Source organism: Oreochromis aureus, linkage group 11 (assembly GCF_013358895.1).
Source record: "Oreochromis aureus strain Israel breed Guangdong linkage group 11, ZZ_aureus, whole genome shotgun sequence".
NCBI classification, from domain to species: domain Eukaryota; kingdom Metazoa; phylum Chordata; class Actinopteri; order Cichliformes; family Cichlidae; genus Oreochromis; species Oreochromis aureus.
Genome location: NC_052952.1, coordinates 15,738,847 through 15,810,935, shown reverse-complemented (window position 1 = coordinate 15,810,935; position 72,089 = coordinate 15,738,847). Strand labels below are relative to the sequence as shown.

General features: G+C 38.6%; 4 protein-coding genes and 1 pseudogene across 5 annotated transcripts in view; all 5 read left to right on the top strand.

Moving 5' to 3' along the window:
* Positions 1–6,639: 6,639 nt before the first annotated feature.
* On the top strand, positions 6,640–15,005 carry LOC116331030 (chemokine-like receptor 1). Of its 2 annotated transcripts, XM_039619948.1 has the most exons (3): positions 6,640–6,983; positions 7,332–7,398; positions 11,116–15,005. In XM_039619948.1, the coding sequence occupies exon 3, from the start codon at positions 11,127–11,129 to the stop codon at positions 12,138–12,140; it is 1,014 nt and encodes a 337-aa protein (XP_039475882.1). In that variant the 5' UTR covers positions 6,640–6,983; positions 7,332–7,398; positions 11,116–11,126; the 3' UTR covers positions 12,141–15,005. The 2 variants fall into 2 exon arrangements, with proteins under 2 accessions (XP_039475882.1, XP_039475881.1); XM_039619947.1 differs by lacking the exon at positions 7,332–7,398.
* A 9,439-nt stretch (positions 15,006–24,444) lies between these two features.
* On the top strand, positions 24,445–26,468 carry LOC116322180 (chemokine-like receptor 1). Its single transcript, XM_039619019.1, has 2 exons — positions 24,445–24,486; positions 25,428–26,468. Exon 2 carries the CDS (start codon positions 25,430–25,432, stop codon positions 25,868–25,870), a length of 441 nt encoding a protein of 146 aa, XP_039474953.1. The 5' UTR covers positions 24,445–24,486; positions 25,428–25,429; the 3' UTR covers positions 25,871–26,468.
* Positions 26,469–33,732: 7,264 nt separating this feature from the next.
* LOC116322181 (chemokine-like receptor 1) lies at positions 33,733–36,500 on the top strand. Its single transcript, XM_039619305.1, has 2 exons — positions 33,733–33,742; positions 35,425–36,500. Exon 2 carries the CDS (start codon positions 35,439–35,441, stop codon positions 36,498–36,500), a length of 1,062 nt encoding a protein of 353 aa, XP_039475239.1. The 5' UTR covers positions 33,733–33,742; positions 35,425–35,438.
* A 9,021-nt stretch (positions 36,501–45,521) lies between these two features.
* On the top strand, positions 45,522–51,700 carry LOC120442823 (annotated as a pseudogene).
* Positions 51,701–68,464: 16,764 nt separating this feature from the next.
* LOC120442759 (C3a anaphylatoxin chemotactic receptor-like) overlaps positions 68,465–72,089 on the top strand; it is a 5,248-nt gene continuing 1,623 nt past the window's right edge. Inside the window, exons 1-2 of the mRNA XM_039619942.1 lie at positions 68,465–68,522; positions 71,016–72,089. The exon at positions 71,016–72,089 is cut by the window's right edge and continues 1,623 nt beyond it. Of these exons, the coding sequence (XP_039475876.1) occupies positions 71,036–72,089 (1,054 nt within the window). The 5' untranslated portion in view covers positions 68,465–68,522; positions 71,016–71,035. The remainder of the gene's footprint in view (positions 68,523–71,015) is intronic.

Here is a 72,089-nt window from a genome sequence, read left to right as displayed (position 1 = left end):
CCAGGAGCTGCTCGTAGTAAAGCTGGCCCTGGAGGAGTGGCGGCATTGGCTGGAAGGGAGCAAGTACCCCATGGTGGTGTGGACCGACAATAAGAACTTGGCATACCTCCAAGCGGCGAAGCGGCGAAGTGCCTCAACGCTCGGTAAACCAGGTGGGCCCTGTTTTTCACTCGTTTCAATCTCACCATCACATACAGAACATGGTCCCGCAATGCCAAAGCACATGCACTATCACGCCAGTTCACACCGGAGTCAGGTGATGATGGGAAGAACATGTTCATCCTGCTTTCCTCATGTTTTGGTGGTGCATTGACTTGGGAGATAGGGTCATCAGGGACGCTCAGCGGCAGGAGGCTGACGCAGGTACAGGCCCGGAGGGGAAGCTGTTTGTTCCTGCGTTGGTCTGGAGTAAGGTGCTCCAGTGGGCCCACACTGCATGATTCACCTGCCAGCCGGGTAAGAACCGCACCGTCAAATTCCTTTAGCGATCGTTCTGGTAGACCACTCTGTTGCAGGATGTTGGAGAGTATGTGGTGGCCTGTCCTGTGTGTGCTCAGAACAAGACGCCAAATTCACCGCCCCCTACGTCTATTGCCTGTACCCAAGCGTCCCTGGTCGCACTTTGCACTGGACTTTGTCACGGGACTGCCTCCATCCTCATGTAACACTGTTGTACTTACCATCGTTGACTGGTTTTCCAAGGCTGTCCATTTTGTGGCTCTACCGAAGCTTCCACCTGCCCTAGAGACTGCTCGACTACTCACCCAGCACGTGTTCCAGCTCCACGGCATCCCCCACGATGGGGGTCCCCAACGGGTTGGGGACCGCTGCACTATATTACTCTGTTTGTGTCGGGGGACCCGATCCTTGGGGTAAACCAATTTTTGGTGCAGCATGTTTTGGGGTTTAAAAGCCACAGAGTTGGTGTTTAGAAAAAATACATCACAATTGTTCCAATATTTCTGACACAAAGGGGATCACTAAGGGTTTTCGCTTAGGTAGCAGTTGTTCTTCTCTCCTGGATCAGCTGGAGCTTTTTTTTTTAGGCCCATTGCTCATTCAGTGGTGCTAGTTTCAGTCATTGTGCAAATGTACTGTTTATAAGGTTGGGGAAACCTGCAGTCGAGACTGAAGTTGTTACTTGGATGAGAGATTAAACATTTCTCCGACTGAAAACTCTACGTCCACATCAACAGAATCAACCTTTTGGAATCATGAAGGACATCAAATATCCATCACCAGTAGCTAGAAATGATGCCTTTTTTACAATGAGCTATCAGACAAGCTATCACAATGATATGAAAACATTATTTTTGTTATTTGGGTTTGTTTTTTGTTATTTACCAAGAGCAAAGCAGAAGACCATCAGATTAAGGTGTTTCATTCACCTGAAATATCCTGGAATTCTTCCTGCCTGGGCCTTAATGTGAGTATCATTCTCCAACTCGCAATTAAATGACGCAAAAGAGACTTGCACACCTGTCCCTGATGAATGTCCTCACAAACAACACGTTGGACATCAGCGCGCCTGTTGACAAAATATATCCTCTAACCTCAGCATTAAGTCACATTTGGAGTATTGGCTGTAACTCTGCCCCTGGACAAAGGTAACACTTTGGCTTATTATGAGATGCCACTGAGCCATTTAACGTAGTTAAAGTAGTTTGTGACTGAAATACATGTACTTCGTGTGAGAAGACAGATGCATAAAGTACAGGAAACATGAAAACAGGACTATCCTGCTCACAGTCAGAAACCCTGGAGGATCTGTAGCTACGACCAACAGAAAAAATAGACCAGACAAAGATTCTTATCTCTGAAGAGCTCCTAAATCCGAAAACATTTTACAGCATATCTACAGCTGTTGTCTCAAGTTTACGTCTTAGGATCCTTCGACGGCCGGGTAGAACTGAAGTGAGCGGCTGTGTAATTGCCTCCAAATATGGCATTTGAAGCATCCTTCCCCTGAATTTGGACACAGCCATAGTAGTGTTGGATAAGCAGAAGTATATGTCTGTAGCTAAAGAGGTAGTGATACCGAATGACAGCAACATCAGGAAGAAGGAACACGAAAAGCTTGAGAAGTACCAAGAGCTCGGAGAAGAACTTGAGAAGATGTGGAGGGTGAAGGTAACAGTGGTCCCAGTTGTAATTGGAGCACTCGGTGCAGTGACTCCCAAGCTAGGCGAGTGGCTCCAGCAGATCCCAGGAACAACATCCGAGATCTCTGTCCAGAAGAGCGCAGTCCTAGGAACAGCAAAGGTACTGCACAAGACCACATGGACTTTCTTTTCAAAACGATGGGGATTGTAACTACCACATTTAATGGCCACGATGTAGGTTAAGTGATACTTTTTTGCAGCAGTATTGTCACGCCGCGCGTAGCAGACGTGTGGAATGTAGATAAGGACCCAAGATGCGGACTGCTAAGTAGTGAGCGAGCTTTATTAACAAGAGGTGAAATACAACACAACAGGAAGGAGGGGGGGCGAGGAACAGAACAGAAAATACTCTAAACTGGGAAAACTAAAACTAAACACAAAACCAGAACACGAGCGAGGGTACCTTGCAGGGAGATCAACGCGAGAGACTGCACAGGAGGACTGAGGGGAAAAGACACAGACGAACCAGCAATCACTAAGACAAAAGACACGACTAAAATACACTCAGAGAACACAGGGAGATTACACACAGGTGGGGGACACAGCTGGGAGAGATTAACATGACGAGACAAGGGAGGCAAACTGAAAACACTCACATCAGACGCAGACCTTCACAATAAAACAGGAAACACATACACACAAAGACACAGACTAGGAAACGCAGACTTAACACAGGAGTAGACGGCAGAACGGAATAACACTAAACAGGAGGAAGAACAGAACCAAAATGACACTAATAGAAAACACAAAACGCTGGGTCAAAAGGACCCAGGATCATGACAAGTATATGATTATATTGCCATAACTGTCTTTATCAATTCAATTTCAGATACACTGAAACTTCTTATTTATATACACCGCGTTCCAAATTATTATGCAAATTGTGTTTAAGTGGCATAAAGATTAAATAAATTGTTTGTCAATTAAACTCATGGATGGAATTGTGTCTCAGGGCTCTTTGGATCACTGAAATCAATCTCGGACACCTATGATCATTAGTTTGCCAGGTGAGCCCAATTAAAGGAAAAACCACTAAAGAAGGATGTTCCATATTATTAAGTAGACCACCATTTTCAAGAAATATGGGAAAGAAAAAGGATCTCTCTGTTGCTGAAAAGCTTGAAATAGTTGAATGCCTTGGACATGTAATGAAACCATAGATATTTCACAAAAACTTAAGCGTGATCACAATAATGTTAGGAGATTTGTGGCTGAGTCAGAACACACATGGGTTTGTGCAGATAAAGGGACAATGACGAAGGTTTCTGCCAGACAAATACATCAGATTAGGGGGGCAGCTCCTAAAAGGCCATTGCAAAGCAGCAAACAGATATTTGAAGCTGCTGGTACTCTGGAGCCCCGCGAACGTCAAGGTGTAGGATCCTCAAGAGACTTGCAGTTATGCATAAACCTTCTATTTGGCCACCACTAACCAATGCTCACAAGCAGAAACAGCTGCAGTGGGCCCAGAACTACATGAAGACTAGTTTTCAAACAGTCTTGTTTACTGATGAGTGCCATACAACCCTGGATGGTCCAGATGGATGGAGTGGTGGATGGTTGGTGGATGGCCACCATGTCCCAGCAAGGCTGTGACATCAGCAAGAAGGTGGTGGAGTCATGTTTTGGGCTGGAATCATGGGGAGAGAGCTGGTCCGGCCCTTTAGAGTCCCTGAAGGTGTGAAAATGGCCACTGCAAAGTATGTGGATTTTCTGAATGACCACTTTCTTCTATGATAGAAAAAGAAGAACCATGCTTTCTGCAACAAAATCATCTTCATTCTAGACAATGCACCATCTCATGCTGCAAGGAATACCTCTGCATCATTGGCTGCTATCGGCATAAAAGGAGAGAAACTCACCGTGTGGCCCCCATCCTCCCCTAACCTCAGTCCTATTGAGAACCTTTGGAGCATTCTCAAGCAAAAAACTATGAGGGTGGGAGGCAGTTCACATCCAAACAGCAGCTCTGGGAGGCTATTATGACATCCTGCAAAGACATTCAAGCAAAAACTCATAAGTTCTGTGGGTGCAAGAACTGTGAAACTGCTATCAAATAAGGGGTCCTATGTTAATATGTAACTTGATCTGTTAAGATGTTTTTGATTGAAATAGCTTTTGATTTCAGTAAATATGATCTCCTAATGCTGCAAATTCAACAAATGACCATTTTCAATTCTCTACAATCTTTAAATTTTTTGAAACTCTGTGTGCATAATAATTTGGAACAGTGCATTTTAAGTTTTTTATTTTTGAAAAACATACTGTTTTCATTGGGAGGTTTGTTCAGTAATATTTGAATTATACTCTAGTGGTTGATGACTATAAAATTATGATGACTGTCATTTGAATAGACTATTTAGGAAAATCAGAGAAAAATATCATTTGCATAATAATTTGGAACACGGTGTAGTATGAAAGATGAAACCAGGACAGTGCTGCCCACAGTCAGACAGGTGGTTGTCGAATTACATCACAAGGAAAACAAGAAAGCAGAGCACACAAACCAGAGGAAGGGTCTCATTTCTGAAGATAGCATGAACACCATACAGAAACTGAATTTAAATTGCTCTTTAGCATGAGACATGAAAACAGGAAAAAGCTGCCCACAACCACCAAACCAAATGACCTTGATGTCTCTGATTAGGGCAGAAATAATAAAGCCTGTTTGAGATAAGGCTGCCACAGAAAAACAAAAAGCAGCCATAAAGGGAATGACAGAACCACACTTCTTAAAGCAGCCTGAGTCCCCAGGAAATTCTGAGCAAAGTCCCACACACAGCTGCTCTAGCCAGGCAACTTTACAAGCAGACACTTCAGTGAGCTGTCTGAAGCAATTCGCCGCAAACAAATGCTGTGGGCAACCCCTGTAAGCAAAACACTATAAGTGAATACCACTGATAAAGTCCAATGATATAAGGAAATCATATATTATATATTTTATTGGGTTCACTACTTATTCTGGAAAGTAAAAACCACAGCGATTTAGAGGTTATTAAAACATGTTCAAAATTGGCAAATTACTTACCTCATAAATCATGACACGCCACTCTCACTGGTATCAGTATTGGTTTTGGCAATGCCTGTCTTTTATTTACATGGTATCAGATTGACACCAAAAATTGTGGAGTTGCATACCACTAACAGTTACTTTATTTTACACTCCCCAGGTGAAAACCTGATAACAGCAGACAGTGTCACACACCAGTCAGCCAAGAACAGTGAAGAAGGTTTAATGGAAGACACAAACATTTATGCAGAGAAGGCAGTGAACAACCTGCCCACCAGCTGAAATTAATTCACACAGCTTAATAAAGAGGACAGCATTTGTGCAGAGATCATATCATTGTGCCACTGAAGCTGACCAGACTGTAGCTAACTCACAATGTACTTTCAAATGCAACACCTTTATCAGCTTAACGATATTAGCAAGCAAACAACAGTTATGCAGTTTGTCACATAGTGCAAGTCAAAGATCCAGCTGCTGCATTTCCGGGGAGAGAAAAGTGCAAGATAGCTTCACCCAAAGATGGAGAAAGATGTAAGAAAGACAGGAGAAAAGAGGTTATATTGAAAGATAAGAACTTCTTAGTTACATGTGATAAAGTGGAAACCTATCCTCATTTTAAAATCATATAAGATCTGTATATGGTGTTAAGTTATGTTTTTCTTTTATAGTGTGAAACGCCTTGTAATACAGATTGAGGTGTATACTTTGTGCTCTTCAAAGTTTGCATGAAACTACTCAGCAGTTGTGGCGATTCTGAGCAAAATAAGCAGGTTTGTGTGGATTACAATGTGAATTTCCAGCAAAGCAGTGTGTTGGGCTGCTGTATTCATGTTTAGTTTTATGTTGAATCATGTGTAGCAGTGATTAAGCTGATGATGCTTAGATTAATTAACTGAATTCCATCTATAAACTGTGTGGTATAAACAGTATGCTGTCAGTCTAGTTATTGGAATAAGCCTGGGTAGAATAGGAAATATTGGATAACATCTTGCTGAATTCAGTAGTGTAAATCACAAAGAGCACTAAATCTCACAGCAACAGCAGCAGGTCAGCTGATCACAGCCTACACACAAAGAAAATCTATTGGAACGCACAAAGAAATATTGTGATTATAATATTTTTTCACTACACACAGCCGCTACAACTGATCTTCCTTTACCAAATCTTCTCCTGAGAAATCTCACTTTAACCCTTGATTGTACTCACTTTGTTTAGGTGTGGAAAAAACTTTGCATTCTCATGTACTAATTTTATCATATTAATATAGTAAACAGGTTCAGTTAGCTTTGCACATAAAATAGCTGGTAGAAATGTGTGTAGTATATGTAAAATCTGTACTTCTACTTAGGTAAAGAACGTTTATTCTTTGTGCCCCTCTGGTGCTGAATGAAAAAAGTGCACCATGTTTTGATGAGTTGTGAGATTTAGATGAGACGTGCACCAACACAATAGCAAATGTCTGTAGCAGTGAACCATACACAGAAACTATAGCAGTACTCACGAGGGAAACAGAAAATCTTTAGACCCCATCAGCGCACGGACGTCAGAGGAATTTTCCATAGATGCGCTATTTTCTGGAGGACTGATTAGCTAGTGGGCGGTGATTTCATAGCTATTAGCCTTTTAACTTGAACATACACTGCCCCGGAGGAAGTTGGATTCCCAGCAAAAGTTACAGTGGTCAGTGGTAATGTAAGAAGTGAATGGCTTTATGATGCTTAGCAGTGCAGGCTTCTGATCATCAAGACGGATCACTGATTGTTTAATTGACAGACGGAAGATGAAGACATCCGGTATCTTGAGCTGCTGAGGTAAATAAATTTCAATCACTTAAGTTAAGAAAAGCTATCGAGCTTTGGAAGAAGAGCATATGAATCACACGCGATTTGCCTAATTTACGGAAGCAATTTACTGCAAATTGTGTTAAACTTAATTCTGAAAAAGCAAAACTTATTTTGTGTCTCTTGCGTTTGTGATAGTTGCTGCTATGAATGTTCATTTATGTTTTACGCTTTAAGATGTACGTGCGTGGATGGCTCAAAGCTGTGAGCGCACAGTTGTATCTTTGGCTCTTATCCGTAGACCTTCTTCACCCTGGATTTTAGATAAGACCCTACATATTTATGAAACTTAATAATACAGGTGTTTCTCTGAAACAGGACACATAACTGAATTTGGAGCATCAGAGGGACGGGAAGAATCCCGATACACGACGCATATAAAGATGTGGGTTGCTTCACAGACCGCCAATTTTATTTTTTAGAGTGACCAGATGGTTTAGAGTTGTGCTTTTAGTCATATTTCTATGCAGCGATTTGAACAAAATGAAAGCACCTCTGCATTTTTTTTCTCGGCTGTGTGCGCACACAGAGTGAATTTCATTGACTTTTTAAATTCTTTCGAGTTTCCACTCCCAACGCTGGATTTTTTCAAAGTTGTTTCACTGTAAAATGAATATAAAATGTCAGAGACTGGGCCCTACATAAATAGGCCGTTTGGAGCTCAAACCCGGGACGTCTGCACCTATAAGCTGCCAGAGTTGATTTGTGTGGGTCGGACAAATTGCATTTAACGGTGTGCAAAAACTCCAGGATCTGTGGTAGTGATGTGCGATACCGCTGATTTCCTTTTCGATCCGAGTAACTCTGAAGGAAAATTCAGTTTGGTATCGGCAATACTGACCCGATACTGATACTTTGTACAAAAACTTAATGTGTTTGGAAAATCAAAATCAAAAGTATTATATTTCAAACTATACCTTCATAATAAATACAAGACATCTGAGTACTTGTTCTTGTTGTTTAATTATGAGGAATATATAACAGAAGTAAACCTGAAAATTCACTATCTAAATTAAATTAACAATCAACATCAAATATGACTGATTAAAAATAATAGCTCTGAGAAACATTTTACAGATGCATGTTATTATCTATGTTATGCATGAAATATTTTGAGTTGTATTTTTGAAAGCCAAAAATTTTATTGCAAGTATGCTATATATTTTAAACATACCTAGTCCATATAATCCACTTGAAATGCTCTACAATTTGAACGAATGAGAGTCTGTAGTTTTAAGGATGTGGGAAATTTCCATTACTTAAACAAATAAACAAAAACCTAAGCGTAGATGTGAGTTCCAAAATACAATGCTACACATCACCAAGAGTTCCACATTTTCTCTCTCTGTACCTGGATAGTGCCTGCCTGCAGCACCAAACAAGTCCAGAGCAATGTTTATCCCGCCCCAGCAGCATCTGTCCCTCCCTGATTTCCAGTTCACTTCGTCATAAGTTCATCATCATATGTGTTATCATTTACTTTTGTTTGTGTTTGAAAGGGTGTATCTGAAAATGGTCCATTCAGACTCAATGTCCCCCGTCTCCCTCGTAATGCTCTTACAGCTCTGCCAGAGGTGGGAGTTAAAAGCTCGCAGACCGGGCCTCTGTCAGGCATTCCCAATGCATTCTCACTCTATGTTCAAGGATACCAGGTCTTTCCAGCATCCTCCCCAGCCACTTGATTTAACTCACCACCAGGTGGTTATCAGTTGACAGCTCAACACCTCTTCACCTGAGTGTCTAGAACATACGGCCGCAGATCTGATGATATGATTACAAAATCAATCACCAGCCTGTGGCCTAGAGTGTCCTGGTGCCACTTGTACTTATGGACGCCCTTATGTACAAACATGGTGTTTGTTATGGGTAACCTGTGGTTTGCACAGAAGTCCAGTAACAGAACACCACACGGGTTAAGTTCTTGCAAGCCGTTCCTCCCAGTCGCAGCCCGTCTAGGTAGTCCAAGAAGGCCGGGTCATTTGGGCTATAAGCGCAGACAACAATCAGGACCCATTCCCAGACCTGAAGGTGCAGGGTACAAACGCTCTCTTCCACTTGGAAAAACCCCAATGTATAGGCAGCAAGCCAAGCAGATACTAGGATAACCACCCCAGCCTGCCGCCTCTCATTAAGGGCAACTCCAGACTGAGACAGAGTCCAGCCCCTCTCTAGGAGACTGGTCCCAGAGCCCAAGCCTGCGTTGAAGTGGGCCCGACTATAGAGCCGGTACCTCTCAACTTTGCACACCAACTCAATGGGATTAAGGCTCCTTCCCCACCAGAGAGTTGACATTCCATGTCCCAATTGTTAGTCTTGGTAGCTGGGGTTCAGTCCACCAGGGACACATCCTGGCCGCTGCCGAGTACACACTGCTCCTGACCCCTACAAAGACAACTATTTGATGAAATGTATTCCCTAATGAAGTGTAATCCATCATTGTAAATTTAAATGTTACTAGGAAATGATCAGACGAAAGGAGGTTTTAAAGAAGTTACAGTTACAGTTAAATGTTCAAGGTTCTTTATTTGTCACATGCATAGTTATACAAGTATAACACACAGTGAAATGTAACCTGACACGCTCCTCGACTTGTGCAAAAAGGGGGGGGTAGAGGAAGAACATTATATATATTACATATACATTAGGTGAATGTGCAGTAGTAGCATGTATGCAGCAAGCAGGTGAATTCTGTACATTAGGTGAATTAAATAAGAATAGACAATCTGACTATTTTACAGAGTAGACAATCTAAATATATTTAAAATTACAGGAATTTGAAATGTACAATTATAGATAATGTGGGAGGGCGGGTGTGTGTGTGTGTGTGGGGGGGGGTCTCTCTGTCCTTGCCCGTATGACGCGGAACCTTCTACTGGATTGCAGAAGTTGGAACAGTTTGTTGCCAGTATTGGGACGGGTCCTTCAGTATCTGCGCTGCTCTAGTCCGGCATCTCCTGGTGTAGGTGTCCTGAAGCGGGGGAGAGCAATCCTGCAGCAGCGTTCTGTTGTACGGATCACTCTCTGAAGAGCTTTTTTGGTCCTTAACACAGCTGTTCCCAAACCAGGATGTGATGTTCTGTGTGAGGATGCTCTCCACAGCGCCTGTGTAGAAAATCCTGAGGATCTTTGGAGAGACCCTGAACTTCCTCAGTTGTCGTAGGTGGTACAGGCGCTGCCTAGCCTTTTTGGTCTGGACCTGAATGTGGGCAGACCATGTCAGGTCTGAGGAGATGTGGACACCGAGATACTTGAAGGACTGCACCCTCTACACTGGAGCTCCATTGATGATAATGGGCTTGTAGTCTCTGTGCTGACTCCTTCTGAAGTCCAGCACCAGCTCCTTGGTCTTGCCAACGTTCAGCTGGAGATGGTTGTCCTGGCACCATGATGCCAGATTCTTTACTTCGTCCATGTAGGCCGCCTCATCGTTGTTGGAGATGGCATCCAACACCACCATCAACCAACTTCACAATGGTGTTGGAGCCATGGGTGGCCATGTCATATGTCAGAAAAGGATCCAGAGTGATGTTAAAGCGGTGGGGGAGTTCTTTTACATTTTGAGAGAAGCCAATTGGGTCTAATAATAGATTAAATGCCATGCTGAAGCTGTCATTTTCAATATTTACATGAATGAATAAAGCACATGAAGATTAGAGCATAAAATAAGGCATTATCTAAAAGTTTGTCATCGAATGGCTTACACAGATAAACTACAGAACAGTACCACTAGGTGTTGTATTAGGAAGTGATACTGTACTGCAGAGAGAGCCAACAGATGAGAGAATACATTGGATAACTTTAACTGATTTTAATTGTTTACATCAACTCATGAATTGAAATCATCGCTGCTCTTCTTGAGGTTATTTTGGGCTCATCAGTGTTGTAATCTACATCCACTTTACTACCTCAATCTAAACACTCAACATTATTTGTGTTGTTTTAGCAACATATGTTTTAAGTGCTTATATCAACAGGATTCATTTTCTTTGTAATTTGTATTTGACATCAAGTAGTGATGTAAGGGTAATTAAATTGAGTATAAAAACTAAAACTGACTTTGGCATACATTAATACTGTTCTTTTTTTTATGTTAATACCGCAGGTCTCAAGAAAATGATGGAGATGACCAACAGTAACTCAACCAACAACTCTTGCATTCACATCAGTACAACTACTCCTGAGATTAGAAAGTCTCTCATCACTGTGTCTATCATTTTTCACTTCCTGATATTTCTCCTTGGTGTGCTTGGGAATGGACTGGTTATCTGGGTGACCGGGTTCAAGATGAAGAAAACAGTAAACACAGTTTGGTATCTCAACCTTGCTGTGGCCGACTTCATCTTTGTAGCATTTCTACCCCTCAATGTAATAAACCTTGCTTTAGACTTCCACTGGCCTTTTGGCAACTTCATGTGCAAGCTCAACACCATGGTACTTATTCTGAACATGTTTGCCAGTGTCTACATTCTGGTGGTGATCAGTACAGACAGATGTGTGTCTGTAGTGTGGCCCGTCTGGGCTCAGAACAACCGAAATGTACGTAAGGCCTTGTTTGTGACTCTGGGTGTTTGGGGGGTGGCTTTGATGATCGGCTTTCCATATTCCATCATCATGGACACAGAGCAAGCGTGTGAGAATGAAAACAAAACTCTCTGCTTGAACAGCTACGCTATTTCTGATGACTATAATGCAGAATCTCCCAATATACTGCGACAATTTCGTTATCCACCCATTATCATCGCCCGCTTCCTTGTGCTTTTTGCAGTCCCATTCTCTGTCATTGTCTCCTGTAACGCTGTAATAATCCATCATCTCAGAAGAAACCACACACTGGCAAGGAAGTCAGGTCGCCCCTTTAAGATCATTGTTGCCATTATCATCACATTTTTTCTGTGCTGGGCTCCCATTTACATTATGGATCTAATTGTGCTGGCGAAAGAAATGGACACTTCAAGTGGTGTCATTGGGATCCCTTTGGCCACCAATTTGGCCTTTCTCAATAGCTGCCTGAATCCACTGCTGTATGTGTTTGTGGGCAAAGATTTTAAGAAAGAAGTCTGCAAATCCATTCTAGCTGCAATGGAGACTGCCTTCCAGGAAGAGGAGAAACGCTCTCAGTTATACTAAGTCAGTTAGCACAAATACATTTCAGCTTTGAAAGCTGATGTGTAAGGTTGTTAATGACACAAAGAACCATAAGGAAACAATATTACTTCAGAGAAAATCTTTCTAGACCTGTGTTGTTTGATATATATAAAAAAAGGTTTAATAAATAATTATACCCATTTTGCTGCTCTTATAATGTTAATTTAATGGAAATTGCTAATGTTGTTTGTTTCTTAAGTCATACATTAAGTTTGTATTAAGTTTGTATCATTACAGAGCTGAAAGTGATTGTAAAATGTCACTTCCTGGAAAAAAAGAGTGAGTCAGTAATTTCAAAATAAGTATTACATATGTTTCTGTTTCTGGTTCATTTTACTGGTTCTTTTAACCTTTAACAAGTATGAGTTGGTTAAGTGTAAAGTGAAACTTTAAACACTATCTATTGAGTATAACCTGTTTGGTCTGTATGTTCATTTACAACAACACCATGTGAATAATTAGATTTTATAGTAATTATTTAGCATAACAGCTTATCTCCTATTAATGTTCTGTATAAGATCAATGCTATTATGTTATGTTTAACAAAGCAGCAGCTTTGTATAATTATTTAGTCTTTAGTTTTATATAGGCATATTCTTAAATATAACCTAAATCAAAATTCATGTCCTCAATTCCCCTCCTCACATTAATCTCTTCTTATATTTACATTTATTATAAAATATTTACTATTATATAGGACAGGGAGGTTGAACCAAGGTTTCTGTGTTCCAAGATTAACACTATGGCTGTGCTGTTGGGTACAATGAGACTAATACAGTATGAGGAATCGTAGGATTCTAAAGATAAACATTTAGTGTCCTAGTTACCATGGTACTGACTTAGAGTTTAGTCCTCTTTCTTTAGGTGTCTTTTGGGAACAAAAAGAGCATGTGTTTCCCTCATCCCAGAGTTAATCTTTTTACATTGTAGCCAAGGTTCTTGTGGAATGGCAGTTAAGTTTGAAAGAGACATCACCACCAACATATGGCTCCCATGTACACTCAGCAATGTGCCCATTACCACGAGATGTATTTACAAATATATACACATCCAAAGTTTGGAACAAGACACTATAAAGGCCAGATACTAAGATCACCTGACACTGGGTTGGAAGCTGCCTAGCTGACATACCAAGATACTTAGGTACCATTAAGGAATTACATCATTCTGAGCCATCCAAGCCATAGGTGGTCTTGGAGTCATGGTCTTTTCTGCACTGCACTGGGATCAGCATGTATTCACTAAAATGACCCACGGAAACCACTTTCATGCAGCAGAACCTGATAAAAGAGGATGGGTTAGTCCAAGGGGTCGCTGTGTTCATCTCTAAGAGGGAAGTGAAGCACCATAAAGACCAGACCCCTTAATTCTTAATTTAATTTGTAATTCAAATGATCTAAAAACTTGCTTAATTACCAGTAATTACGCTGTAATACCAAAGCATCAATTCAAAATTTTAAAGGAAAAATTTTAAAGGAAAGAAAAAACATATTGTACGGTCAGTAATTTGATGTACTTAACTTTAGCATATTTTAGAGGAATGGAAAGGGTGTCTTCATGTTACATACAGTTATTTTTTAGTGAATGTGATAATGATTGGAAATTTTGTTGTCCCATATTTGTCATGGTCAGTGTCTATGTGTTTTAGGGTTTCATCAATATTCTTTGATTTGGTGCCATTCATGGTTCTGGTTCTTTTAGTTGTTTTCTGCTTATGTTATATTTATAGTTTCTAGTCTGTAGTTTTCTGTCACTGTACCTTCCCTGTGTTCCAGGTTTCTCGTTTAGTTACTTTAGTCTCCATGATCCATGTCCCCTTTCTGTCTCCCCAGTCACTTATGTCCCCGTGTCTGTTTCTTCCCTGGTCACAGTCTAAAGCCTGCGTGTCTTAGTTTTTGTCCTGCTTCCTGTTTTATTTTGACACTCTCTCATCCTGTGTTCATTGTGTTCAGTTTTGCTTCCACTGCCCTGTTATGTTTAGTTCCTCCTGTGTTCCCCAGCTGCCACGTCTTTTCTGATCATCCTGCTGTGTATTTATAGTGTAAGTTTCCCTTTGTGTCTCACCTTCATGTTCCATGTACGTAGTGTTTTGTTGTTTCCCAGTTTTGGTTTTGCTAGTTTATTCTATGTCTCCCTTTTCTTTGAGTTTGTATTTTATGCAGCCAAAAATAAAAGGCTTGCTTTTTGTTCTACTCCGTCTCCACTCTCTCTCCTGTCTACACGGTCTGCCAGTGCAGACCTGACAATATTTGGTCAATTCTTTTGTTAGAGCAATTGAAATTATAATGAAATAACAGGAAACACACAGTCAGTAAAGAAACAGAGTCATTTGTCTTCAACTGTCCCATGTCACCTTTTCTTTATGTCTGATGTCCCAGAAAACTGCAGTCTCAAATCTGTAACAAACCCAGCTAATGGTGAAGCTTATTGATTTTGAGTCTGTGGTTTATGGAATACCTGCATAAACCACAGGAGTTCCTATTACAGACTTTCCAAAATGTCATTCACACAATTTCTTATCCTGATAAGAGGAAGCCACGTTTTATTAGACGTTCTGTTCCATTATGTTCCAGTTGTTGGTTTTCTTGAGAACTAATAATCACCTTTGTATTGACTGTGTCTCATTAGGTTTTAGAGAGACCTAATGTGTCCATCCACCATATATGCCCTATGAAATTCCAAGTTAACTTCTAGTATTATATATTGAAATGTTTCACAAAACCTATATTGTCAAAAGGAGACATATTTGCTTGCTTTCGTTAGTATTTTGTTTAATTGAAACTGTAATTATTATCGTTTTGGTTTTGTTCTGTGCTCCATCTTAATCATCACTACACATTTAAGACTTTTTTTCCCGTTCTTGACGTTGAGTTTATTCAGCATTCAGTATAATCATTTATGTTTGAAGTTATTTGGCATATTTCTATTTTTATCATTATTATTTTTATTATTATTAAAAGTTACTGAAAATAAACTGTCTTGGCTCCATCATTATAAGACCACAAGAACCTATGTCCAGCAGTTTTTACTGGTATTTAGAGTTTGTTTTCTTCTGGAAAAAGTAGAATTGTGAAAAATCTATCAAGTGCCCCAAAATAGCGTATGTAACTGCTTACAATGTAGATAGGTAAGCTTAAGCCATGCCAGCGTGTTTCAGGCCTTGGCTTTCATCACAAGCAAACACCAAAATATATAATGTAATATAGTTTGCTCTTTATTATACAAGTGTTGCTGGAGCTTAAACCTGTTACACAGAATACCTGAACATGTTTGCTAAACAGTACAATTTACCTGCTATTGTCTGGGGATATCCATGTCCCTGAGCATTTAATAGCAAACTACTGTTGCCAAATGTTTGCTCAAAGTAGTTGTCTGATTGCTGGGGATTCAGACTGGAGATCCAAATCACAACAACAGGTGACTGTTGTTGTGATCTGGTGCTATATTTAAAAAAATGAATTCAATAGAATAGAAACTATGTGAAATAATGTAATTTAAGAAAAACATTATAATATATGATTGTAAGATTAGCTGGAGAGACAGTATAGCTAGAAAGAAAGCTTGAACAAACTACTGATCAATTTGATCTAATGTAAGTAATTAAAGGACCTAAAAGAATTATTACTTTGGCAAGTACACACATTGGATTTGTGTTTAAATTCTCTCAGGTCTATTACTAAAGTATTTAAACCTGATTGCTGGATTGTCTGATCATAACCTGATACTGATAATTAGAGGTTATCTGGAATCCCCCAAATGAAGTAAGAATGCTTCAAAAATGCCATTCAGAAAATTACTTTAATAATTTGTTACTAGGAGTTGATTTGGATGAATGCAATCCAAATTTAACCAGACCACAAGAGAATACTACTGATATTGTTTCTATAAAGCTGGGATTAAAAATGTCTTTCTTGGTTAAATTATAATTTATTGGAATTGATGAAAGAACTGATAAAAGATTGGAACTGATGAAAAATCGAGATAATACACCAGATAATAATTTCTAATTATCCAATAACATAACACGCACTAATAGTACTGACCAGCAGAGGGAGATGTTTATATGCTAAACATTCCACAAATAACAGACATCAGTCCTGTGAAGTAAAAATCAGCCCAGAATTGCAACTTCTGAACTTCACCTAAGCTGTAAATCAAGAGTTTATACACACATAATTGCTGAAAGTTTTGTTCTTACTTCAAACGTATGTAATGTTATGATTTAGTGAAGCCAAATCATTCTGAATCATCAGCCTCCTGCAATTTGTTATTATTATCAATATATTATTTCCCCGGAGACACTCAATGTGCCTCAAGTAAGAAGAGGTACAGTGAGATTTTTGCTTATTTTCCTATAAATATGAAATATTAAAATAATAAAAATAACTCCATTGGTCACATATATATTGACATACTTCTGCATCATGAAACAATAAAACATCCACCGTGGCTTTCAAAGTTGCTTAAAAATATACTGCATAACAGCAGTGACAGCAGTAAAGAACTTCTGTCTATATTAAGGTGACCTGTACTATTGTGCACCCTTCTCCCACTGGTCTGTGGGTGCTTTCCAATAGCCCATTTTGTTGAGGAAGATTCCTGACTCAGAGATGTAACCTGGAAGTATCTATGTAAGTATCTATGTGGCGGCCATTTTAAGAGCTGTTCTAATTTTCCAAAACAAAAGAGCAACCAGCAACTATTCATTTGAATAATAAATTAAGATGTGAAACAAAGTTGAGCAGATCATATAAATGTTTATTGTAGCTGTATTTTCCATTCCACGCCATAACCTCCTGATATATTTATATAGCTTTCATAAATTTAACAAATGCAGTTTGTTAAATTCACCACACTGCAGCACTGCTGGAATAAAATCTACTTCTTGTTGAACTGCTTCCTTTGATAACGAACGGAGAATGCTATATCAGCTAAAGATTATGATCAGTGTTCATTAGTAAAGTCCTTTGTTGTACTGCAGTATTTAGGATTAATTTTTAAAATGAGTACAGGTCAGCTGGGATAAGTAATGGTTGGAGTGAATTTTATTGCTGTCATTGAAATCTTTAAGGTCAAATCCTTGACAACAGGAGGAAAGGAGTTACACAGGATCCCAGCAGTAAAATAGTTTTTAAAAAAATCTAATAACTTTATATGATATTTATAGAAACACACAGCCAGTAACAGAAGTGCAGATTAATGGCTAGAAAATCCAGTGTGAGCTCAGGTTTCACATAGGTGTTTCTCTCTGAAAACAGCACGGCAGCAGTCACTCACCCCCAATTGGTCATGTCAAATGGCCTTCCCTTCCCCAAGCTTCATTCTGCCAGAGGTTCCTTACTGTTCAAAGGGAGTTTTTCCTTCCCACTGTTACACAAGTGCTTGTTCATAGAGGGCTGTCTGATTGTTGGGGTTTCTCTGTAGGGGTCTTTACCCCTATCCACCTTTTTCCTAACTCCTTAGCAATTAGCAATGACCCAACAATGAAGTGTGTTTTTTCTCATCCTCTGAGCCAGGATGGGTTGGGAAGGTGCTCTCCACCCCTTTGGGTCGAGTTTGGGCCTTTTCACTCCCTGGCCAGATCACCTGGGTCTCATCATCCTCAGCAGTACAAATGGACTAGCTCTACCATCCAGTCTCCTCTAGATTATCTGCTAGATTATCTGCCTTTTAGAGTAGTAACCAGGTCCAGCTTAGTTGCTTCTTGTGTTCCTTACTTACCTGAGTTCTAAGGTAATCTCTCCTTGTGTTCCCAGCATGCAGTCCTCCTCTGGCCAAAAGAAGTGGTTCTCTGTTCATTAACTCAATTCAATATTATTTATATCGTGCCAAATCACAACAACAGTGTCCTCAAAGTGCTTAATACTTTAAGGCGTAAGTAGTGTAAGTAGTACAATAAAACCAAACAAACAAGAAAACACCCACAAACATTTCCAAAAATGTAGTGTTTTGTTTGTTTGTTTGTTTTTATTTCAAATATTGTATAACAAGACAAAACTGCAAACATGAATGCAAATTTTTTTTTCTCACTCTTAACTAACTGATGTCACAGTTGGCCTGGGGGCTGCTATGAAAACGTGGACCCAAAGAGACAGAAGCAGACACGAACAGACTGAGACGCAAAACACAGATTTTATTTACAAAAAGTCTGACAGGGAAATGTATGTGCAGGACAGAACTCAAGTGCTTAAAATGCTCACAGGAGGGAGGAAAACAGGTCACACAGTTGTAGGTCTTTTTATAGGCAGGTGGAGAGCTGCAGGTGTTTGGGTGAGCATCATTGACAGCTGTGGGGGGAGCTGAAAGATTGACCAGAGAATGTCCGACGATCCAAGGTGAGGGAGGCAAGAGGGCAGTTTTTACCTGTAATGCATGACAGCACTAAGCTATAGTTCAAATGGTGGCATAGACTCTGTTTTGCATTGTTTGGTATTTTATATGGGTATATGTTATATTAATTATATTTCTGATCTTTCTGAGTTACCTGGCCACTTATAAAATGTGTTCAATGTGCTGCCCATTGTGTTAGATTGTCAATGCAACCCTCTTCTCCCACTCTTCACACACTGATAGCAACACCGCAGGAGAAATGCCAGCACAGGCATCCAGTATCCGTAGTTTCAGGTGCTGCACATCTCGTATCTTCACACCATAGACAATTGCCTTCAGATGACCCCAAAGATAAAAGTCTAAGGGGGTCAGATCGGGAGACTTTGGGGGCCATTCAACTGGCCCACGACGACCAATCCACTTTCCAGGAAACTGTTCATCTAGGAATGCTCGGACCTGGCACCCATAATGTGGTGGTGCACCATCTTGCTGGAAAAACTCAGGGAACGTGCCAGCTTCAGTGCATAAAGAGGGAAACACCTCATCATGTAACAATTTTAAATATCCAGTGGCCTTGAGGTTTCCATTGATGAAGAATGGACCCACTATCGTTGTGCCCCATATACCACACCAAACCATCACTTTTGTTGTTCCAACAGTCTTGGAGGGATCCATCCAATGTGGGTTAGTGTCAGACCAATAGCGGTGGTTTTGTTTGTTAACTTCACCATTCACATAAAAGTTTGCCTCATCACTGAACAAAATCTTCTGCGTGAACTGAGGGTCCTGTTCCAATTTTTGTTTTGCCCATTCTGCAAATTCTGTGCGCCGATCTGGGTCATCCTCGTTGAGATGCTGCAGTAGCTGGAGTTTGTAAGGGTCCCATTTGTGAGTAGCTAATATCTGGGGATGTTCGACTAATCACCTTGTTGTTGAATTGTGCTATATAAATAAATAAAAATAATGCCACTCTCCAGTGACATGCGGCGAATGCTACGCTGTGGGCTCTTGCTGAATGAAGCTAGGACAGCCACTGATGTTTCTTCATTAGTGACAGTTTTCTTGCGTCCACATTTTGGCAAATCCAACACTGAACCAGTTTCACGAAACTTAGCAAGCAGTTTGCTAACTGTAGCATGGGAGATGGGTGCTCTCGTAGGGTGTCTTGCATTGAAGTCTGCTGCAATGACCCAGTTACTGCGTTCACCAGATATCAACACAATTTCGATCCGCTCCTCACGTGTTAACCTCTTCGACATGTCAATGGCTGTGCACAAAGAGAAACTTGTAAATAACTCATGACAGAATAAAGTTACGTTGAAACCAAGCACACCATTGTTTTTCTTGTGACATTACCAATAAGTTTGATGTGTCACATGGCCCTCTTCCTATTGAAAAAACAAAAGTTGTATCCAAGATGGCCGACTTCTAAATGGCCACCATGGTCACCACCCATCTTGAGGAGTTTGCCCCCTCACATATACTAACGTGCCACAAACAGGACTTTAATATCACCAGCGATTCCCATTTTATTACGCTGTATCCATATAAATGGCCCACTTTGTATAATCACCAGTTAAGTTAACCCCACTAACTGCATGTCTTTGGACTGTGAAAGAGCCCACACAAACACAGGGAGAACTAGAGCTAAATCCACATAGAAAGGTCAGATGGTTGATTTGAACCCAGGAGCTTCTTGATGTGAGGTAACAGTAATAAATACTATGACATTCAAGTTGAATTAAGATTTAAAAATAAGGTTAAAACTAACCCAGCAGGTGTAAGTTACATGTTTATCATCTAGTATTTACATTGCAGTAGGCAGACAAACTTCTTTAAATTTACTAATGATTTAGTAAAAAATAAATCTAAACTGATGTGAATTCAGTTCAGGGATATCAAATTAAAGCTCACAAGTAAGCTTTAGATAGCAGAGAAATATTTTTGGTCAGTTAAAATCTGATGTGGATGCTCATAGAGAATCATAGCAAAAACATCAGGAACACATGGAACAAGCTAAATAGTATGTTCGACTCTATGTTATTATGTCTTATTGCTTGTGGGTTTCCTCAAATTGATTTTGTAACTTTACACTGGTCAAAAACCAAAACGAGACAGCTAACTGTCGAAGTTATACGAGCAAGATTGCAAAACCGGATCTTAGCAGCCCCACACTGTTCCCCTGTCTTTTGCTTGCAGTGAAATTCTGCTTTTTTATATATTTATTTTTTAATTTTAGCTTGTGATGAGCACATTGACTCTCATTTTGCTCTCTTTTTTCTCCTTTCCTTTTTTGTTTTTATAAAGTTTAGCTTGACTTATATTAACCTGTCATACTTTGTTCCAGGGTTCTTCAAAAGTGGCTTCATCCACACCAACAACAGAGCTCTACTAAAGGTATGTAATCTTTCTTTCATAACTTCCAATTTTGATCTTGGAGAATTGTAAAATCATGCTGACATAACTCTGATCTAAATAATAACATAGGCTTATTTATTAAGATTATATAAGATAAACCACTGTATTTAACAGAAAGTGCTGCTTTTGTAAGGACAGTGACTTTGTAATATATTTTTTAACTATAGCTGTCAGAATTACAACTTCTCTAAACTCTATGGTGGTTAAAGTGATTTCCTGTGTTATGTCTGTGTCTAAATTAAAAAAAAAAAACATCAAACATAAATAAATAAATAAATAAGCTGAAGCATCTTATTTAAGAATAAGTTCTGTTTTTAAGGGAATACATGCAAATTGTGTTTTCTTTCCATAGTTGTTTCAAACTGCTGTGAAATTACAGCAACATGTTGTTAAGGCACAAAAATAGAAAATGTTCATGTTCTCAAGGCTCTTCAGGTTAGATGACTACAGTAACTTCACCAGTCACTGTGTTGGCAACAAGTGTGTCCTAGCCTTGCCAATTCCTTTGTAGTTACCCACTAAACACTGGATGTCCCATAGACATGCAAGTCATGTCTATATTGGGTCCGTCAGTCCATGACCAATTCTGGACGTCTATACAACATCCGAACTTGGTCCACAATTTGGACGTCAATATGACATTCAACATTTAAACTTTGGACTGGGTATTTTTTTGGGGATGAGAGGTGCAGGGAATTTACATGATTAATAAATGTAATATTTTTATTTACAATATCAACATTGTTGTTATCAGCATGATGCATATCAGTATACATACATATCATTTATAAACAAACAAAATTTATTATATGCTAGCCTATTGATTTATTTAGTACATGTGTTTTTGTTTTTTGTTTTTTTTTTAAGGGGGTAGTAATCCATGTTAAAATGTAAAATAATAATGGGGGTTATGACATTAAGAAAAAATTTGGAATTCCGTTTTAAAGGAGTACAATGTGTTTAATAAGTTTAAAAGAACTTTGTAAGGGGAAGTTTTCTCAAGTGTGCTTGTATGAATTATAGTATATAGTTTTCAGTCAAATAGAGCTCTTCAACCACTTCAGTCTTAATATTCACCTATTATTATATATGTAATTGTCAAGGTTTTAGTACATAAAAATTGTGTTTTTATTCAGTCTGTAAACAAGCTGTCATGATGCAAACCACCCGTAATTTTTATTTCATTTATTAAATTGAGAACATACTTCTCAGTGTTCAGTAAACACAGAGCAAACAAAACTAAAAAAAACTCAACTTTAGTTTAGCCCTTTAAAACCTGAACCATGAAATAACTGCCAGACATCTTTAATTTTTTGATAATGGAGTGTTTGATGAACCTTATAATATAAAATATATATAAAATAACCTTATAAGATAAAATATATAAAAATATATTAAATTTTAATCTGCATAGATATGAGTTTTAATTTGTGCCACATGTGCTACGTAAGCCATATTTTTGCAATTTAGTCATTAAAAATGTGTCATGCAATTTATATCATTTTTTGAGGTTAAACAAAAGTCACGCTGATGATGTAGAAGTCTCAAAAACTCACAAAAACACATGTAGCAAACAGAATATGCTGGGTTTTAAAGGGTTGGGTCATCTTGTTTATCTGAGCAGAATAGATTTGTACTTTTTTGATAATCTTTGAAAGCACAGATTAGATTGTATTAATGCGTCATAGTTTCTTCTGGTATTTTTCAAGATAAATGCCACACAGAGTTCCTGATTACTTACTTTCAGGAAGTAAGTACATATTACTTATTTTCAAAAGTAATTAGTTACTTTATTACTTACTTTTTAAAAACATAAAACACAACCTGAATACGTTATAAAGCAATAAGCTTTTCAGCCAATTCTATTTTTTTCTGCATATTCCATCCTATTAAATTGAATCAAATGAAAAAGTATCTTTTTAACACTTGTTTTATTAGTTTTAACCTTTTAAGCAAAAATAAAATTATATGCAACAATCTTTAGCTTTAAGAAATTTGTTTAACATTTAATCCTATTTTCTGCATACTCCAGCATATAAAATAAAATAATTGTTTGTGTTTTCATTTTCCCTTTTTCAAATAGATGCCAGTACAACATAGCAAAAAATAAATAAAATCAAAGATTCAGCAGCACTAAGTCCTGTCGGTCTTAAGGGGGTTCCTCTGTGAATTTCACATTCCCGTGGCAGCGTGCTAGGTGCCTGCTCAGGTTTGAAGTTCAATTTTTCGCTGTAGAAAGAAGTTTTCTTACAGTGAAAGAAAACTTTCGCTGTAGTTTTCTTTCGCCTGGCTGTTAACTGCCTCATTAACAGTGAGGCGCAAACGCCATGTTTTGAGGAAGCGCTCAAGAGGCTCATTTGACCTTTCTGTGGACACTGTTTTTGTCACTTTTTCTGCAATCAAACTCAAAGTAATATCTGTACTTCCAAGGTCGTACCCTCTCCTGCACTCCATATTATCTTCACACATTGATCTACACACATCTGTTGCTCTCACAGACTTCGCACACTCGTACAGTATTGTCTCATTGTCATGAGACACTCTCACAAACAAAATCACAGTTTAGTAATGCAGTAACGCAGGGTGCTTACGGGAAAGTAACAGTAATCTAATTACTTTTTTGCAATAGTAATCCCTTACTTTGCTCATTACTTTTAAAAAAGTAATCGGAATACAGTAACATGTTACTTTTAATGCGTTACTGCTAGGGATGCACCGATACCGATACTGGTATCGGGTATCGAAACGATACTGTAAAATGTGCGTACTCGTACTCGTAAAAGTTAACCGATACCATGAACCGATACTAATGTAGCCCGGATGGGAATTTGGGAGTGGATACTCATAATTCCCATGGACTTAAACGCCACGGTAACATAAGGTGTTCACAGTTGATGTTATGTGATGTAACTCTACCCTGAATGTAATTTGCCCTGTAATATGTCACAAGGTAAATACAGGTAATTAGAGCAATCAAACTGTTATGTTAATCATAAAAGTATTATTTTATGGTATGTAACTCTGAAGGAGTTAAAATATTTTTCAGAGTTCTCATTTTCTGGAGGCCCGTGAAGGTAGCATAAAACGGGACCTGTGTATCTGTTGCAATGGAGGAGGAGAAGAGAACAGCATGGAGAGATGAACGAGGTTAGCTGAACCAAAGTGAGAGACTCGGCTAGTTTTACTGAGGTTAACTAGCACAAAAGAGTGTGTGACTAGAAAGCTGACCGTGTGAGAGCTTCACAACAGAGTGTGGGTGAAGTGACTTTTTGTTTCAACGGTCGCACCACCGTGCTGTGTTTCCAGCTACGATCGCCGAGGCTAAAGGCTAGCCCGGACTGCTTGGCTTCGCCAAGGAGGCAGCCGCTATGGACTGTCGGAGAGCTGGACAGTGACTCGCTAACGTGCTGTAGCAGAGACAGCATCGGGTCCGCAGGGAGTGGATTTAGTGTGGGACTGGTGAACGGCGATCTACCGGCAACGGAACTGTAAGTCAGACTTTTGTGCTCTTACTGGGGAGAAGAGGATTTTTCTCCATCGTCCGGCGTGAGCAGCAAACAGGCCTGCAACAAGTGTGAATGTGAGTGTGTGGAGCCCATGTGTGAATATTGTGTGTTTAGTGGATTTATATAACGTGTTTTGGAGTGTATATTAGTGAGTCACTTACCAAAAGGTGATAACATAAGTTGGGTTGTTTAATATAATTTGAAAGGGAATTATGTCATTTATACAGTGTATTTCATTTGGTTAAGGAATTGGAATATCATTTGAGTTTAAAAAAGGGATGTGTTGTACAGTATTTGTCTCTGCCCTTACGTTCAGTAAACGTTTCGTTTGGGTTAAAGAGTTGTCTGGGGTCGTTTCTTTACTACTGGTTAAGTTTAACTTGTGTGTGGTAGAAGTATCGGTTTTTGTACTTGGTATCGGCAAGTACTCAGATCCAAGTATCGGTATCGGATCGGTTTGAAAAAATTGGTATCGTTGCATCCCTAGTTACTGCCCATCTCTGGTTGCCACCATGAAGCATGGAGAAGCTGTGATAGTCTGGGGGTGCTTTGCTGGTGACATTGTTGGGGATTTATTCAAAATTGAAGGCACAATGAACCAGCATGGCTACCACAGCATTCTGCAATGACAACTGGTTTGCGTTTAGTTGGACTATCATTTATTTTTCAACAAGGCAATGACTTTAAAACAATGACCCCAATCAGATTGCAGCGGTGTCAACAAAGCAAACGGTGGCTACTTTGAGGAATCTAAAAAGATACGACATGTTTAAAGTTATTTATCTATTTTTGTTGTTGCAGCATGATTCCATATATCTTGCATCATGTAATTGATGTCCCCAGAATGTACCTACAATGTAGAAAGTAGGAAAAAGAAAGAAAAAACATTTAAATCAGAAAGTGTGTCCAAACTTTTGACTGATAGTGTGCATGCACATCTACAAGGAGAGCTTTGAAAAACAGGCATTACAAAATGATTTAATTTTGTTGTTTCTTTATGTCATTCTTAAGACAGTGATGGAGACGACCACCGACTCTTTTGATCTAATTGGTACAACTACTGCACCTGATGAAAATGACTCTGCGTGTGGTGACAAATATGATGGGCTGAAACAGTCTCTCAACACAGTGTCTCTAATCCTTTATTCCCTGGCTTTTGTCCTCGGTGTGCTCGGGAATGGAGTGGTTATCTGGGTGACCGGGTTCAAGATGAAGAAAACTGTTAACACAGTTTGGTACCTCAACCTTGCTGTGGCTGACTTCATCTTCACTGCATTTCTGCCCCTCAGTGTGACTTACCTAGCTTCAGGTTTCCACTGGCCTTTTGGCAAGTTCATGTGCAAGCTGAACACCACCATCAGTTCTCTGAACATGTTTGCCAGTGTCTACATTCTGGTGGTGATCAGTGTGGACAGATGTGTGTCAGTGGTGTGGCCGGTCTGGGCTCAGAACCACTGAAATGTACGCAAAGCATCCTATGTGAGTCTGTGTGTTTGGGTGGTGGCTTTGATTCTCAGTGCTCCATATTTCATCTTCAGGGACACTGAACAAGACTCTAACAAAATCCTCTGCTTCGACAACTATGCTCTTTCTGATGACTATGAAACACCATCTGTGAAAAAGTTACGACAATTTCGTCATCAGGCCATTATCATTACCCACTTCCTCCTGGGATTTGTAGTGCCCTTCCCTGTCATTGTCTCCTGTTATGCTATCATAATTCATCGTCTCAGAGGTCTTGTTATGCAATCAGGGCGCCCTTTTAAGATTATTTCTGGTATTATAGTAATTTTTTTCCTGTGCTGGGCCCCCTTTCACCTAATGGTTCTAATTGAACTAGTGAAATTCACATCTGCTACTCACAATCAAACATTAGATTATGTCACAGCTATTGGGATGCCTCTGGCCACAAGTCTGGCCTTTCTCAATAGCTGCCTGAATCCAATTCTGTATGTGTTCATGGGCCATGACTTTAAGGATAAAGTACACAGATCCATCCTAAATGTATTGGTGGCTGCTTTCCGGGAAGAGCAGATACGATCTCACATTTACAGGAAGTCAGTGGACACCAGTCAGAGCAATATGAAGTCAGATTTGAATACTGAGGTATAAGAAACAAAATGAATAAACTGTAAATGTCAAACCATCGTGAAGCAAATATCTTAAAAATTATATATCAAATTACTTTTAGGATTTTTGATAGCTGTAGTATTATGGTATTAGTATATTTAAATCAGACTTGGTTCATCTTCCCTCTTGGTGCAGTTCACTGCAGATGTAAACACACTAATCGCACTCAGGTGTGGACCAAGAAAACTTAGGAGGAGGTGGTCTACATGTTCTCCAATAGCCAGAGCACAGCAGCTTCTTCCTGTGTTTGGAGGCCCTAGCAAAATGCAAAACTGGAGAACAAACAGCCAGAAATGATGAGGAGAGAAAATGCCAGTGGCCTCAACATGTAAAACCATTCCTGTTTTGGGTTTTATCCCATTATTGCACATTACAGTCCACCTGCTGTTAATTTCAGAAATACCAAAGCAGCTGAAACTAATTAACCCCTTCTGCTACTTGAATGAGCAGAAATGACCAGATCAACAACCCAGAAGTTTAATTGACTTGATGCTGTAATCAAATTAATAAGTGTTCCTTTAACTTTTTTGAACAGTGTATATATGATAACTTTGATTTTATTATTTTTGATGTAGCAGTTGCTTTGTGCAATTATTTTTTTAGTTTTTAACTTCTCTTCTTTGTCTAAACAAACACATGAATAAGCTCTTTCTGTCAGTTTTATTCAGCCTCGGTGGCTTCAGTACATGATGATAATGACAGTTATGACTTTTCTTGCTAAACATGATTTATATTATGAGACCATTTGTGCACAAAACAAAGATATTTTTTTGTAAGGTACATAAATAAAAGTCTCACACTCCATGTGTATCAATTCATTCCCTCTGTAAGACATCTAACATTGGTGATAATTTATCATTAATAAATCACCAAAAACAGGACACAAAAATTATTAATATAGTTTTTATCAGATTATGGAAATGTTTATATACTAAATAATTCACAGATAAAAGACAGCAGTCCTGAAAACACAACAACTGCAGACAATTGAGTTACAACTTCTAATAACTTTAATTGAACAAATCAGTCAGCGTGGTCCAGTTCTTGTCTAATGTGTCTACTACCAGTGATGCCGGTAATGCGTTGCTTAGTAACGCGTTACTCTGAATATGACCACTTTTTCAGTAACGACTAATCTAACGCGTTACTATTTCCATAACAGTAGTCAGATTAAAGTTACTTGTCCAAGCCACTGTGCGTTACTATTTTTTTTTTGCAAAAAGATTTGGTTTCTTCTTTTTGTCTTGGCGGATGACAAACGCATACGTGTCGTGAAACGTCACATAAGCGACAGGTCACGTTTCTCGCTCACAAGCAGCCAGCGACGTAAAAAAGTGTAAACAACAATGGAGGGAGAGAGATGTTTGTTCTTTAGCTGAAAATATGGTCACTATTTTGAGTTTCTGTCAACTAAAGATTTCAATATTACGGTTCGTTGTACACTCTGTGTTGGCGAAAAACTGTTATCTACCTTCAAAAACACTACGTCAAACTTAAAGAAACATTTGGAGTCGCAGCACGGCACAGTCAAACTCACAGAGAGAGTCCCACCAAGTGGTCCGAAGCAGAGAGCCGTGACTTCTGCAGAAGGTCCTACACCACCCAAACAACAAAAGTTGGACTTTGGTGCAAAACCAGTAAGTGATGAAGAATTGAAGAAGTTGGTCGCGCAGTATATTGTAGAAGAAATGCTACCTATAAACACTGTTGACTCACCCTCGTTTCGTGCCATAATAAAAAAGATCCCTACTTCTGTTAATGCCGAGCTGCCTCACCTAACGACTTTTACTTCTTACTTGGAGAAGGAGTTTACAGAAATGGAGAGAAATTTGAAGGCCGCACTGAATGAGATTGACTTTGTTTCAACTACCGCAGATATTTGGACTGCTAACAACAGAAGCTATATGGGAGTAACGCTCCACTGGATCAGTAGAACCACATTAGAGCGCCACAAGGTTGCATTAGCATGTAGGCGAATTTGTGGTAGACACACGTATGATGTCATTGGTACAGAAATTGAAAACATTCACTCCTCTTATGGATTACTCAACAAAGTAGTTGCAACAGTTACTGATAATGGATCCAACTTTATTAAGGCGTTTCAAGTTTATCATCCTGTCACGGAGTCCGATGATGAGACGGAGGAGGAAGAGTCCACCCCCAAAGACGATGATGTCACTTTTTCTGATCTGTCAGAAATCCTCTCGGCTGAGAATGAAAGTGATGGTCAGCTGTCTCTTCCCCTCCACTGCAGGTGGGCTTCGCACACCATCAACATAATTTGCACACGTGATGTGGAGAAACATTTAACAACCAATGTAGAGAGCAGGTATAGGAGCAGCACAGCTCTTTGGACCAAATCGAGTAGATCTACACTTGCATCAGAAACAGTGGAAGAAATCAGCAAAAGAAAGCTCCCAATACCAACATCCACAAGGTGGAATTCCTTTTTTGATGCTGTAAAGAGAATTGCAGAAATCCCCATGGGTGAGCTGAATACTGCTAGGACTGAAGTGCTTCAAAGATCAAGAATACCAGTTCCTGCATGAGTACTGCATGGCCATGAAACCTCTGACTGCAGCACTGGACATTTTACAAGGCGACTGTCCATATGGAACTTTACTACCAACACTTGAAGTTCTGATGCAGAAGACCCAGGCTGTGAAAGATGACCTCTCCAGGATGACTGCAGGCCTTCCAGTTGCCATTGTACAGGTACGCTCCATCTTGAAATTAGTCAAATTTTTTGCTTCATACAATTCACAAACATGGAACAGAATATTATTGCAAAATAAGATTAAAACAATTAAAATGTTTATAAGTAACCTAAAACAAAATTAAATCCCATATTAGGCATGGTTTGTAAGTAATTCAATAACATAATAAATTGTAGGCATAAAAATATCGATTATGTTTTTTAGGCTATTCAGACTCGTTTCGCCGGTGTGCTGGATGACAAAGATGCCCTTCTCGCAGCTGCCAGTTGTCCAAAACTCAAACTCCGATGGCTGAGAGATGCAGAAAGGAGGGAGCGAGTAAAACAGCTTCTTCAGCAGAGTGTTGCACCACTGCTCCTGTTGCAAAAAACCCTGCCAGTGTGCCCAGTGCTACTACATCTAGCAGCCAAGGTGAGATGGACTTTTTCACTTTTGAGGCAGAGCCAGAGGAGGAGACCTATTCTGCAGAAAAAGAAGTCATGGACTACCTGATGTCAGGCTACGACCTTCAGATTCTGCATAAGTTTTCAAGCATCAAGACAATTTTTTTAAAAGTATAACACTCCAACCCCATCAAGTGCTCCTGTGGAGTGACTTTTTAGTCTGGGAGGTTTGGTGCTCACGTCTAAAAGAAATCGACTTTCTGACAAAAGGTTTGAGAAGCTTCTGTTAATGAGATACAACCACTGCTTTACTCGCTCCACTCTACTGTTTCCCCCATAACATGCGATGACAACATATACTGAAAAAAAGAGAATAGGCAATCCAATTTAAATAATTCAATTACTTGTAAATAGTTAAGTTTATCAAAGTCACTTAATAAACTTATTAAAGTTGTCAAGTTGATTAACTTAAATCAATTACTTGCAAGGAAGTAAGGCAATTTATTTAAGTTGGACCTGCAGTCTCTTTTTTTTCATAAGATTAGTCCAAAGTTACAAAAGTGGACAATAGTGCTTACGTGTGGATGGTATAAAAAGTATCTTAAGGGAAGTCAAGAAAGACTCTTTGTTTGTTTGTTTGTTTAATAAAAAGTATTTATGTTAAATGAAGTCAAAGACTTTCTTTTTTTTATAAAAAGCATTTATGTGAAATGAAGTCAAGAAAGACTCTTATTTTTTATTTTGAAAAAAAAAGCATTTATGTGAAATTTATGTTAAGTGAAGCAACAAGACTGTCTTTATTTTCATACAAACAAGTATTTCTGTCAGGAAAAAAGTTTCAACTTCAACTTCAAATGTCAGGAGATATATTGTTGACATTACTGTTAAAATACACTTCCAATAAAGTGAGTATTGGCAAAACCGGTTGATGTTTTTATGTTGAGGCAGTGGGGAGTGTTATTGGCAGCTTCTGAAAGTAACTAATAAAGTAACTAGTAATCTAACTTAGTTACTTTAAAAATAAAATAATCAGTAAAGTAACTAAGTTACTTTTGGAAGGAGTAATCAGTAGTCCGTAATATATTACTTTTTCAAAGTAACTGTGGCAACACTGTCTACTACACAGGAAGTGGTTAAAACATCTGTCATTTGTAGAGCATAAATGTTTTTAGTAGACTTCGTATGTATTGGAGTTTGACTAAGCTGGCCTGAGCCAAAGCTTTTATCTGTTTGGCCTGGCACCAGGCCTGCAAATAAGTCATTTAGTATACATATGTATAAAAGGTCTGACTGCACAATAGATGTTGGCTAAAATAACAAAAACACAATATTATCTATTTGAAATTAAGTAGCTAACTAACATTAGGAAAGTGAAGTAGTTTCTTTCATACAAGTTTAATTTCCACCTGTCTCACTTTTTTTTATTAAACCCAAAGTTCACTTAACAGAGTGAACTCAGCGTCAGCTAGCAGCACTGGCACCTGGACACAGTGTGATTGATCCCTATGAATAACAGAGCCTAAACAAAGTTTTAGACGATTTGCCAGAAGCTTAGTAATCAGCTTATAGTCCACTGTCAATAAGGCTGCTTGCCTCCAGTTTTTAAGAGCCATTAGGTCTCCTTTCTTAGGTGGGAAGGTCAGAACAGCCCTCTTACAACTCAGTGGAAGTTCTCCAGTCCTAATGCACTCAAATATGACTCCTTTGCAGATCTTCTAAAATAAAGTCTCAAAAACTCAATCCTGGGAGCCTGCGCCATGGCCATCTGAGACAAAGCTTTTAGCAGTTCATCAGGAAGCACAGGTCCATCCAGGAAAGTCTTGTCAGAGTAAGAGATTTGAGGAATGTCTGACAGGAGAAAGTCACTGTCGCATTGTTCTGCTTTAAATAAATAATTCAAAGTAAAACTGAACCCTTTCCTCGCACATATCCTTTACATCTGCAATTATTCTCCCACTGGCAAGATTTAGGCAGTGCATAGTTTTCTGTCTTTTCAAGGACAAAGAAAAAGGAGCTGGACGTATCTATTCCTTTGAACATATTGGTTCTAGCTCTGGTGCATGCCCCTTTTGCTTCTTCCAGCAGGTGAACTCCCAGACTGTTGTGGAGCGTCAACAACTGCTGCCTTTTGTCATTGCAAGAGCCCCAACCCCTTCCCCCATAATTTATACTTCCAAGCCACTAATACTTTTTTCTAAATCAGCTCATACCCTCTTCAGCTCTGCAGAGGACAGAGCCGAATATTGCTGACAAAATAACCTATTCTGTACCTTCCCCACATCCCACCAAGCCCAGAAAGATACAAAGGCCTCCTTTTTCTGTTTCTGTACCTGCCAGTCTCTAAACCTAGACAAAAAGAGAGATTTTACAAATGCCTCACTTTGAAAATGCAATGTGCAGACCTATGGACTCTTGTTGATAGAACATAAAATCAAACAAAACCATATGATGGTCTGAAAAACCCAAGGGAGAAATTTCAGCCTTTTTTAGCATGAACAGAAAGATATATAAAAATGATCCAGCCTGGCTCCTGTCATCTCTCCTTCCCCAAGCCTGCACCATGATCGGAAGGTCGGGGGTTCAATTCCCCTGAACAGCTACCCTGAGGTACCCCTGAGCAAGGTACCATCCCTACACACTGCTCCCCGGGCGCCCAGTGGCTGCCCACTGTTTCACTGAGTGAATGGGTTAAATGCAGAGAGGAATTTCCCCATGGGGATCAATAAAGTATACATTATTATTATTATGTCAAACTTGTTTTATGTGGGTACATAGACCTGAATGTGTCAATAAGGCCTCAGACTCTCAGCATATTACCCAAGAGTCTTGCAGAAACTGGGTGTGGCTCAAAACCCCCATTCAATCCTGAGTGGCATTCACAGCACCAAAAGTTTATCTGAATCAACAAACTCTAACTTAGTACTAATCTGATTGAATAAGGCTGCTCCCACCCTATTAGGAGCATGAAGATTAACAAACAAAATCTCCTCTTACTATTAAAGATCTTCCCTTATATAGTTCTTTTACAGCTGTAGTGTTGAACTCCAAACCTTATTAATAATAATAATTTTTCCAGGAAATAATGAAAACAGAGAAAAATTTTCTTATTATTCATGTTCTTCAGGAAATAATTTTTTCCTCACAGTTGTTCTCTAACCCTGACACATCTAAGTCTGAAAGCTCCTCTTCCTCACAGCCTGTCATCCTCACTTCCTCCCTTTCTTCCTACTCCCCTGTCTGACCCCTCCCCTCTTTCATTAACGATTACCTTTTTCTGTAGATGAGGCGTTGTTATGTTTTGCTTTAAAAATATAAAGATATATAAGTCAGCATCGGTGATGACCCTAAACCCTAACAATAACCTTTATGTTTTGGAGAAAATGTCATTTTTGATGCATGTTAGTAGGAATCGTTACATTCTTTACAGACAACGCAACAATTTAGAAAAAGTAAAACTGAGCGTAGGGTTAGATTACTCAACAATGAAGGCTCAGAACTCACAGGCTTAAATATAATGTTTAAAGTAACTGTGGTTGTGAAAGCCACTTCTGGTGAAGCAGGGTGTGTAGGATGAACGTCATCCTGTGAGATCATAGAGTATTTTTAGAAATGTTGCATTAAAAACAAAAGCAAACTGACATTATTACGGGAAATCCTTCTCATCTGTCCAAATCTGGTTTTAATCTGTTTGCAAAGGTTTCTTTCAATAAATCTTTTTTTAAAAATCGGTTTAGCTTCAATCCTCACATTATGTTTCCACAAGAATCCAACCTTGATGCTGTTGATGTTTTAATCACATGTTACTTTCTGAAGACACACAAGGTGTTTTTTCAAACTTCTTTCACTACAGCCGTCTTACGGCTAATAAAGAGACTTCATTCAGATTACAAAACATGATGCTGACAGAAAACCCATACGGTAGCCACTCGAAAATACAGATGATCTCATTTTGGTTTCAGACTTCTTCTGAAAGCCAAATTCAGCAGTTTTTTTTCTCAGAATGGGTTGAACATACCTCCTTTATATTAATGTGTCAGAGTTTGACCAGTGACTCTTCTGGAGTGGATTCATCAACAACCAACAACAGAGCTTCACTAAAGGTAAATACATACATCTATAGACTACCAGCGATTCTTCATTATCTTGTTTTTATTTTGGTTCCACTCTGTCAGACATAGTGGATAGGCAACTTAACACCATTTGGTTTTTGTGATTTAGTGAAATCAAGTTGCTCAGCTACTTTTGAATCTATCACCTTCTCACCCAACTCGACACAGCCACTGTTAAAAATATGACGTAACTGCCTACAAATGCCATATTTTTGCACATATTCACATTAAAGTACAACAGACAGTGAATATTTTTTGTTAAATCACTCTGTGATTCTTAATTCTTTTAGCTAACTGAGCGCTGACTTCTCATGGTTGTCAGTCAACACAACGCAACAAAACTGACAAAGTGATAGGTGCTGCTTTATGAGTGATACATGCTGGCAGACAAAAAAATACAAAATGTCCATGACCTCATTTTCCTACACCTCTCACAGACTGATGACTTCATTACTCACATCCAGTTATAGTTGTATTCCAGTCATGTCCCTTAATTTTGATCGACTCAATGTTTTATTTCGTATATGTTAATAGGAATAATAAAGTAACAACAAATTTCCTCTTTTTAGAAACATAAATCATGAACCTGTCAAAACCAAACATAAAACTATCTAAACTACCTCTTTATATGAATTATCAGTCTGCAAAACAACAGCTGTGCATCAACAGGTGTTTATGCATAAGTAGTGTAACATATGATATAAATGTAGACCACAGTTAACCTGTGTATATAGGTCCAACACAACTTGAGCTTATTTGTCAAATACTCAAGTCATAAAAAAACAACACTACCTCCTTTAATCCCATATAATCGTTTAAAAATCAGTCTTCCTTGGTATAACATAATCAGCAAATATACAAATATGATATATAAATACAAAATTTATTATGCACACAATGCACATGAAATAATATATAATTTTTCAACCAAGACAAAACAAATTCGACATTCTGTGTGGAGTGTACAGTAGTCTTAATTTCATATATTAAAATTACCTTTCTGATAACTTTGCTGTTGTTAATTTTTATGTAATCTTATAAATTTGTTATCATCACTCTTTATTTCTTCCTTTTACTTGACTCATTACTACTGATGTCTAGAACTAATTCATTTTCTAAATCTGTCAATGAACTAGTGTTCATTACTGTTCATGGTCTTCTATCAAAAAATAATCTATACCACAGCAGCCAACTACAAATTTTTTCATATGTGCCGCTTTCATAGCCTTGATTACATCTGAGCTATCTGACTTACAAGTGACCCATCCATCCACCCATCCATCCATTCGCTTCCGCTTATCCTTTGGCACTGGAGCCTATCCCAGCTGTCATAGGGAGAGAGGCGGGGTACACCCTGGACAGGTCGCCAATCTGTCGCAGGGCAAACACACAGAGAAAGACAACTATTCGCACTCACATTCACTCCTGCTTTCACACCTATGGGCAATTTAGATTAATCAATTTAATAAATGACCCTTCACTGTCAAATGCAGTCAGTGTTTAATTGAAGCAGTTAGTGTTTAAGATTTATTTACAACTAACTAGACATTAAGTAGCAATTTAAAAAATAACTAAATATCATTGCGATTGCAATGCAATTAGTTATAATAGAAAGAAAAAATGAAAAATGGGTTTTACATAACGCATTGATCTTTTTTTTTATACCACTGCAGGTCCCAAGGCAGTGATGGAGATGACCACTAGATCTTTTCATCAATTCAACACAACCACTGCACCTGTTTACCAGTATGCTGAGTTGAGACATTCTCTCAACACTATGTCTGCCATTTTTCTCTCCCTGGTCTTTGTCCTCGGTGTGCTCGGGAATGGAGTTGTTATCTGGGTGACCGGGTTCAAGATGAAGAAAACTGTTAATGCAGTTTGGTTTCTCAACCTTGCTGTGGCCGACTTCTTCCTTTGTGCATTTCTTCCCATCCCCGTTACATACCTGTTAAAGTCTCATTGGCCTTTTGGCCAAGTCATGTGCAAGCTAAACACCACTTTACTCTTTCTAAACTTATTTGTTAGTGTCTACATTCTGGTGGTGATCAGTGTGGACAGGTGTGTGTCTGTGGTGTGGCCGGTCTGGGCTCACAACCACCGTAATGTACGTAAGGCATCCTATGTGAGTCTGTGTGTTTGGATGGTTAATCTGATATACAGCATTCAATGGTTTTTCTTTATGGAAACAAAGGAAATGAATGACACTAAAGCCAAAATCATCTGCTTCAACAAGTTTGCTCTTCATGATGACTTTAAACCATCATCTTTCATTCAGCTGGTATTAGTCACACGCTTTCTCCTGGGATTTGCAGTCCCCTTCTCTGCCATTGTCTCCTGTAATGCTGTCATAATTCATCGTCTGAGAAGAAGCAGCACTCTGGCCAGGCAATCAAGTCACACTTTTAAGATCATCACTGCCATAATCATTACTTTCTTTCTGTGCTGGGCTCCCATTCACATTATGGGTCTAATTCAACTTGACAAACACCGATCTGCTACTACAAGTGGAACATTAGAGTATGTCCTGGCTATCGGGATCCCTCTTGCCTACTGTTTGGCTTGTCTCAACAGCTGCTTGAATCCACTGCTGTATGTGTTCATGGGCCAGGATTTTAAGGATCAAGTCAACAAATCCATAAGCAACGTCTTGGAGACTGCCTTCCAGGAAGAAGTTCCTCGCTCTTATATCTATACAAATGTAACCACTCAGAACAATGAGAAGTCAGTGTCTGACGCACAGTTGTAACGCAATTAAAGGGACTAAGTAAAGCGCTATACAAATACAGGCCATTTACATTTCATGTGACATCATAAATATGTTTCATCCCCAGTTCAAAAGAAATGTAGATATTGTGAAATATATTTTTAAAGAGAAATGTTAAACTTATATTTTACTCAGAATGAAACATAAAAAAACATTTTGAGAAAGAACTCGTGAATTTGAAAACACATTTTTTTTTGTTTTGTTTTTTTTTTAAGTTGGGACAGGTTATGTTTACTATCGTTATTGTAATTTTCCACTTCTTTCTGTAACCATTATTTTCATTTTTCTATTAATAAACTATTTTTGACTATAGATGGATATATGTGGATGTAGACTTCACATCTTAATCACTACATGATTAGTGATAGTGATTACATGGCATTTTTTTTAGCTTTTTTTATTGTGACATCAATGTTCCTTTTTTCTTCAAAGCAATTATAAAGAAAAACATCAGGAATTAATATGTTTTACTGTATATTATTGTTTTACATGTCACTGCGTGTGTGTGTGTGTGTGTGTGTGTTGGTTGCTTGGTTTTGTGCAAAGTTGGGACTCATCCTGGATTCCTGTCCTTGGTCCCCATTTATCTGTAAGTGATCATGCACCTGTTCTTGGAGCAACTTCAGTGTTTGCCAGTAATGAGCAAAGCAAGGCTTTGTGAAAAAAATGACACATTCAAAGCCGTTATGCAACAGTTTCAAAACAATCTGAAACCAAGCTTGACAGTGACACCTACTGGCCACTTTTGCTATTGTCACATCTTGATAATACTCCCCTGTGAAATAATGATGCAGAATTCTCAAGAATGATTTATCATCATCATCATCAAATATACCAGAGAATCAACAATTATGATTAATGCATGTTTTGGAGAAATACCCATAAAAACAAGGAAGGAAAAATGCTGAGACTTAAAGAAAAGCTGTGACTGTAACACACACGTGTATTCTGGGATCTGGCAGCATATTGTATTGACTAGCAACTAGCTGTGTTTTTCGATAGCCCAGGACACAGCTGTGGACTTCTCAGTGTCAAGCAGTGTGCACACCCAGAAGTCCTGTACAATTCATAACTAAAATGGTATATTCAAAACAGATCAAACACAGCTGATCAAACACACAAACCCACACATGTGCAATAAGACTGCTATATGTGCAATTCTTCTTCTGACGAAGTTGTGTTTTTGTATTTTCCTACTCAGTTGTATATAGTATTTGTATTTCTATTTTATTCTATTGTACATAGTATTTTATTTTATTTTATTGCATTCCAGTGTTTTCTAATTTCTGCTACATAACTTTGCACTTTTGCTGTAACAAAACAAATTTCCCACCTGTGGGACTAATAAAGGCCATCTTATCTTATTCATCTTATCTTAGAAAATACTTGTGATTGGCTATCAGAGAGACCATGGTTTAAACTTTAGCCCTCCCTGGTTAGTCCTCCTTGTGGCCTTTCCGCATGGCAATCGTACCTGTCCTCCAGTCAGGGGTCTTGTGCTGTATGAGAAAAGTCTTCCCTAGTTCTGCAGCTGTTACAGATAGGTTTTATCTCTACATTTTTTCCTCTAGGGTGGGGTCAGCCTTAAAGTGTCTGTACCTTGCTGCGGTATCACAAATACAGGAACACCATCCTCCCATAACCCCCACACATTCCTAAGGCAGCTGCTCCTTGGTTATGCTCTGTGTTTGTCATGGTTGGCTGTGTGGCAGGCAGGCAGCAAAAAGGACCCAATATGCAGGACTCTCGGAGACAGGACTTAAACTGAAAACGCAGCTTTATTGCTGGAAAAACTCTCTCATAAAATAAAATTCACAAAAACAAATCTCAGAACAGAGGTGCTGGACAAACAGACGTAAAAAAAACCCCCACACACACAGCATATTGAGGGTACAACACAACAGAGAGCACAGGAAAACACAGGGCTTATATACACAGGGGAGTAATCAGGGAATGGGCAACAGGAGGGAGACACAGCTGGGAGAAATTAGGCTAACGAGACAGGGGAGAGGTAAAACTGAACACACTGACATGAGACATGAACTTTCAAAGTAAAACAGGAAATAAGAAACAATTCACAAAAACGCACACTTGACACTGAGAGAGACAGGGGCCGTTTCTCAATTCTCAAGTACGCGAGTACGTACTCGCGTTCTCAGCGAGTACGTACCGCCGAGAATGCGAGCACGGACTCGCGATATGTACAACTGGAACACCTGCGTACGTGATGATGTCACTGGTCCGGAGTTTTTACTGCCGTCCCCTCTTAATTTAACTGTGAGTAACATGTTATGAAGCTTAACTGTAATCACAGCCAAACCGGTTTACTCAGGAACAAATAAAACACTGAAATAAACCAAACATTAACATTTAGAGGTGATCTAAGTGACTTATATATCATTTTTAACCTCAGTAGTGAAACCTCTATTAATAAAAATAGTGTACATGTACATACGTGTACATACCTTAATAAAAACAAACAGGTGAGATGTTAGAACGCTTTTATGTCTATTTTAGTGGACACTCAATACTATAGACAGCTGCTGGGGTTTCTTTAACCTGAGTAGTGAGAAGACCACGACTGGGGGGGGGTGGGGGTTGAAAACTATGTGCTGGGAGTCCGCTGTTGAGTTTTGGACGAAATGCATTCTGGGATATTTAGTTGTACCAAGTCCACACCGATGCATGCTCGATGGCTGTGTCCCAATTCAGGGTATGCACGCTTGAAGTACGCATTTCAAGTGCGATTACGTCACCGCCACGCAACGACGGCTGTCCCAATTCAAAGTGTACTTCAAATGCATACTCCAAATGCGCCGTCGATTTCCCCAAATATCAAGCGTGGTCCGGTGCACGCTTCGTGGTCCCATATATCCCACAATCCATAGCGCGGCGGTGGGTGTGGATAATTTTGCCGCAAAATACGGCAGAAGGGAGCGGACAAAGAGTGAACTGTCAAAAGTAAGTACTGAATATGATGTCACTTATTTATGTGCGAATGTTTAAGAACATTAAAACATTACTGTTGGTCACATGTCGGCAAAGTTATGTGACATTAGCGATGTTTGTACTTTCAGCGGTAACTTGGTTTTAAAGCCTCTACTTCTAAATATGTATATAGTTGACCTTAATCTTACAGAGAATGTGATGATTTTATGGATAATTAAAGTCAGTCATATATCCACAAACACAACAAGCTGAAAGTCAGTGATGCTGCTCGGTTTGCAGTCCTGAATATGACGGCACAAGCAGGATTCACTGCACTGTTAATGTTAGCTATGTTATATTGCTGCCTCTGTTCGGTGGTGTCGAGCCAAACGGACTTTAACGTGTGTTTGAACGAGCTGACGGTTCACTCGTTAAGCTGAAAGAAAGATGCTTTAATCACAGGAGTCACACATGTGTCCACTGGACCATCTGGGAACTCTTCTTGTTTAGCACTCTTAATAACACAAACACTAAATCCTCCTTCTCTTGTGCTGTTTTGTAGCAGTGTATACACCTGAGACTGTCACCTGTCTGTCTGTCCTGCACTCTCTCTCTGTTTCTTTCTCTCTGATTGTGGAATAAAAGTATGAACATGTATTTATAAGTTACACTTGTGTTTGAATCCTGCAGCTTATCACACATTTGATTTCCATGTGTGACGACTGCAAGTGTCCAGAGTGAGGACAGACTGAGGGACCCACTGCTGCACATCATCTGTGAGGCTTTGCACCCCTGATGATCCACCAGAACAAACTCAGCAGTGTGTGAGGAAGAGGAGGAGGAAGAGCCAGCAGCAGCTGACAGATGGAGAGAATAGACAGACTGTTCCCTGTTTGTGAAGGACTGCTAGGAAAGTTTAACATAACTAATTGTCTGTCCTGAATCAGTCTTATTAGGTAATGTTCAAATAATGTTATCATCCCAGTGTTTTCAGTGTGGGAGAAAGTACTCAGGGCCTTCAAGTTACACACTATGAAAGGCAGCAACAAGTTTAATATTCAGAAACCTAAAGTATGTATCAGCAGCAGAATGGAGCTAAAAATAAATGTTTGTTTCAGTTCTATGAAGCTTTGAGTATTTTGGATTAGTAGTACTGCTGTGTTTGTTGCATCATATTGCTGTAATTGTTTATATGCTTTATATATTCTGAGGTAAGTTGATCTATAGTGTTACATCATATTCTATAAGGATGTTATGTGTTTGTTTACTTTCTGCCCAGTTTGACCCATTTAGCAGAAGTCAGCCTGTTTAAGGCTCTGATATCTATTCTGTATGACTTAAAGCAGTTATGACATGCTCTGATTTTCTCACCCAATAAAGGAATATTTAATATATCAGTCTGATCTTCATTCTATCAGAAACAGTTATCACAGCTCGTACATTTTCTTTTTACACATATATGTAAGCATTGAGCCAAATTTAGTAATGCCAACATATTGAAAGAACAATGTTTGTCTCTTATATATAATATATACACTGTCAGAGATACTTGTCTTTGAGTGAAGATTTAAGGTGATAGGACATATAATTAACTGCTACTTGCATCTTTGACCCAGAGTTCAAGCTCATATATATATATATATATATATATATATATATATATATATATATATATATATATACAGATATGACAATACATATAATATTGCCCATATTATATTAACATTACCACAGTGAGATGACTTTAGTCTCATGAATAACATTAGCTAATTATTATTTACTAACTAATCTTGAAATGACTGTTCAGTACAGAAATGAAGCCCAACTATCATATTTTACAGTCCCGTGGTCTCAACTAATCAAAGTGATGTCATGACAAAAATGAATGAACAACAAAACATTTTTCTCCTTCATTTCTGTCAAACAAAGCTGTGTGAAACATTTCTTGCGGTTGGTGTCATGGTTGCTAGGCAACCTGAACAGCGCGACGAAGGCTAGACCGTCCCATTTCACAAGCCTCTCACTTCCGCACTTCCCGTACGTAGTACACGTAGTGTGCGTACTTCAAGCGTGCACACTTTGGGCGTTTCTCAATATGCGTACTTGTGCGTACTTGCGTTCTCGTGTACTCGTGATACGTCATCAGTCAGAGACCAAGTACTGTTCCAATTCGAAGTACGCATCAAGCCGAGAACGCAAAATAGTCCCGGATGTGTTCTCGATCCGCCCTTTTTATCGAGCATGCATCGGCGTGGACTTGGGACAGCTATATATCCCAGAATGCATTTCGTCCAAAACTCAACAGCGGACTCCCGGCACATCGTTTTCAACCCCCGGCTCATGGACTTCTCACTACTAAGGTTAAAGAAACTCCAGCAGCTGTCTATAGTATTGAGTGTCCACTAGAATAGAAATAAAAGCGTTCTAACATCTCACCTGCTTGTTTTTATTAAGGTATGTACACGTATGTACATGCACACTATTTTTATTAATAGAGGTTTCACTACTGAGGTTAAAAATGATATATAAATCACTTAGATCACTTCTAAATGTTAATGTTTGGTTTATTTCAGTGTTTTATTTGTTCCTGAGTAAACCGGTTTGGCTGTGATTACAGTTAAGCTTCATAACATGTTATTCACAGTTAAAGTAGGAGGGGACGGCAGTAAAAACTCCGGACCTGTGACATCATCACGTACGCAGGTGTTCCAATTGTACATATCGTGAGTCCGTGCTCGCGTTCTCGGCGGGTACGTACTCCCGTGCGTTCTCGGCGAGTGCGTTCTCGGTGAGAACGCGAGTACGTACTCGCGTACTTGGGCATTGATAAACGGCCCCTGAATTGGGACACAGCCAATAAAACGGGCGGAGCGAGAACACATCCGGGACTTTTTCGCGTTCTCAGCTTGATGCGTACTTCCAACGACAGACCCCCAACTAACCAAACTACCGTACAGACTGAGGAGTGGACAGACGGATGAGAACTCACACACCATGAGAGAGAACACAACAAAGAACACTGAAAGAAAGACCAAATATACACCGGAAAAGAAATAAGGCACAGAGGACACACCTGGGGAACACAGCTAAAAAGAATCTAACCGACGAGACAGGGGAAGCAAAACTGAACATGATACACATGAGGCAGGAGACTATCAAAATATAACAGGAAACAACACACTCTGAGACTTAGATTGAGACATTTGAACTTGACACAGGAACTAGACTTAACATGAAAGAACAGAGAAACCAGACAGAACACAGAAAGCCCAGGCAAATACGGGATTATGACCAAGGAGACAACGTATAACAAAAAACAGAGACTAGATAGACAATAACAAGATATAATAATGACAAGACAAGACCAGGAAATGACTGTACGTGAAAGGGAACTAACGTAATAAAACAAGAACCAGGAACTTGAAATAACAAACTCCGATGCATTAGAGAATACAAAAGTAATACAAATAACAAATACAGAAATAAAACTGAAAATCTGTTGAATCCAAAATAATGAATCACAAAATCATAACAAACTTAGCAGCTTTGGTATATATTCTATATTACCAAATAATTTAAACTTATTTATGAATACTTGAAAAAATGTTTTTAGTTGTTTTTGTGAATAACATTTCTATTAATAACATATTTTTAGCTTAACTGCTTTCCCACTCATATTGTAGGTCTTCTGATTCTGATCACAACACATAAGGTGTTTCCACAGGTAGTTTTACACTTCCATGCAATGTCATGGAATTATTCCATGACATGAAAAAATACAAGAAGTGGACAGTTGACTTTTAGAGTAAGAAGTAGAGTTAAACAAGATTGCAAAACAGGATGTTGATAGACAGGAAAAACATTTTCATTCTTATTTCTGTTGCTCAATGCCCGATTTTCTTTTTTTGGCTGCTCCCTTTAGGCGTTGCCACAATGAATTGTCCACCTCCACCTCCTCTGCACTTGTTGAAACCATCTCAGCCTCACCTCCTTAACTTTATCTCCAAATCAGTAAGCCTTAGCCAACCTAACAACCTCTTCCTTTGAATACTTTTCTGTACTTCCACACCAGAGGATACATTAAATGCCTTGTTGTTTCTCTGCCCAATTCAATTATACTTTCCCAGAGATCTGGTTAAGTCTTTGCTTTATGCTTGATAACATTTAAAGACTTTTCATAGGTGGTGACTTTATAGAGGTAATTATTCTGTAACCCACGTCTGTAACCCAATTCAATGTGAATGCTCTTGAGTAAAAACAAGGAAAAAAAGAAAGAAACCCATTAGGAATGTAGGTACAATGAACTGAAAGGTTCATGTTTTTCAGTCTTTACCGTTTTATAATGCATGCCACTGACTGTGGAAATACCTTGGTTTTCCTCAGATTGTTTCATAACACAGCTGCCTTAGAGCACTGGTTCTCAAACTTGATTAAATATTATACCATGTTCTGATTGATGGATTTCTGAAAAAATTAAAACATACAGCTCTGCTATCACTTCCAACATAAATGAAGACAGGAAACTAAACAGCAGTGACGTTTGTAGGGTTACTGAAGTTGGACTAGCTGGTATATAATGATGTGCTATGTGGTGGCTAGTGTGTAGCTATTATGCTAACCATAGCTGTGTAAGCTATGGTTAGCATAATAGAAACACATTAGCACACTGAAGCTGGAGGATGAACGCTAACTTTTTTCCACTCGATAAAAGTTAATGCGAGGGTTTCCGATGGTTAGGGACAAATGCAATTGCATGATGTAAATGGACCAAACCTTAGTCAGGAGAACAACTGAGATAATCCATCCACAATATGAGGTTAGTAATTAATATACCTCAGCGAGGGCTGGGCTGTAGTTACATCGTAAGGTTTTAAAAACTGAACTTTAAAATGAATAGTGATGATAAAAACCAAGAGAGGCCGACAGTGATCACTGACCTTTTTTAGGGGCTTGTTCAGATTAAATAGAACAAAATACAAAGCATTAAAACATGTTAAAACACAACAGCCTTAATAAATGCAGAGTAGTTTTGACCCGGAAGCAGGGTTCATAGTCATCACTTAAAGACTGGATATGCCACCTGCTGTGAATGTTTTAATGAAGTACAGTTGTTATTATTATCACTTGTCACATCCTGTTTATGACAGTTTAAATAAATAACATTCATATAAGAAATAGAATTGTCTTGTGTGAACTGTATGTGGTGTTAAGTAGGCGTATACTACTGTACTTTAATGTCGGTCAGTGACGGACTGTTAGATCGACTGTGAAATTGGCACTAAAGGAAAACCACCATCATTTCATGCGGCTACCATATCGGCACCAGCTGTGGTCTCAAGGCTGGAGCTGAACATAACAAATTCTCACCCTGATAACAGACTGTGTTTACACTGTTCCTTCCCATGCTACGCATCCCCCATCCTGGATTCCAAACGCCTTCGAACGCTTACATCGGCTCACCTCTCACCCCCTTACCCACCCCAGTTGCTTGTCATGTGGTTTATGGTGTTGTGATGTGGATATGTTTGTGCTCTCTGTGCAGAGGAGTATTTTTGTTTTCTGTTCTGCCCAGCACGAGTAGAGGTCTCTTTTTTCCCTCCTCCACTTGCCCATTGTATTGTACATTTCATTGTTTTTTCCAAATTACTACCTGTCTCCGACCTGTCTTCCCACGTCATCTCTTTGCTATGTATGTATGGTCAGGGGGGTCCGATTTCACTGCAGGTGTAAACATTGCATGTGACAAATAAAAGGCTTGATTGATAAGGGTGGTACTTTAAGAGCCATATATTTTATGAGGTGGTACTCATTGTGAAAAGTTTGAGAACCACTGCCTTACAGAGTTAAGAAAAAAACTGGAGCAAAATGGCAAAATAAGGTAGTGATACTAAGGCCATACTGAAGACAATGCAACAATGCTGTCTCTCATTTTTTCTGTCTCTTTCATTTGTCTGCCAACTTTTGCAAACTTCCTGTGGATGTGCCTTGTTATGACTGTTGAAATACTGCCCGCAAATTAGTCTCAGTTATAATAACCTGTCAGAGTTTGATGAGGCATTCATCTGCAGAAGATTCTTCAACAACCAACAAGAGAGCTTTACTAAAGGTATGCAGTCTTTGTTTGCTGTTGTACAATTGTAGAAGGTTCTTTGCATAGTTATAACTTCTTTGACCTCTTTAGTCATCAATATGTGTTGACTAATACATCTAAACCAAACTGCAAGCAGACATAAATGTAAGCAGCCAAATGTAGCATGGTGCAAGCACTTAAGTAAATGCAGATGATTGTAATCCTCTGTCAGACCTACAGGTTAAGTAAAGGTTTTTTTCAATGAAGAAAAACAAGCTGTAATTTAATTTTTTTCACTTCCACTGACATAGTGTTGCTTAACCACTGCACAATGAGTATTAAAGTCCACCTTCTCACCCAACCCCAAACAGCCATCATGACCATTATGATTGATGAAATTGCCCAACTTTTAGTATATAAAATGGAAGATTACAGTAAACCTGTAATTGGATTGTCAACAACCCTTTAATAGTTGTTTTATTTAGTAAACTGAGAAATTACTAATCATGGTTCAATCAACAAGAGTGTCACAGCCCAGCGGCACGAGGAAAATGGGATGAACACAAGTGCAGGATCCAAACTGGAAGTGAGACAGTGAGTGAACAAAAGTTTATTTTTCCCCACAAGGTAAACACAAAAGCCAAATTTAAACGATGCCACCACACTAGTTGGCGTGCTGTCAAAACTAAGGCAACTAACTGAAAACTAGACAGCTCTAGAATACACCGGTACAGCTGTGGCTGTGGGGAGGTGGAAGCTGGGTCGGGAAAATAATATGAAGAAACCGGGGCAATGGTTTCAGGTGGAGGGGCCAGGTGGGGCGCAAGGCCCAGGTGAGCTCGGGGTCGAGGCGCGGGGAGGCAGGCAGGTGAGTGGCAAGCTAATGCTTTACCAGTAGCAGGTGACCCAGGTCCAGAAAAGCGGGGGATGACTGAGGCGAGAACCCCACTCCAGGAGCCAACTATGGGATAGCAGATACTCAGGCGATGACTAATTGAGTGCGCAGGTCTTATATGCTGCTGGAACAATTGCCCACAGGTGGTTGGCCAGGGAGGAGCAACTGATCTCCACCCAAAGGAGGAGGGCTGCTGTTGGAGAACTGCAGGGACCCACCCAGACCATGACAAAGAGGCTAACAAAACTGAAAAATATCACCTATAATTAAAATTATCTTTTTTAATTGAGCATATTAAGTTTAATTTTGAAAAGCAAATACACATAGTTTCGTCTAGGTTGTATTAATGTATGACAGTTTGTTCTGATATTCTTCTACTGCACATCGACCCACAGAAGAGCTATACATATTTTCTTCTTCTTTTTAAGCGTCTTATTGGATGACATTGGCGATTTTGGTCCTGCTAGATGCCCTCTCTCTCACATAGTCCAGCAAGTCATTTGGTGTTTTCTTCATTCAGTCTTGTATTCTTCCAGTGATGGTTTCTCGCCTTGTGCCTTGTTTTTGTTCCCTTCAATCTTTTCCAGATTTAATTCCAATTGACCTCTTCTCAGTACTTGTCCAGAGAGTCTTGCTTGTCTCTCTCTGATGTTTTATTTAATGATCTTTTGGTGTTTGTGCTTTTTAAAACCTCTTCATTTGTCAGTCTTTCTTTGCTTCCATACATGAAGATTGGTGTAATGTAGACATCTAGGACTCTCTTTCTTGTCTTGAAGGAAATTTGTCAATCGACTATAATCTTTGCAGAGGTAGCTTTCTTTCGTTTTGCAATCCAAATCTTGATTTTATGTAACAATCTTCACTGCTCACAGTAATACCCAAATATTTAGACTTATTGACTTGTTGTAGTGTGGAATTCTTTATTATGATGTTGCGCTACATTGTCTTTCTTTTTGGAAATGATCATTGTCTGAGTTTAGTTGAGATTCAAGAAAATGAATGTGGGAATAAATGTCCGTCCCACTTCTTCACTCTTCTTATATACAATAACTATTTGTTTTCTGTAAATGTTGAATTGATTACAGTGTCGTCTGCATATCTCAGGTTATTAATGAGGTGTCCATCAACCACAATGCCTGGCATTCCTTTAATCCCGCAAGATATAATCACTGTATAGAGGAAACAGATCAGCTGACAACACACACCTTTGCCGTGCACCACTTCTGAGTTTGACAAATTTCGAAACCAGAAGTGAAAATTTCTTTGTCACTTCTGAATGCAGCAGTTTGTTCCAAGTAAATGTCTTTCATAATTCTGAGGTCTTTTCTGCCATTGTTCAGAAATAATAATAGCTATTAGATTTTTATGACTGATAGTGCTGAAGGCTTTCATGTTATCAATAAAACATGACTACAGATATTTTTGAAGTTTAATTGCTCTTTCTGACGCTTCTCAATATAGCATTTGTTGTTGCATTCCACAAGTCTGCATCATTTTCCTTCTAATTCAGTTGCAATCAGTTCCAACAACAAAAATTTATACTTTTTTTTAGGATTTCAATTCAATTTTATTTATATAGCGCCAAATCACAACAAAAGTGGCCTCAAGGCGCTTTATATTGTACAGTAGATAGCACAATAATAAATACAGAGAAAAACCCAACAATCATATGACCCCCTATGAGCAAGCACTTTGGCGACAGTGGGAAGGAAAAACTCCCTTTTAACAGGAAGAAACCTCCGACAGAACCAGGCTCAGGGAGGGGCGGCCATCTGCTGCGACCGGTTGGGGTGAGAGAAGGAAAACAGGATGAAAGACATGCTGTGGAAGAGAGACAGAGATTAATAACAGATATGATTCGATGCAGAGGGTCTATTAACACATAGTGAGTGAGAAAGGTGACTGGAAGGGAAAAACTCAATGCATCATGGGAATCCCCGGCAGCCTACGTCTATTGCAGCATAACTGAGGGAGGATTCAGGGTCACCTGGTCCAGCCCTAACTATACGCTTTAGCAAAAAGGAAAGTTTTAAGCCTAATCTTGAAAGTAGAGATAGTGTCTGTCTCCCGAATCCAAACTGGAAGCTGGTTCCACAGAAGAGGGCCTGAAAACTGAAGGCTCTGCCTCCCATTCTACTTTTAAATACTCTAGGAACAACAAGTAAGCCTGCAGTGTGAGAGCGAAGTGCTCTAATAGGGTGATATGGTACTACAAGGTCATTAAGATAAGATGGGGCCTGATTATTTAAGACTTTGTATGTGAGGAGCAGGATTTTGAATTCAATTCTGGATTTAACAGGAAGCCAATGAAGGAAGCCAAAACAGGAGAAATATGCTCTCTCTTTCTAGTCCCTGTCAGTACCCTTGCTGCAGCATTTTGGATCAGCTGAAGGCTTTTCAGCGAGTTTTAGGACATCCTGATAATAAAGAATTACAGTAGTCCAGCCTGGAAGTAATAAATGCATGAACTAGTTTTTCAGCGTCACTCTGAGACAGGATATTTCTAATTTTAGAGATGTTATGCAAATGGAAGAAAGCAGTCTTACATATTTGTTTAATATGTGCATTGAAGGACATGTCCTGGTCAAAAATGACTCAAGGTTCCTCACAGCATTACTGGAGGCCAAGGTAATGCCATCCAGAGTAAGAATCTGGTTAGATACCATATTTCTAAGATTTTCAGGGCCGAGTACAATAACCTCAGTTTTATCTGAATTAAGAAGCAGAAAGTTAGCGGCCATCCAGGTCTTTATGTCTTTAAGACATTCCTGCAGTTTACTAATTGGTCTGTGATACCTGGCTTCATGGATAGATAGAGCTGCGTGTCATCTGCATAGCAGTGAAAATTTATGCTATGTCTTCTAATGATGCTGCCTAAGGGAAGCATGTATAATGTAAACAGAACTGGTCCTAGCACTGAACCCTGTGGAACACCATAGTTGACCTTAGTGTGTGAAGAGGACTCTCAATTTTCATGTACAAATTGGAGTCTATTAGATAGATATGATGCAAACCACTGCAGTGCAGTACCTGTAATACCTACAGCATGTTCTAATCGCTCTAATAGGATATTATGGTCAACAGTATCGAACGCAGCACTAAGGTCTAGCAGGACAAGCACAGAGATGAGTCCACTGTCAGAGGCCATAAGAAGATCATTTGTAACCTTCACTAAAGCTGTTTCTGTGCTGTGATGAGCTCTGAAACCTGACTGAAATGCTTCAAATAAGCCATTCCTCTGCAGATGATCTGTTAGCTGTTTGACAACTAACAAATTTTAAGAATAATAAGTTTTCTGAAGTTCTTGGTCATTTTCCTTTTTCATGTTTGCGTTCAATTGTTGGGAAATTACAGTGACATACTCTTTTAGTGTTGTAACTTCATTGCTGATTTGGACACTCTTCAGTTTCCTGATAACTGTGACTAGTACATGAACACATTATGCTCAGCAGCCAGTTAAGAATTTTCATATCAAATTGTGAATGTTGCTGGCACAGTAGTGCAATCATGAACTGAAGTAGCCATTAACACTGAATGGATGGATTATAATCTAATTTGAGCTGAAAACAGTGCTCTCAGCTACAAGTGATGACCTTCACTGCTAAATGCATTATATTTGCTGTTCATTTTGAGCATTTATTGTCTAAGTAACTATAAATTAAACATTAATTTAAGAGTAATGAATTTATATTTCTGTGCAATATGTGAAGACAGAATTATTATCAATATCAAAAATGACTTTGACATAAATTCATGTTTTTTTTCTATGCAGACCTGAACACAGTGATGGAGATGACCAACAACTCTTTCAATCAAATCAATACAATGGCTGCACCTGATAAAAATGACTCTGTGTATGGTGACAAGTATGATGGGCTGAAACAGTCTCTCAGCACAGTGTCTCTAATCCTTTATTCTGTGGCCTTTGTCCTCGGTGTGCTCGGGAATGGAGTGGTTATCTGGGTGACCGGGTTCAAAATGAAGAAAACTGTTAACACAGTTTGGTACCTCAATCTTGCTGTGGCTGACTTCCTCTTCACTGCATTTCTGCCCCTCAGTGTGACTTACCTAGCTTCAGGTTTCCACTGGCCTTTTGGCAAGTTCATGTGCAAGCTGAACAGCACCATCAGCTTTCTGAACATGTTTGCCAGTGTCTACATTCTGGTGGTGATCAGTGTGGACAGATGTGTGTCTGTGGTGTGGCCCATCTGGGCTCAGAACCACCGAAATGTACGCAGAGCATCCTATGTGAGTCTGTGTGTTTGGGTGGTGGCTTTGATTCTCAGTGCTCCATACTTCATCTTCAGGGACACTGCGAAAAGGTCTGAAAACCAAATCCTCTGTTTCAGCAACTATGCTCTTTCTGATAACTATACAGCACCATCTGTAATTCAGTTAAACAAATTTCGTCATCTAGCCATGACTATCACTGTCTCTTCCTGGGATTTGCAGTTCCTTCACTGTCATTGTCTCCTGTTATGCTGTCATCATCCATCATCTGAGGAGAAACCGCACCATGGCCAGCCAATCAACACGCACGCTTAAAATTGTCACTGCTGTTATTGTCACTTTTTTCCTGTGTTGGGCTCCCTTTTACATAATTGGCGTAATTGAACTAGTGAAATTCACGTCTGCTACTCAAAACAAAACATTAGACCTTGTCACACATGTCGGGATGCCTCTGGCCACCAGTCTGGCCTTTCTCAACAGCTGCTTCAATCCACTGCTGTATGTGTTCATGGGCCATGATTTTAAGGACAAAGTCCGCAAATCTATCCGAAATGCTTTGGAGACTGTCTTCCAGGAAGAGGAGACACGCACTCGCACTTACACAGGGTCAGTGGTCACCAGTCAAAGCAAAAATAGCTCAGATTTGAATACTGAGGTATAAGAAACCAAATAATTAAACTGTAAATGGCAGACAATTGTGACATCTTAAAATGATTCTAAATGTTTAAAAAAATATCTCAAAATGCTTTGGGGCTTTTTTACTAGCCATAGCATTAATCTGATACATGACTGGTGTATGTGTTTGAATCAGAGCAGTGTATTCAGCTTGCTTTTTTTTTATAGAACTAAAAGCAGTTATACAATGCCACTTTCTTGAGAAAAGAATCAATCATTGTTTTCAAAATCAGGATTACATTTCTTTCTGATTGAGGCTGTGTTACACAACCAGTAACATGTGGTTTACATTTGGATACATGACAGTTTCCACAGCTGAAGATATGATTTAAGTTAGCAAGTTAAATGTTCCAAGTATAACTAATTTTCATTTTCATTAAATAAATCAGCCTGTAATGTTCATGAAATGTATTTATTTCTTTAACATTCATTTATTTGTTTAACAATGAAGTCTGTGATATTTCTTGTTAATATATATGACAACAGTGGTATAATCGGAGGTGGCCAAAGTACAGACATTCTGTACTTAAACAGAAGTACATATACTTCTGCTAAATAATAAAAGTTAAAGTTAATAAAAGTTGAAATACTGAATCAACTTCTATAATCAAGTAAAAGAGAAAAGGTACCGGCTTCTTACTAAGTGTAAGAAAATGATAACAAGTGGTTTACATTTGGATACATGACAGTTAAACTTTGAAGGAAAATTTAACCATGCAAAGGTAACTGAAACTTTTGCTATATTAATATTGCAATAAAGTAATATTAGTACATGAAAATGCTAATTTTTCAAATCTAAATTCTAACTCTAACAAATGTACTCACCTTGAATCTGTTATTTAGGACACAGGCAGTGAAAGGGAACACAATGTTAGTATACTTATTTTGTTTTGCAGGACATTTTGCTTTAAATCAAACTTCTCTTCTTCCTCTCTTGTCTTTCTTACATAAGCCATTCCTGTAAATTCCACTGTAAACAAACAGTTTGTGTTTGGTAATGTTTGTTAAGCCGATAAAAGTGTTGCATTTGAAATTGTGCGATAGTTTAAAAACGTTACTTCCTCTATGCGTGCTTCTGTTCTGTAGCTCTTTAGCACTAGTTAAATGCTATAAAGTATGGAGGCCACAACTTAAGGACACTTGTACTCGCTCTGCCCACTTTAACCCCAGGGTACGAATGCTATAAATGACAATCCTGTAGCAAAAGTAATGAGCCTGTAGTTAAAACGTAGTAGAAGGAGTAGAGAGTACAGATATTTGTGTAAAAATGTAGTAAAAGTAAAATATAAAAAATAAATATTGAAGTACAGACACCTGAAAATTCTACTTAAATAAATACAAAATATTTGTACTTCATTACTTACATTAATTAATTTTCATAATTTATTATTTACAACAGAGTGTAAAATATGAGTTTATAATGTTTATAAGATGTGTTTACCCTGTGAAAAAAAATAGGTTCCCACACATAGTTGCCATTAGATTCATGAAACATTTGCTTTGGACAGGTTTGTTCTTACCACCATGCAGATCTGAGCCAATTGAATCATCTTAAATCATTAAACAAACTGAAAAGTTTCACCTTGGAAGCGTCTTATCTGTCAGCCTAAGATGAGGAACTTAAGGCAATTGTTAAGTAATATCCAGCCCTGCAAGTTTCCTCTATGAAATGAAAATGTAAGTGTACATACACAAAATGAGTCAAAACTGATCTAAATGTCATCATAATGACGTCCAATCCAAATCTAAAATAAATATGAGGAAATATTTAAAGTGCATACGTTTTTTTCATATTTTGTTACTCAGCCAATGTTTGAGGGATTACTTTGTTTCTTCATCAATTGACCAGTACAAAAATAAACCAAAAAAAAAGATTACTTTATCACAACTCTAGGCAATATAGACCTATACAGTTGATATGTGGAATTTACCTCTGTTAGAGCACATTAATAAATAAAAGGGTTCATCTTTTTTTGACAAAATGCAATTAAAAAAAGATCATATCTGAGATATGGGTGGAAAAAATTCATATCAGTCGGTATAGCTCAGCCCCACCAAACAAAAAGCTTTTGTTTTTGTAATTTGTGGATGTAAATCATTCTGTTATTATGAGTCACACCACCAAATCATGTTAACATTAAAATATGAACTAATTGGTATTCCAGCAGTCTGACATGCTGCCTGTTAATATGCATGACAATTATTATGAGGTTACTGTGCTTAGAGTAGCAGCTGTTTTTTTTATATATATATATATATAATTTTACTTTTTGTAAACTTTTTATATGAATGAACTTCTTTATGAAAGCTCAATTCTAAATAAACATGTTATGGATCTTTTTCATTTTCTTAGCAACCCAATATCACCACACCATAAATTCACAAAACAACTGGTTTTCCTCTGTTGCACATTAATAAATGAAGTAATGTAGTATTAGGCTCTTTAAACCTAGCTGATGTTGTCACAAATCAAATACCCACAACTGATCACATGTATAAAGGATGTATAAAGCATCACCATCACATTATTTATCATTATGAAATGCCCAACAACTCAACACACACATAGAATTAACCACTAGTATTATCTCCATCTTAACAAGTAGAGGGAGCTGTTTAAATACCAAACACAGTCTTGAAAAGAAAAATTATAGTGTGCCAACACTGCTGCATATTGTGATGATGAGAGATGATGAGATGAGATAGCCTTTATTTGTCAGTTGCAGGTCTTTTGCCCGCAACCGAGATGACAGACCTTGCCGACCGTACATACAATACACAAACATCACATTGGGGAGACAGGTCAGGCTAGGTAGCGAGGAAAAAAACATCGAAAAACACAAAAGGATAATACAGGAATGCACAGATATCAACACACCATAGCGCAATAAACACAGACAAGCAACATGGGAAAGAGTTCCAGTGTGTACATCTGATCTGGGACCGCTGCAATATTCGACTGCGCCTCCAACTGACCCGATGTCCACATCAGAGGGGAGGTAAGTGTTGGAGGTGGCGTTGGATCCGGGGTAGGGAGGGTGATGCGTCGGTGAGTGCTTATCAGTATCAGTATATGTATGTGTGTGCGTGTCCAGAGTTCAGCTGAGACAGTGTCCTTCGCCCTGCCAGGCTAAGTAAACAGTCTTCCAGCCAACCCAGGTGGCCTTGCATGGAATGGGAAGGAACACACTAAACACAGTCGTTATCAGGGTCAGGGTCATATTGTCAATTACTTACTTTAAGAGGTACAGGGATATCTAAACAATCCATTTTATAAGTGAGCTCTCAGTGGCAGGGAAATGTTTTGGTTGGTTAAACTCTGATGTGGATTCTTGTCTTGAAAGAAACAATATGAGAAAAACATTAGCAGAGGGTCAATAAGCTGCATGGTGTGTATTTTACTTTAATTACTTTATCATTTTATGTGTCACTGGTTCTTAAAAACATAGAATTTTCTCAGGCTTGTTTCAAAATTTAACACTGATCAAACACAAGAACAAAATAGCTTACTGTAAGAGTTAACAAGAACAAGATTGCAAAATAGAATTCTGCATACTCATACCATGCAAAAATAATGTGCTAATTTAAGATATCTGTTGCGTCCATAGAAATTCTGAAGTAGTTTTGCTGTAATAAGATGCATGGTACATCGATGACAACAGAACAACTCTTTTCATGGCCTTTCCTTAGAGCAGCTGTTCTACAAATTCTTGCATGCTTTTAGCAGATCTGTGTTGGGAGCGGGAGTTGCACGTTCGATTCCCACCTGGAGGTGATATCCAGTAAGGGTCCTGGCTAGACCCCCCATGGTAAAACCAAGCAAGGCCACGTCTGCAGCCTGCCGCTTGAACACAAGCATGAATATGAAAAGAAATCATTCACCTGTTGTTTCAATATAAATTATGTTTAAACTAATTATAAGTAGTAACGGGACAGCACATTTAAACATGTTATTGGGAAAATGACAATTCATTTCAGTGAATTTTCAGTGAATTTTCATGTGCACAGCTGCTTAATATTGAATTTGTTGTTTTTGTGTTGGAATTGGATTCATGTGGCTAGTATAATTGCAAATGACCACTAGATGTCACTGTTAGGGTCTGCTACTTTGAAGCTTCTGGCCTGCAGTGCTTGAGCATCTGAGCAGTCAAAGCATTTTATACAACTTAGATTATTCACCCATTCACACAAGACCTGTTCAATCCCAGATGAGGACGTGAGCCAGAGTGGAATGATGAAATATCTTTAATGACTTAAAAGAACAAGAACTAGGTGCACAAGATTGAATTTATTTTAGATTTTGTCTAATCTACACGGCGTCAAACTTCGACAGGCGCAATTATCTACATAGACTCAGTTAATGTTTTGTCTTTATTTTCATGACTATTTACATTGTAGATTCTCAATGAAGGCATCAAACCTATGAATGAGCATAGATGGAATTATTTAGCTAAGAAATAAAATGATAAATGAGTCTACATATGTCTTATATTTTAGATTCCTCAAAGTAGCCACCCTTTGCTTTGTTGACATCACTGCAAACCCTTGGCTTTCTCTCAATGACTTTCATGGTGTAGTCACCTGAAATGAGAATGCCAAGAGTGTGCAAAACAGTCATCAAAGCAAAGGGTGGCTGTTTTAAAGAATCTAAAATATAAAACACCTTTGAGTTATTTCACACTTGAACTACAATGTAAATAGTCATGAGAATAAAGAAAAACAATCAAATGAGAACTTGTGTCCAAACTTTTACTGGTAGTGTATATTATATAGAAACGTACCTGTCAACTAGTTTCACATAGCATGTGGAGGCATAACCTCACAAAATTATTTATTAATCAAACAGAAAAAACAAACATTATTTTGTCACCCCAAAACATACATATCTAAAACACAACATAAGTATCCTGATACGAGACATAATTGTGGCATACTAGTAGACAGAATCTGTCACCTCAGCTCTGTAGAATGGGCAATCATATTGAAGCAGTTCATTTCAAGTTGAAGATTCAAGCTGCTCTTCATTTTTTTGGCCACCAGATGACACCAAAAGTATGGAACGCCAGGACTGCCATAATGAATTACTTAAATACACCATTAAATAATTAATTAAATGTGGCAATAATTAATTAAAATGGGAATTAATTAATTAAATAAATAGTTATGACACATGTAATTAATTAATTATTGACACATTTAATTAATTATTTATGTATTTCACATTTTAATTAATTATTGACACATTTAATTAATTAATTATTGACACATTTAATTAATTATTTATGTATTTCACATTTTAATTAATTATTGACACATTTAATTAATTATTTCATGATATATTTATTTATTTCATTTTGGCAGTCCTGGCGCCTGGCTCTCATCATGAATTAATTTTATCTGTCAGCCTCACCCATCAAACTCAGGGGCGGGGTTAACGCTGATCGACTCAAAACCATTGCTTTGGCCTGGTGGCCATTGTTTTAGCCCACAACAACCGGCAGAACTGAACTTTGAAAACCCTGTTTGTGTGTCACCAAATACCGTTTTAATATTTTTTTAGCCGAGAATGTAGTGGTTTAATCTTCATATGTCTGATCGGTTTGTCAAGATACAGCCTCTTTGCAAAAGTGCTTCGATGATTTCGGAGATGTCTGCCCAGTCTCACGGCAAAGCGTGGGATAGACCCGCTCGCCTCGCAAGCAATCGAGCTGTTGTTACCGCCGACAAAGCGCAGGCCCCGGTACACAGCTGCAATAACCCCCGCTGACACTGACTTCTTTTACTGAGGTTATATTTATCGGGGTTTTATTTCCTGATGTTCGTATGTGTCCTACGTGTTTCAGTCGCCAATTCTGAATTATAACTAACATTAAAACACGTTTAAGGAGGAGAGAGAGAAATAAATTCGATTAACAGCTGATGTTTGGGTTTCTGTTCAGTAATCAGCGTGACCTGCGTATAAACGCATAAAAGAGAAAACGTTGGTGTTTCCGTCATGTAGTAACTGCTGGCTTTAACTGTACAAAGGTTGTTCGACACTATGAAACACATACAGACTTCATGATGTTCGGCTAATATTTTTATTGTGAATATTAATCATGAGGGTGACCTGTACACCACGGAGCAAGATCAGCATCTCTCCACGATATCTTCAGATCTCTGAGTTAACACAGAGTTTCCCAGCTGACTATCTAACTGTCATCTACGAATATGTCACGGGTCATATCAGTATGATTTTACAGAAAAGCATCCTTAATACTGCCAACTATTCCAGAGACGTGAAAATCTACAGCATAAAGAACACAAAAATATAGCAGTCTAACGCAACACTGTAACAGAGATGAACCGTCAGTTTGTCGCAGATCAAAGTGGAATGAAAGTGATTGGTTGAACAGGTGTTCGTGATCTGTGTTATCTGCATTTTCATCAGTGTAAGAGACTCAGCAGCAGATTAGACTAACAGTTATACATTTAATAAATTACCAAATGAATCCACGATCGAACCTGTTCCGACAATTTGAGTTTGTATTCCCTCAGCTGCAGACTCGCTGCTGTTTAAATGTTTGAGAGGAAGATTAGATATAAAGCAAACATCAAACATAGACTCAGTCTGCGGTCACATTTGATATGAGGCCAGCACGGATATTGGCTGTGTCCTGTTTTAAGATCATACATGTAAAATTGTTGTCTGACCTCCGTCGATCCAGCCGCTCAGAGTCCGTGGTTACCATGGTTACTACATAAGCAGCTATAATGTAAACATTACGCAGCATGGGTGTTTATGTTTTTCATTGCAAAAGAACTGTCTGAATGGTTAACTGACGTTAACTTGGATAAATTATAGTTAAGGAGTATCACAGATAACGCCCATGTGAGCTGCTGAAATCAGTAGGCTATTACTGAAATACACGTGCTATATCATAAACTACGATATAAATAGGGAGGTCCTATTAACATGTTTAGTTTTAAAGGACACCTTCCTGCCTTTAGTCTCATTCATGAGCAGTATTAGTTTTCTTCTAACATCCAGAAGTCTGCACCATGTGTTTCACAGTTTGTAACAAACCTTTTACAGTTAAACATAACATGACCGAAAAGCAAAAAAAAAAAAAAAAAAGAGAGAGAGAGAGAGAGAGAGAGAAATCACACAAATTATATGTTAAGCTCATTTATTTTTAGTTAAGTAAACTCTAAAAATTCTAACATAGCTGGTGCTTAGAATACAGTTAAATAACTATTAAAAACAGATGATATAATATTTCTGTCCAGGTTGCAGTCTTCATCTTGAACATGCTGTTGCAAACTCTGCTCCTCTCGGTGGAAATGCGCCTTCTCTTTCCTCTTTGTATAAAAACATTTTAAAAGTCAGTTTAATCTCAAAATTCACTGTTAAATCCGAAACACACCAGATAAAGAAAAGCGAATAGTTCAGTCTAACACATGTGTTAGTGAACCATTAAACGTCTGTAAAACTCTGCAGTTATGAAACATAACTTTAATTTGAGCCAAACCGATTTGCTCAGTTGTAAATAAAACAGCGAAGTAAACGTGACCCGACAGACAAAACCTGAGTGAATTAAGTCCAGCGTTTAACCACTGAGAGCTAAAACTCAGGTGAGGTTTCAAAGCTGTGTGCAGGTGATTGGACATCAGCTGCCGATAAAGTGGCTTCGCCTATAAAGTCCTCTGTAAGGAAACAAGCTCCAGCAGCTCTGCGCTCGGGAAAAATACTATATTTACTTATGTTGTGCAGAAAAATGCGCTGACATTGCGTTATATCAAGCACCGGCTGCCCAGTTAAACTGTGACTATCACCAGGTAACGTGGGCGTGTTTCTTGAATTAGCAGCAGGTGTTAAACAGCTGACAGGTGAGGAGGACGCATGCAGGTAAACTGAGGGCCTGCTGAGCTGATCGCTGGTGTCCTGAGAAACATGTCAGCTCGTTCTTTATGTTACAGAAGCACAGAGACACAAGACCAGGCGGAAAGAGACGATCGTTCGGTGAAAATGCGAATCTGCGAATGCAACATGTGGAACACGGAGAGTGGGATATGTAAACAAACCGGTTGACGTAACCCCTCGGTGCACTCTGCATGCTGACTGTTAGCAGAGCTACTGAAATCTCTGAAAACATCTGAGCACTTTTGCAAACATGTTCTATGTTGATAACCTGACCAGACATGTGAAGATTACAGCGCGACATTCGCGTGTAGTTGGTGACAGAAAAACGGGGTATTTTAAAACTACACCACCACCATTGCTGCCTGTGATTTGAAACGCATTCTGGGATACCTGGCTGCCTCAAGTCTACAGAAGCAATCGATTATCTAGGATCGACCTGTTTTGACTTACATTGCACGGCAACCAATCAAATGTTAGAGAAGCTGCATGGGCAGCGTTAACCCCGCCCCGTGAGTTTGATGGGTGAGTCTGACAGATAAAATTAATTCATGATGAGAGCCAGGCGCCAGGACTGCCAAAATGAAATAAATAAATATATCATGAAATAATTAATTAAATGTGTCAATAATTAATTAAAATGTGAAATACATAAATAATTAATTAAATGTGTCAATAATTAATTAATTAAATGTGTCAATAATTAATTAAAATATGAAATACATAAATAATTAATTAAATGTGTCAATAATTAATTAATTACATGTGTCATAACTATTTATTTAATTAATTAATTCCCATTTTAATTAATTATTGCCACATTTAATTAATTATTTAATGGTGTATTTAAGTAATTCATTATGGCAGTCCTGGCGTTCCATACAAAAGGGGACTGTGTTGAAAAGCTTTGTTTTGGCCATCACCATCAAAAAAACCAACTTTATTTGTAGAACTCAATTAAATACAAAGCCAAGCTGGGCTGGAGCCAGAAGTGCAAAAATTAGAAGGAAAAATTCCTAAAGAGAGCAACAGCAGTTATTTCGTCTTGATGCATGCTCAATCGTCCAGGTAAGTAAATCCCCAAAAGTTGATTCTGTTCATCTGGATGTAGAGTTTTCAGTGGGAGAAACGTTTCATTACTCATCCAAGTGACTTCTTCAGTCTCAGCTGACTGCAGGTTTCCCCATTCATATAAACAGTACATTTATATGACTGAAAATAGCACCACTGAAGGAACAATGGGCTGGGAGGTCAGTTCCTTCTCCATTAATTTGCAAATTCTCATGACCATTGATCAACAGTCACTGATCAAAGCTCATTGATAAAAGCCCACTGATCAATGGCCATGAGTACCATTCACAGAGAGTTGGGGAATGGCTGCAATCACAGCATTGTAAGATGGCAAAAGATGTACCTTTAGGCCCCCTCCTCGATTCAGAGATGGTCTTTCCCTTTCTCTTAAATGGCCTCCTTGACTCCGCGCTCAAACCAGCGTTCCTCCCTGTCCAGGATGTGTACATCCTCATCACTGAAAGAGTGTCCACTAGGTGTGTAAATACACTTCAAAATCCTTGCCTGATGAGGTGGTTCTTCTGTTTTGTGTCATCCACTTCGCCAGAGGTTGTTTGGTTTCTCCGATGTATAAATCCTGGCAATCCTCCTGGCACTTAACAGCGTACACTATGTTACTCTGTTTGTGTCGGGGACCCGATCCTTGGGTGGACCAATTTTTGCGCAGCATGTTTTGGAGTTTAAAAGCCACAGAGACATGATGTTTAGAAAAATGCATCTCAACTGTTCGATACGCCTCTGGGGCCCAGGGTATAATAGACCATTTTTGAATACTTTTGATTTGACCTCTATATTTCACCTTTTAACAACTCTTTATCTTGTGTGGTATCATTCTTTTCAGCACAACCTCAAATATCTGAAATTGGAGTTATTTTTTCATTTTGACATACTGTATTAGGGTAATTGATCTAAATTCAGACAAATAGCAAAAAATGCAAATAGAAATGCAAATAGAAATTGTACATTTCTAAAAATCATGCACAAGTTTTGCAAACAACAAAGTTTTATGGTACTATTTACTTAAAAATGCAGCCATGGCCTCAGGCGGTTTTTATATAACCATTTAAATCTATTTACAAAACAAACAGGTGTTCTGCATCAAATAAAATGAGACACAAAGTATTTGTGCCACTCCAAAAAATTGTTTCTGTTCATTATAAGACAGAGGAGAACACCACAGGGATAAACCCTGCAGGTATGACAACATGAGGTGTATCACTCCTGTTTTCCACGTGGAGACACCGTTTACACTGCAATCTGCCTTTGGTGACTTTTTTTTTTTTTGGAACATCTGTGACATTCACTTGTAGAATTGACACAGAAAACAAAACAACGACTACACTACACACTAACTATAGCCTCCAAACATGTATCAAAACGCACTCGCTCTCCTTCTCTCTCTCTCTCTTTCTCTCGCTCGCTTGCTCCCCCTCTTCCCAAACAACTAAATGCCACAAGTTGCCATAGCAGAAACTGGGGAACCCATGGCACACCCATGTTTCTGCCTGTAGTACTGACCCTTGTATGTGTGGAATTAAGACACTGTTCCAAAAGCAAGCACACTTGGTAGATGCCGATGTGTTTCTCCCACTGAAAACGCGACACTACGTCCAGTTGAACAGAATCAACTTTTGGGAACAGCAGTTATTGCTAACTTTGTATATAAGTCATTTGGTAACACTCAGGCTATTAGAAGTGCTTTGGGGATTTTTCTGTCTGTTTGCATCGCTGCAATGCTTCTTTGAGAGCCTCATGGAAGCTGGTAAGACCGAAAGCATAGGTCACCCATAAAACGTTGCATATTTTGAATATGATTTGGTTAACCTGGATGACTGAGTGCCTTGTGGATAAGTCACTAACCAAATTTAATGATCTAAAAAAATAGTTTCCTATTACTACTAGTATGACAAGAATTGCATACAGATTTTTTCATGTGTCTCTATTTTACTCATTTAACGCAAAGTCACTGATAATGTGACCTCTGTGCTCAATGTAGCAATGTAGTTTTTCATCAGTTGTTTGCAAAGATAAACAACCAACTGGGCAAAGATCTAAGGCTTCATAGGGCCAATAATTCAGTGCTTTCTGTGTCTAGATAAAAAAAAATACATATTAATTAGAAATCATTAGAAATGTCCATCATTAAAGTAGAATTACAACTATGCTGCAGCCCCACCAAACAAAAAGCTTTTGTTTGTGTAATTTATGGATGTAAATCATTCTGTTATTATGAGTCACACCACCATATCATGTTAACATTAACATATGAACTAATTGGTATTCCAGCAGTCTGACATGTTGCCTGTTAATATGCATGACAATTATTATGAGGTTACTGTGCTTAGAGCAGCAGCTGTTTTTTATATATATATATATAATTTTACTTTTTATAAACTTTTTATATGAATGAACTTCTTTATGAAAGCTCAATTCTAAATAAACATGTTATGGATCTTTTTCATTTTCTTAGCAACCCAATATCACCACACCATAAATTCACAAAACAACTGGTTTTCCTCTGTTGCACATTAATAAATGAAGTAATGTAGTATTAGGCTCTTTAAACGTAGCTGACGTTGTCACAAATCAAATACCCACAACTGATCACATGTATAAAGGATGTATAAAGCATCACCATCACATTATTTATCATTATGAAATGCCCAACAACTCAACACACACATAGAATTAACCACTAGTATTATCCATCTAAACAAGTAGAGGGAGCTGTTTAAATACCAAACACAGTCTTGAAAAGAAAAATTATAGTGTGCCAACACTGCTGCATATTGTCAGGGTCATATTGTCAATTACTTACTTTAAGAGGTACAGGGATATCTAAACAATCCATTTTATAAGTGAGCTCTCAGTGGCAGGGAAATGTTTTGGTTGGTTAAACTCTGATGTGGATTCTTGTCTTGAAAGAAACAATATGAGAAAAACATTAGCAGAGGGTCAATAAGCTGCATGGTGTGTATTTTACTTTAATTACTTTATCATTTTATGTGTCACTGGTTCTTAACAAACATAGAATTTTCTCAGGCTTGTTTCAAAATTTAACACTGATCAAACACAAGAACAAAATAGCTTACTGTAAGAGTTAACAAGAACAAGATTGCAAAATAGAATTCTGCATACTCATACCATGCAAAAATAATGTGCTAATTTAAGATATCTGTTGCGTCCATAGAAATTCTGAAGTAGTTTTGCTGTAATAAGATGCATGGTACATCGATGACAACAGAACAACTCTTTTCATGGCCTTTCCTTAGAGCAGCTGTTCTACAAATTCTTGCATGCTTTTAGCAGATCTGTGTTGGGAGCGGGAGTTGCACGTTCGATTCCCACCTGGAGGTGATATCCAGTAAGGGTCCTGGCTAGACCCCCCATGGTAAAACCAAGCAAGGCCACGTCTGCAGCCTGCCGCTTGAACACAAGCATGAATATGAAAAGAAATCATTCACCTGTTGTTTCAATATAAATTATGTTTAAACTAATTATAAGTAGTAACGGGACAGCACATTTAAACATGTTATTGGGAAAATGACAATTCATTTCAGTGAATTTTCAGTGAATTTTCATGTGCACAGCTGCTTAATATTGAATTTGTTGTTTTTGTGTTGGAATTGGATTCATGTGGCTAGTATAATTGCAAATGACCACTAGATGTCACTGTTAGGGTCTGCTACTTTGAAGCTTCTCTTCAACTGAGTTGAGGAAAGGTAAATGGCCTGCAGTGCTTGAGCATCTGAGCAGTCAAAGCATTTTATACAACTTAGATTATTCACCCATTCACACAAGACCTGTTCAACCCAGATGAGGACGCGAGCCAGGGTGGAATGATGACATATCTTTAATGACTTAAAAGAACAAGAACTAGGTGCACAAGGTTGAATTTATTTTAGATTTTGTCTAATCTACACGGCGTCAAACTTCTACAGGCTCAAATATCTACATAGACTCAGTTAATGTTTTTTCTTTATTTTCATGACTATTTACAAGGCATCAAACCTATGAATGAGCATAGATGGAATTATTTAGCTAAGAAATAAAATGATAAATGAGTCTACATATGTCTTATATTTTAGATTCCTCAAAGTAGCCACCCTTTGCTTTGTTGACATCACTGCAAACCCTTGGCTTTCTCTCAATGACTTTCATGGTGTAGTCACCTGAAATGAGAATGCCAAGAGTGTGCAAAAACAGTCATCAAAGCAAAGGGTGGCTGTTTTAAAGAATCTAAAATATAAAACACCTTTTGAGTTATTTCACACTTGAACTACAATGTAAATAGTCATGAGAATAAAGAAAAAACAATCAAATGAGAACTTGTGTCCAAACTTTTACTGGTAGTGTATATGAATATATATGTATTATGTATAATATGTATGTATATATATATGTATATGAACAGAGGCGGTGGTTTACGACACCAACTGTCTGCCATCTATAATCCAGTTTTGAGTTCCCTCCCCAGACGCCTTAACGCCCACTCACACCCTGGGCCATCTGACCTCAGGAATTCGCATGATACGGTGGGGCCAGGTTTCACAATGAGCTCACCCGAAACCCTGGCTGATTGGGACCCACACCCATTTTCACACCTTGGCTCAGGCGATTAGAGAATCATCAGGGGGTCCTTTTGTCCCTCTTTGGGGGGTTACTCCCACTGGGTTTAAATCTGGGACTTCCCACCATTTGACCTTAGAACTGAAGAAGCTTCTCGGATGAGAGGTGAAACGTCTTCAAGCAACTTAAAGAAGTCCAGACGCTTTCCTTGCAAGCTCCTTTGACTACGATGACCTGGATGACTGAGAACCTTCACAGACATAAATCCAATAAACTTCATTTCACTTCTCAAATATCACTGTGTGTGTCTCCTATATGATATATTTAACTGACATTTTTTGTTGTAACAACCAATGATTTATACAGGGAAATAATGACTATTAACAAGGTTGCCCAAACTTTTGCATCCCACTGTATTTTAAATACTTTTGTAAAATCAATTTCACATTAGCATTCAAACTAATGCCTTGCATGACACAAAACTGGTATAGTTTACTTTTAGCATAATTCTCATAATTATGGGTAGATTTGTGTGACAGAACTGAGAATGACTGGGTTTAGGTAAAATATACTGTTGTCCCCGAGCCTGCCAATGTGTCTTTCACATCACTGTGAGGAAATTTTGGAACACTCATCTTTGCAAAAATGTTTGAATTTGGCAACACTGGAGATTTTTTGGGGCACAAACAACCTGTTCAAGATATCTCAGGTTAAGTAAGGTAAAGTTATATATATCATGTAGGATTGAATTGCTTTTCTCCCTTAACAGATGATAGCATTGTTTAAAAACTACTTTTTGTATTTATTCAGGTTATCTTTGTCTACTGTTGAAATTTGTTTGCTGATCTGAAACATTTAAGTATTACAAATAAGCTAGAAGCTAAGAAATCAGAAAGTTGGCGAATGCTTTTTTCATTGCACTGTATATATCTAACCAGCAGAGGAGTCTTTACGCTTTAGTTTTACTGATATAGTGCAGCAGTCTTGAGAAGAAGACATGAGCACAGACGGGCTGATTTGCAGCTTTGAATGATGTAATTGCAGCAACATGCTTGGGTACAAATCAACCAGTAAATCCCCATCTTTTAGTCACTGTAAGTGTATTCTGGTCAAGAAGTCAGGCAGCTGGTAAATAAGTGGAGTTTGATAAGCTATTTTATATAATAAAAGTCATTTACTACTAGTATCGTTTACATATTTTCCTCTTTTTTCTTCACTCTTCCATCTTTTTAAAATTAGTTTAGTTGCTTTATTCATAAAGAAACGCACTTTTGGTCTGAGTCTCATAGAAGGTGTCAAAGACTTATTTAGTTAATAAAACGGAGAAAGGCAAAGGTCAACCCTCTGACATCTAAGTCAACATCAGCGATGACTTAACTCTAGCTCTGAATCCTAACCCCGACCTTCATGATTTATAGAAAAAATATATATAATCTTTCTTCATTTCTTTCTTTGTCCACTGATTGAGAACTGGTTAAGAAAATGGATGGATGGATTATCATGTAAATGTCCCACTCAAAGTTAAACTGCAAACTCACATAGAATCAACTCCTTTGTAGCTCCAGGGATATCAATACAATATACCTCAAATTGAGCTGTAGGTGGCAGGGGAGTAATTTTTGTTGATTAGAATCAATGAATGTTTTTCTTACACAGATTCGAAGCAAAATTCAATACCTATTATTTATTACTTACTTTATATACCAAATGAAATACTATTCCCTTAAAAGAGAATAGTCCAGTGAGTGCGCTTCATTATCAGTATTATTATCATTATTATTATTAATATGGTTTGTATAACTGTGTCATGTTGTCATGAAACTGCAGTTACATTCAGTTCCAAAAAATATGCTCTACCTTTACCTTAAACTATTATTATATTGTCAATTTATAACTGTTTGATGGGCTATGAGCTCATGTGGTCTGGAGCTTTGGCAGAGCTTGTGTGAGCCAACAGGGTAAATTTTACACCTGGTAGCCTTAATGTCACTATTATTAAACCTCCTACTAGTGAGGAGACTTTCCTTTTGGGTCTTCAAGACGAGCAGTGTAATGCCATCCTGCTATCATGTCGGAGGGCGAGCAGCAGCTGCTCCATCTTCTTCTGGACCACTGAGTGTTTGGCTCAAAGTACTCACAGACACATTTCATATAGCACTCTATATAGATACACATTTTTTTTTAAGTTTGCTGGTTAGCTTCTACATTTTTATTTCAAGGAGTATTTAGTGACATTCTCTTGCCATGAAGACATTATAGTTTTGTTTTTCATGGACTGGGAAAGGACTCAATGACTTAAAGAACATATGCACATGTTTCAGGGTTAAGCAGAAATGAGTTGTAATACCACATCAGTAGAAGTGTTGTAACTGATGCAAAAAAAAAATTTCTCCGTTTCAATTCTGATCATAAGTTAAAAGGAACAGAAAATCAGATTTCACCATACTCGCTCAAAGGGTCAAATTTTGGTAATTATTAGAGTGATTTAAGTTTCCTTTAAATCCCAAATGCAGGGCAGATGTAAGAAGGGTGATGATGATGATGTTGATGATGATGATGATGATGACGATGACGATCTGAAGCTGTTAAGAATGTACAGTCTAGAAAAAAGGTATGAGATTCTGGACACAGATGGTTAACTGCTGTCGGACCCTAAATAAATTGTCCTCTGTTGTTACATTGTTACATATACTGTTTCAGCTGCTATTCCTTGAGAAGTTGACACATTGGTTACATTTCCACAAGGAGTTTGTTTTTTGTTTTTTCATGAGAATATTGTGCAGACACAAGAAAAGGATAGCTGGCTTTCAGCGTAAGAAGTAGTTTATCAAGATTGCAAAACCGGATGCTGATAAGAGCCCCATACTGATTCACTGAAAAGAAATAGAAAGATTCTCATTTTAAATGTTGTGCAAACTTCCTGTAGATCTAGTTCTTCATAAGGGGTGACATATCATCCATAAACTGTTTCATTAATCTGCAGTAAATTCATCCACAAAAAAGAGCTTTGCTAAATTACTAAATAACATATTTAGTATCTGCACTTATGTGCAGATACATCAGGTATTTTTCTATAAACCTGTAGAAAAAATCACTAATCATGAACATAAAGTTTTTTTTATGTTTCTTGCAAATAAAAACAAAAACAAAATAAACACCCAAGGCATAGGGACAATAAATTAGAAAGTGCATATTTTGCTTTTATTTACTGAATTATATTATATGCTACTGATTATGGAAACAGGTTGGTTTTCCTCAGAATATTTCATGACTTGATACTCACCAAACCCAAGGTTGCAACAGAAAGATAATGGTGTTAAATTTCAAAACAGCCAGCTATTAGCCGTGTAACGCTTTGGCCCTCTCACAAGAATATATATGTTCTAATGTTACATGTCTTTTGCTTTCAGAAAGATAATGCTGTATTCTTGATGCAATATGTTGCAGTCCAAATTTAGCAAATTGCGTGAGGGCATTGCAAACCCTCACGCTGCCAACCATCATAGAATGCTCTCTCGTGTTTTAACTTTTACAAAACTTCCTGTGGTTTTGTATGTTTATCAGCGGTGACATACACCCCACACAAGTCTCAGATAAGCTGTCAGAGTTGGATCAGACATTCTTCTGCAGAGGATTCATCAACAGCCAACAAGACAGCTTCACAAGGTATTTACTTCATTTTTCACCAAGCATGAAAGATTTCCCAGGAATATTTCTCTAAGTATGTACACATGCATAAAAAAACAGGAAATTCATTTTTTTAAACTGTCACATGATGTAAAAACACTAATTTAGTGTTATTTCACAGTACTAGTGCTAGTTTTCAAGAACAAGGGTGATGTGGTTAGGTTAAGAAGAGAAGTGATGATGGATGAGCAGCATTATGGCTTCATGCCAAGAAAGAGCACTGCAGATGTAATGTTTGCCTTGAGAATGTAGATGCAAAGTATAAAGAAGGTCAGAATTCATACGGGAGCGGAAGAGGAGTATGTGATGGTAGTGCTGGACATGTATGAGGGCAGCGAGACAGTGGTGGTAGGAGTGGGAGATGGATCCAAGGTGAGTGTGGGATTACATCACGGATCGGCTCTGAGCCCCTTCTCGTTTGTAGCATTAGGTTGACAGATGAGGTCAGCAGGGAGTCTTTGTGGACTATGATGATGACTATGATGACATTGTGTTCTTTAGTGAGAGGACTGAGCGGGTGGAAGAGAACCTGAAGAGGTGACGGTATTCACAGAGTAGCAGGGAAATCTAGAGAAATTTTGTTAGCGTGGCATGTGAGTGACATAGGATTCAGATGGGGTGGCAAAAACAATACCATTTTGAGTACATAAATTAGAAATGAGTACTTCAGAGGAACACCTTAGGTGAACATTAGAGGCAAGACTGTGATGGTTTTGACATGTGCAGAGGGATAATGGATATATATTGGACAAAGGAAGTGTAAGATGGGGGAAAAAAGCAAAATCTTATTCAAAGTTCCTAGATGTACTGTATGTCTTATAACATGAACATGCAGAAGGTTTGTGTGACTGAGAATTATGCTCAGCATCCCACATAGTAAAATTGGTATGGCCCGGATCTGACCTACACAATGTGCTTACACATGGCCCACATACCACAAAGAATGACGGCCCTTTGGTGGCCCAGATCTGGTTTGCCAGAGGTGGCCCACACATGGGCCAGCACAAGGCCAGTTGCAGACACACTGCTGGCCCTGTGCTGGCGGTAATCACTTTCTGGCAGATGATCACTTTTTGGCACAACACCTGTTGCTAGGGGGCAAAACAATTGAATGAGTGCTGCTGTTTGACTGAGAAGAATAAAGTAGTCGTGGTAAGCCAATCACATGACCAATTCAAGATGACAAAGCAACAAGGTGATATATAGCAGTTTTTAAATTATTTTGAAAGGCCACGCAAAAACAAAGTCATTATAAACAATATATACGCGTGTTTTTTCCTCAATACTTTCGTCACGTTTACTGTCTAAGGACAGCGCTAGCAAGCACTCTCTGCTTATGACCAAAAAATACAAAAAACAAAACAAAAAACAGCCCTTTTGTGTTGGTGGAAAAATGCACCATGTCGACCAACCAAAAATTATATGGCAACATGACATTTGGTTGTTTAGGAAGAGAGCGAAGTTTTAGGAGTGACGGAGAGAGAGAGAGAGAGAGAGAGAGAGAGAGAGAGAGAAGGAAAGACAGCAGAAAAAGAGAGAGCGAGTTATGAGATGTGAGAGATTTGTGACGTTTAGCGTGTTTGGAGTGTGTAGTTAATGTGTTGTCTTGTGCAGTTAGTGTGTAGTGTTGTGGATAGTTTTGTGTTGTGTGTCAGAACAATAAGGTGACTGCTGTCTCCAGGCAGAAAGCAGGAGTGATACATCTCCTGCTGTCAGACCTGCAGGTATCAGGCTGTGATGTTCTCCTTTATAGTGGACAGAAATATTTGGTGTGGCACAAATAATTTGTGTGACATCTTATTGAATGTAGAACACCTGATTGTTATGTAAATAGTTTGAAATGGTTATTAAGGGTTAGGGGGTAAAAGGTAAATGGGTGCAAATAACTTTGTTGTTTGCAAAACTTGTGCATAGGATTTTAAAATTGACAATTTATATTTGCATTGAAAGTTATGAAATATGATTCATTAAACATGTTTGTGGTTGTTACAGTAAAAAATATAACTTTTTCTACTCGGATTTTATGTTTTTCGTCTGATTTTAGATCAATTGTGTTAATACAGTATGTCAAAATGAAAACATAACTGTAAATTCAGACACGTGAGATTGTGCTGTAAAGGATGATACCAAACAAGACAAAGTAAATAGTTTTTAAAGGTGAAATGTAGAGGAAACATCAAAAGTAGTTAAAAATGGCCAATTATATGAACCCCAGAGGGTTAAAGGGTGCAGCAGATAGAAGAAGAAAAACTAAATCACACTTTACAACTTTACTTACAACACTTGATTACAGAAAAAGTGTGCTTTTTTGAGGATTTCAAATTTTAAGATAATGCCCTTTCATGTTTGTCTAATTGTCTGGGAGCTATGTTGACACACTGTCTTAGACTGAATGTCACCATAGCTTCAGTTTCAGTTTCCTATTAACTTTGACTGGGAGCTGAACCTTTTACTTATTTTTTTTCTTTGCAGGTCTAAAGTCAGTGAGGGAGATGGCCACTAACTCTTTCAATCCAATCAAAACAACTGCTGCACCTGATGGAAATGGCTCTGAGAATAGTGGCAGTAATGGTAATGGTGGGCTCAACATCATGTCTCTTATAATTTATTCTCTGGCCTTTGTCCTCGGTGTGCTCGGGAATGGAGTGGTTATCTGGGTGACCGGGTTTAAGATGAAGAAAACTGTTAACACAGTTTGGTACCTCAATCTTGCTGTGGCTGACTTCGTCTTCACTGCATTTTTGCCCCTGAGTGTGACTTACACAGCTTTGGATTTCCACTGGCCTTTTGGCAAGTTCATGTGCAAGCTGAACAGCACCATCAGCTCTCTGAACATGTTTGCCAGTGTCTACATTCTGGTGGTGATCAGTGTGGACAGATGTGTGTCTGTGGTGTGGCCCGTGTGTGCTCAGAACCACCGAAATGTACGCAGAGCATCCTATGTGAGTCTGTGTGTTTGGGTGGTGGCTTTGATTCTCAGTGCTCCATACTTCATCTTCAGGGACACTGAGAAAAGGTCTGAAAACCAAATCCTCTGTTTCAACAACTATGCTCTTTCTGATAACTATACAGCACCATCTGTAATTCAGTTAAACAAATTTCGTCATCTAGCCATGACTATCACTCGTCTCTTCCTGGGATTTGCAGTTCCCTTCACTGTCATTGTCTCCTGTTATGCTGTCATCATCCATCATCTGAGGAGAAACCGCACCATGGCCAGCCAATCAACACGCACGTTTAAAATTGTCACTGCTGTTATTGTCACTTTTTTCCTGTGTTGGGCTCCCTTTTACATAATTGGTGTAATTGAACTAGTGAAATTCACGTCTGCTACTCACAACAAAACATTAGACCTTGTCACACATGTCGGGATGCCTCTGGCCACCAGTCTGGCCTTTCTCAACAGCTGCTTCAATCCACTGCTGTATGTGTTCATGGGCCATGATTTTAAGGACAAAGTCCGCAAATCTATCCGAAATGTTTTGGAGACTGTCTTCCAGGAAGAGGAGACACGCACTCGCACTTACACAGGGTCAGTGGTCACCA

What these genes read in the sequence shown, in the direction of transcription:
- LOC116322180 (XM_039619019.1), top strand. Translation starts at nt 25,430, where the DNA reads ATGGAGACGACCACCGACTCTTTTGATCTAATTGGTACAACTACTGCA.
- LOC116331030 (XM_039619947.1), top strand. Translation starts at nt 11,127, where the DNA reads ATGATGGAGATGACCAACAGTAACTCAACCAACAACTCTTGCATTCAC.
- LOC116322181 (XM_039619305.1), top strand. Translation starts at nt 35,439, where the DNA reads ATGGAGATGACCACTAGATCTTTTCATCAATTCAACACAACCACTGCA.